General features: G+C 35.1%; 2 protein-coding genes across 3 annotated transcripts; one reads left to right on the top strand and one right to left on the bottom strand.

Moving 5' to 3' along the window:
* Positions 1-30,368: 30,368 nt before the first annotated feature.
* LOC145010443 (uncharacterized) lies at positions 30,369-31,847 on the top strand. The gene is made up of 3 exons (XM_078968982.1): positions 30,369-30,878; positions 30,939-31,158; positions 31,540-31,847. The coding sequence occupies exons 1-3, from the start codon at positions 30,369-30,371 to the stop codon at positions 31,845-31,847; spliced, it is 1,038 nt and encodes a 345-aa protein (XP_078825108.1).
* Positions 31,848-52,434: 20,587 nt separating this feature from the next.
* Positions 52,435-53,717, bottom strand: LOC145012221 (putative aminotransferase TAT2). 2 transcript variants are annotated; one of them, XM_078971018.1, is made up of 4 exons: positions 53,614-53,717; positions 53,090-53,358; positions 52,919-53,012; positions 52,435-52,810 (listed from the first exon to the last, which is right to left on the bottom strand). In XM_078971018.1, the coding sequence occupies exons 2-4, from the start codon at positions 53,261-53,263 to the stop codon at positions 52,692-52,694; spliced, it is 387 nt and encodes a 128-aa protein (XP_078827144.1). In that variant the 5' UTR covers positions 53,264-53,358; positions 53,614-53,717; the 3' UTR covers positions 52,435-52,691. The 2 variants fall into 2 exon arrangements, with proteins under 2 accessions (XP_078827144.1, XP_078827143.1); XM_078971017.1 differs by lacking the exon at positions 53,614-53,717 and having other exon boundaries at positions 53,090-53,442.
* Positions 53,718-72,089: the final 18,372 nt, after the last annotated feature.

The raw sequence follows: 72,089 nt of genomic DNA, 5'->3' as shown, positions 1-72,089 counted from the left end.
TGGCATCTTATTCCAACTCCTCCAGGTGCCTCGGTTGTTGGTTTAAAATGGGTCTTTAGGAACAAACTCGACAAGGAAGGGAATGTTATAAGAAACAAAGCACGTCTGGTCATAAAAGGATAGTGTCAGGAGGAAGGCATTGACTATGAAGAGACTTTCGCTCCTGTAGCTAGGCTGGAGTCAGTGAGAATATTTCTTTCCTACGCTGCTCACAAAAACTTTGAGGTCTTTCAAATGGACATCAAGTGTGCATTTCTCGATGGCAATCTCGAAGAAACTGTGTATGTGGAGCAACCTCCTGGATTCGTGAATGAAAAGTATCCTAATCATTGTTACATTTTGGATAAAGCATGGTATGGTCTGAAACAAGCACCGAGAGCCTGGTATGCAACGCTGACTAAATTTTTAAAGATGTCCAAATTCAAACAAGGATCGGTTGACCCAACCTTCTTTCGCAAAAAGGAAGTTAACCACCTTATGATCGTTCAAATTTATGTCGATGATATCATCTTTGGCTACACGAATCCTAGCCTAACAGCTGAATTCAGGAAGCTGATGGAGACTAAATTTAAAATGAGCTCGATGGGTCCCATTAACTTTTTCCTTGGTTTAAATATTAGACAGGGACCCAAAGGCATCTTTATCAACCAGGAAGCTTACACAAAGACTCTCTTAGCTAAATTTGGAATGATGGGAGATTCAAAAGTCAAAGTCCCAATGGTGTTCGGCACTAAGCTCACCCCATCCCTGGATAAACCGGCTGTTGATATTACACTATATCGTCAAATGATAGGCTCTTTAATGTATCTTACTGCTAGCAGGCCTGACATAATGTTTTCTGTTTGTTACTGTGCTCGGTTTCAGGCAAATCCTCGGGAGCCTCACATGCTTGCAGTGAAGAACATATTACGTTATCTCAAAAGTACTACCTCTTTAGGTTTGTGGTATCCTTCTAACTCAGGCTTCTTCGTTCAAGCCTACTCAGATGTAGACCTTGGTGGTTGTGGTCTCGACATGAAAAGCACCACTAGTGGCTGCCAATTCCTCGATGGGAAGTTAGTTAGCTGGCAGTCAAAGAAACAAACGTGCGTGTCTCTGTCTACTGCTGAAGCAGAATACATCGCCGTTGCTTCCTGTACCTCTCAAGTGATTTGGATCCAGAGTCAACTCCGAGACTAAGGACTCAATATGAAAAAGATCCCACTATATTGTGACTCTAAAAGTGCAATTAGGATTTGTCATAACCCAGTGCAACACTCCAAGACCAAGCACATCGCACTGAGGTATCACTTCATCAAAGATCACGTGGAAGATGGAAACGTTGAAGTACACTTTGTTCGAACCACTGATCAGTTGGCTGATGTCTTTACCAAAGCTCTTCCTGAAGCGACTTTCAACAGAATTCTACAAGGCTTAGGTATGATGGTAGGAGAGTCGGTCTCAAATCCTCAAATCTCTAACTAAGAATCAGGAACCGAAATAGATAGACCGCTCGGTCTCTCTCTGCTCTGAAGATTTAATGGACCCGAAGTAGACAGACCGCTCGGTCTCTCTCTGCTCTGAAGATTTAATGGAACCGAAGTAGACAGACCGCTCGGTCTCTCTCTGCTCTGGTGATCTAATGGAACTGAAATAGACAGACCGCTCGGTTCTTCTCTATTCTAAAATTTTCATGTCACCGAAATACACAGATCGCTCGGTCTATCTCTGCTTCATCATTTTTTTTATGCTGTACATTTTATCTTTCTGTTTCTATTTCCTTTTCAGAAAAATTTCAAAATCACAAAAACATTTTATCTTTCTGTTTTTATTTCTTTTTCAGAAATATTCCAAAATCACAAACATATTTTTTTTTCTTTCCTTTTTATTCCGTTTTCTTACTCATTTTCAATACTCGCAAGTTCTGGTTGGTATTTGCTTTGTGCAGGTAACTTCAAGTATCACCTTCGATAGTGTTCACCCAGGTATGTTTTATTTTTCTCTCAGACTAGTTAGTCGTCCCTAGAAGCATGCTGCTGTATGTTGTCACAAGCCTCTATGACCTTGAGTACGCCTTAATGATTCGATCAATACCTATCGTTTCTTCCCGATCAGGCTATTTTTTTTTAACACTCAGTCTAGATCTACCTTACTCTTCTCATTTGAAACATGAGTTGCTCTGCTTTGTCCCACTTTGGTAGCAGAAGGTACATTCGGTCTCTTCACCACCTCCTCAAATTCTACATTTACCTTCGATTCCCTAAAGTAACCCTTGATGCTTTCGGTCTTTACCACTGAAGCTTATGGTTACACAACATCTTTGTTTATGATCTTGGATTCATTTACCACGTTCCTAGTGAAACCCAACATCCAATACCTAAAATGAATTGACGGTGTGTTTTATTCTCAAAATGTTTCTTGGAAATCTCATTTTCTTTTTGCGTGATCTTTTATGAAATCGTCTCTTCCTAAGACATTTCTTCCCAACGAGGTCCAGTTTATTTTTTTTTTTGAGATTTCTATTTTATCCCATGCTTGTCACTAAATAATTCCCACCTACCTGTTCAACAGATCACATCGATCCCACAGGTACCTCTGCCAACACTCAGTTTTATGTTGAGACTTGATGTTCGGTTCGAGGACAGCCATCCCACAGCCTATGCTCAAAAGATGCCTTTCATTGTTTATTAACAGACAATCGATCGTATTTCTAGGGAAACCACACAAGCACTTCAAGTCTCTCTTGGCTTTGAAGGAAGTGATTCTTGCCCGGAATCTTCCGCCTTCTGTCTTCTTCATAGACAACACTCATATCTCAAACACCTTTGATTTATTTCTTTATCTTTCACACTCTTATGCACGAAAATTAATTTTTCCAACATTCTGATTGCTGTTTGGTATGTGGTTTTAAGTTACAGTTGTAACCAAACAAGGGCGCATGGGATTTCAAACGGTACAAAAATATGATTTGGGCGCGTGCAGTTGATTCGTTTCACACCCACGTGTGCTGACGTTTTCCTGGGATTAACCATAACATCCAATCGCGCTTTTTCAGGCGACGTTTTGGTTCCCTCATCATCACGATTTTCTCTCTCCAGTGAACGGTATAAATAAGGGGTGATCGTGTTCTTTGGCATTTACCACTCAGGTAATCTCTCTCTCTGAAAAATTTCCACTGTTCATATTCTTCTTCAATTCAACAATGGCGACTTCTTCTTCTGCACAAGATCAATCTGCCTCTTCATCTTTGCTTTCCATCAAGCCTAATCAGAATATGATTATTGAGATGTCCCCTTTCTTATATTATGCGTACATGCTTCATGTGGTGGAATGTCTCAAATATTCCCCATTGTTGTTGGCACTCACGCAGGTGGAAGCCGTTCCGATGTCCCTGCTTTTGTGACAAACATAAAGATCGCATCTACTTCACCATCCATGACAAGAAAACCTCCATATCAAAAACTAAGTTTTGCTCTCTTCTAGGGCTTGCAGTTGATTCTTCCGTCATCTCACCGGATTTTGTGACTACTACCCAACTGTTCTCGATGATGTACGAGATGGGTTATACCGATGTTCTTAAAACGATCGCGAAGGTCAAGAAATCCTGTCTTCCTTCTCAGTGGAATGGCTTGCTTACCCTTTTAATCAAGGGTTTAGCGGAACGTTGTGGTGGTTCTGATACCACGAGTAAAGGATTTCTCACCATTCTCTATGGTCTTTACAATGGCATCAACCTCAATTATGGCTCCATAATCTGGTCTCAAGTCGTTCAGAGTCTAAACACACCACCCGGTACTCCAAGATCTCTTGCGGACGTTTCTGGACGCTCATCACGAAGAAGGCCATGGATTCTCTAGAAATCCCTGTGATGAAGGATGCTCTTCTGGCTTCAATTGCCTCTTATCACACAAAGAAGATTATCGTCTCTGATCCAAATAAGTTTCTACATTATGGATTAATCCCTGAATCCATGTACAGATGTGTCACGCCTCACAGCAAGATAATGGCGGACTATAGCACCAGAACTCCCTTGCCTCCAAGGATTCTGTCTGACGAACAAAAAGCCGCATTGGAAGCCCTTGATCAACCTGCCAACCGAGGCAAGAGGGCTAGTAAAAAGGAGAAGAAAGAATCTGAATCGAAAAAGGAGAGAAAGCCAAGATCCTCCAAGCGTAAACATGATGCAGATGAACCTTCTCGGTCTAAATCCAAGAAAGTTAAGAAGATCGCTAATAGGGCCAAAGGATCCCCTTCTCTTGGCTCTGCTCCACATGACCAATCCGACACAGAGGCTGCTGCTCCTCATCCTTCTCCAACAGAGCCAACTCCTGCTCCGTCTCCTCAACAACCATCCTCTCCTGCAGCCACTCATCTTCCCTCTCCACCAGCATCTCCCAAAATTACAAAATCACCCACTCCACCACCTTCTCCTAAAATTCCTACCCCACCCCCATCACCGAAACAGATGGTCCCACTTTCTGTTCCTATAATCACCCCTCCCACTGCAACAGAACCAACCCTTCCTTTCTCTGTTACTATACCTGCCTCTTCTATCCCCACTCCAATCATCACCGATTCGGTTACTACCACTTCTTCTCAGCCACCATTTACAGTCAATGTATCTGATACAGGGGCTACTACTGTGGTTGAAACCCCCGTCATCAACATCCCACAATCACCTTCTCCATCCTCACACTCCGGTGCCACTTTGGGCGGTGATGATGAAGAGTACGATTCTCTTTATTATAGCCCATACCGGATTCCCACGGATACTGATGCTGATACCCCTATTACCAGTCAGCAACTTCAAGATATTCATGACAAACTCGATAGTTTGCTGGCTGACAATAAAGCCTATGGGGGTGTGGTGCTGAAAGCCTTCATCGAGTCTGCGATCAAGACGTATACGGACGCTATGGATCGTTCTACTGATGCCATTGATAACTCAGCAGCTTCATGCTCCAAAGCTACAAAGGAAGTCTATGAGGTTGTTCACACGACTCAGATCTTTCTTGACTCTCTTAAAGCACATGCTGATGATAATGCGGCCAAGTTTCAGACGTCTGTAGACTCCTTTTCAGCTACCCTTCAGGGTGAAACCTCCAAGTTTGAGGCTCTACGTGCTGACCTCAAAACTAAATCCACCTCTTTTCTCAAATCTTTGGATTCACGTTTTGCTTCTCTAGCAGCAGAGAGCACCTTAAAAGAAGATCTTGTCAAGCATCAGGCAACTATTGACCTTCAGAAGATACAACTGGCCCAGGCTCAACAAGAAATATCTTTGCTGAAAACTCAGCGGGCTGTTCTTCAAGGTTGCGCTGGTGACGTCAAGAATATACTGACAACTGTCGTCGACACTCATGATCCCTTTCTTACCCTTACAATCAGATAGCATCTCCAGGCTAAACTCCTTCCTGCAATTAATATCTTGAGTGAAATGAAGGGTGTCTCGGAGAAGCTTGTTCTTCCGAGACAAGGGGGAGAAGAGTGTATTCCAAAGACAGAACCGAAGGTTAATTTAGCTTCGGGTTCTGGAAAACAATTTCTTGTTGAGAGCGAGTCAGAAACCGATGAAACTATTGCTGAAGCTCTTCAACGAAAGAAAAGGGACAAAGAGCTGGATGAAACAATGAAAATAGCTCGAGAGGCAGAGGCCAAAGAAAGACGACTCAAGGAGGATGAGGATGCTTTACAAGCCAAGAAGACTCTGTTCCCAGAATGGGACAGAGACACACTCATCAATCAAGCGATTGAGTTTCCCTCCATATATTGGTTGGAACCGATTGCATCCTTTGAGTGTGAGAATACCAAAGACTCGCAGTTTGACATGCCAATCACACGAAAAGCTTTTACATTTCATTGCTTCGATGTCACTGCTGATGTCCCTCATCCAAACTTGAAGGTTGACAGAGAATTAATAGATTTTTATCTGAAGTATGGTCAACCACAGTACTTGACATGGAGTGCACAGAAGATAATCAAAGTCAAGGTACTGAAACCAACACAGGCTGGGAAATTTGTGAATGTTAACTTCAAAATCAACAGAGGAACGGCCAACACTAAACATTTTATTTCTCTGGCAGATCTTCCCATTCTGAATCCTCATGATTGGATTCTGCTATACAACATTCTTCTCTCTAATCAAAGAGAGTATGAACTGATTCTGAAACATCTCAAAAGAATGTTGGCTTCCTATATCCATGAGCTCGCCACTATGGATCAGGAAATAGGAAAAATAATGAACAAGAAACCGATCGTCAAGCCTACTTCCAAGACAGGAGACGTACACAAAATGAAGTTAGGCCAAATTGATTCTTCAAATCTGACGGTCATGTTCACAAGAGGTGACAAGCACAAGTTTCTGTTTGCTCTGGTAGACAAGCATCTGTTTTCAACAGACTGTCTGGAGCATATCATAAACATCATTCACCGATGCAAGCAGAACTCCACAGCAGACAACAAGAACTTCACTGATATGCTTCGATGGTATATTACCTTCAGGCATCACATTCTGGCTATTATACCGAGGATTTTTGAGACGGTGAAAAAGCCTTCTGCTGTCAAAAGGGAATGAAGGCTCTGTGCCAAAGATGCAAAGGGGGAGATTGTTGAATATTATTGTGTTGCGTCTTGGGTCCTTATGTTTTACAGCCGGATTGGGCTTGTCAATCCGTGTTTATCTAGAATAGCCTTCTTTTTGTTAGGAAAACCGTTAGGGTTGTATTATAAGTATATGCATGCATGTATGCGTATAGTAACGGTTGTAACTCTCATTGATTGTTTGTAAACCCTAAAATCCTCTACAGTTGATGTTCTTTATCGAGCTCTTCTGAGGATTGTTTATCAAATCATTCGACACCTTTCGATCCATTTACTTGTTCTTAATTTATTATCTAAGTTATTTCTTTACCTGTTTCATAGATCTAATCGATCTTCGAGTTTGTTTTAAACTCATCAATTGGGAATGAAGCCTTCTGCTGTCAAAAGGGAATGAAGGCTCTGTGCCAAACACGCAAAGGGGGAGATTGTTGAAGATTATTGTGTTGCGTCTTGGGCCCTTATGTTTTACAACCGGATTGGGCTTGTCAATCCGTGTTTATCTAGAATAGCCTTCTTTTTGTTAGGAAAACCGTTAGGGTTGTATTATAAGTATATGCATGCATGTATGCGTATAGTAACGGTTGTCACTCTCATTGATTGTTTGTAAACCCCAAAAATCCTCTACATTTGATGTTCTTTATCGAGCTCTTCTGAGGATTGTTTATCAAATCATTTGACACCTTTCAATCCATTTACTTGTTCTTAATTGATTATCTAAGTTATTTCTTTACCTGTTTCATAGATCTAATCGATCTTCGAGTTTGTTTTAAACTCATCACAAACCTTGGGGGACATGTTGCGAGCATGTGTAATCGACTTTGGTAAGGCATGGGATGTTCACTTACCTTTGGTCGAGTTCTCTTATAACAATAGTTATCATACTAGTATCAATACTGCCCCATTTGAAGCCCTTTACGGCCGTAAGTGCAGATCACCTCTATGCTGGACGGAAGTGGGCGACACACAATTAGCAAAAGGTCTAGTTCCTGATAGCACCTCAATGGTCCAGAGATCATCAGAGAAACTACTGAAAAGATCGTGCAAATACGAGAACGAATGAAATCCTCGAGGGATAGGCAAAAGAGCTATGCCGACAAAAGACGTAAACCCTTGGAATTTCAGATTGGCGATCGTGTACTACTAAAGGTCTCACCCTGGAAGGGCCTGATACGCTTTGGAAAATGTGGGAAGCTAAATCCTAGGTACATTGGACCCTTTGAAATCATTTCAAGCATTGGTCCAGTGGCCTACAAACTCCGACTTCCAATCGAGCTTAACAAAGTACATCCAGTATTCCACGTATCAAACCTGAAGAAGTGTTTGTCCGACGAAACACTTGTAATTCCACTCGATGAGATCGAACTAAATGAAAATCTTAACTTTGTGGAAGAACCCGTCGAGATCATGGATAGGGAATTTAAACGAACTAAACAGAGTCGCATTCCAATAGTAGAGGTCCGATGGAATGCTAAGAGGGGACCTGAGTTCACGTGGGAACGAGAAGATCAAATGCAACAGAAGTATCCACATCTCTTCCTCAGCCCCTAAGACTCTTCTTTTGTATTAAAATTTCGGGACGAAATTCCCTCTAACGGGGGGATGATGTAACAGCCCGTCATTTAAGTCAGTAAAAATCGATCCCTGTAACCTCTTTGAGAAAGGAATTAGAATATCATCGAAAAATGAAGTAATCGAAAACTCTATTTGGAGTACGCTATGTGGTAGGTATCGTCTTAAGGTTTCCAAACATATAAATAACACAAAAATCCGAGTTATAACGAAGAAGTTATGACCATTCTAAGTTTTCCGACAAAAACCGGCAGTATGAAGTTACGTAAAAACGCAAAGTTTCAATAAAATACTTTCTGACCTTAGGTGTCTAAATGAAAGTCATAGTTATCGTTAAACTACAAACATGCATAAAAAGAACGCTCAAACTGAACATCGTATGAAAAAGTTATGAATTTTTAAAGAAATTCCTTAATCACGTCATATTAATAAATAAATAATAAAAATAATTTCGGAATTTGCCGACAGAATCTAAACAAAAGTTGTGGATCTTAGTCTCACCTTCGCGTGGATATAAAGAACGTCGAAAACGGAGTTCGTATGAGAAAGATATGAATTTTTGAAGTTTATTAAATAAATTATATATAAAAATAAATCAAAAATCCGGTAATATCCGAAGGAGGAGTCAGCGTCCTCATCCGAGTTACGCGCTGCGTAACCTCGTACGCCCCGCGTACCCGAGGGCCTTGGTCTCGGTCCGTCCACGTCGCCCCTATGCAAGCCTACCCCCCCCCCCCCCGGTCCCGTCCGAAGCGCGATGCAGCCGAGGATGCTGTGAGCGATGACGTCCCGTACGCGCCGCGTACGTGTGCCTTCCAGCCCCCTATAAAAGGGATGCGAGGGTTCCCGGAAAAATTGCTCATTCACTCTCCTTTTTCTTGCGTTTTGCCTCGTTTTCCGTGCTCGCACTACCCCGAAGCCCTGGTCATTTTGTGCAAGTCCCGAAGGTCGATTTTACTCCCGAGAAATCCCGAGAATCCTGAGGAAAATCCATTTCCCGAGACGAAACTCTGCCCGGTTTTCCATCTTGCTATCTTCAAACTTTCAAGTGAGTTCATACCCCTTTCAAACACACTTTAAATACATTTTAAATGCTTTTATACTCTTTTAGGGGGGAATACAAGTAAACATACGGTTATTATCGTGTATTTTATAAAGTTTCACTTCGCTTGTTTTACCGAACAAATCACTTGGAACTCATTACTATTATGGAAAACTCTTGTCATACTTTGTGTGCATTAGACTTATGCAAAGTATATAATGATTTCAAAGTACTTTTCATGGTTAAGTCGTTTTATACATTCTAAAGACTTATGATATATGCTTTGTTAAACATTGTGAAAAAGGATAAACTTCGCGTACACAAAAACTATCACTTTAATACAGGCTTAGTTGAGAATCCATGAGACGTGTATATCTTTAAACGTTACTTTTCTTTATTAGAAAGTAATGGTGCAAGTCCTGTCTATAACCAGAGTCTCCCGTTCGGAGAACGTGTCAAATGTGTATAGATCTATACGGGAAGTCATGATCCCGCGCCCTGACTGTTAGCTACAGTCCGTCTTTTGGGGTGACAATTGTCATAACGCTGCGACGCCTGAAGAACGTCGTTACAGACATATTATGTTTAGTATGGTTATAAAACTCATCGGATATACAATTATTATGGTATTATGCTTTTATGAACGAATAACTGTTAAAACTATTCTTCATCTAACAAATGCGATCTTCGTATAGCTTTATTATATAAAACTATGACACAACTTTTAAGAACGTCGTTTTCTTGCGATTTTCGGTCTTAGAGACTGCCAATCATGTTAGGAAAATAAGGGTTTTTCCTGTATACAAACCAAACAACTAATAGGAAGATAAGGGATTTTGTTGGTGCAATTATTTACAGCTTATGACACGAACATTCATATGCTTTTCATAATTTTATAAGAAAATAAGGGTTTTTTTGGAAGACACAACAAATCATATCTCAACCATTAGGGAAAATATGGGATTTTCTGGATCTAATACATTCATTTTCAACACAACAAGTCATAACTCTTCACACTTGAAATACTGAGTTTTCTGGAAAACATACACCCATTTTGGAATGGCATCCTATTTTTCTAAACTACTTACGAACTCACCAACTTAATTGTTGACACTTTTTCTTTGAATTAACTTGTATTCTCAGGGAACCGCTAAGCAGGTTTGGGAATCAACTTTTGGGATTAACGCGTTGGCGTTAATTACTTCTTTTGAATGATGTTTATGTATTTATCTCTTGAACGTGTAATGAATACAATTATGTAAACATCTTGGAAACTTTAGTATATATGGTGGTGTGTACTTTCCTTTCTATGAACTGTTATGATACTGAATATGACGTCCTCCGCCCCCGAACGTTTCTGCCGTTCTGGTTTGGGGGTGTGACAACTACCCGGAGGCAGCAATTGCAGGCATAGACGAAACTCTACTACCAACCATCGTCGCAGAAGAGTCTACTCCAGACCCACGTTAATGTAATTTATGCATTTTGTTGTAACAGACATATGAACCATCCCAACACTAGTGAATCTAGAGTCTTATCTTTTGCGGGATCCCGTCCGTATAGGGATGCTCGTGCTGCGTATACTTGTCTTTTGTAGTATACCTTGTTCGCAACAATAGTCTTGTAGTAAATCCTAAGTACAGTAACTTTGTTAATGGTTGTTGTGTTGTGTTTTGTCTGTAACGCCTTATGTTCAAATTTAATGTCTTTAGTTTCCATATGTTTCCGGCTTTATCATACGACTCGAGTAAATTTGATCCTTGCAATACCAGCTTCATAAGTACATCTCTTTCTTAGAGATCGTCTTTTAGCGAACCCGTTATATCAGAACACCGAAGTACTCGTACAAGGAGTACCTTATAGCTCTTTTCCTTTCCGAAGGAATCCCCACAATATTACTTTTGTAGTACGTCAAGTTCAATTCCAGGATTCATACGTTTGATCTATCACAGAAGAATTTATACATGAGAGTGATATATAATCAATGTTCTACAGGTTTAGAATTGATGATTCCACTTTAACTTCTTTTCCCTCGATGGGATGTGAGATTAAGGAAGAATCAGTTATTCGACTACCTTTTCAGTCTTAATTATATACGACTCGTATACACGAAATTGTGATCATTGAATCACGTATGAGTTCTAATATGAACTTCAGGACGGAGACTGTCCAGGAGTACGAGTAATTGCATTGGCATAGGAACAAACTTAGAACCCAGTATGACTCTTAGAACCAGATCGCCTTCAGTCTAAACACCTACGGAAGATACAAGAACAGCCCGGACAACACAACGAACTACTCAACAATAGAATTAGAAGACTAGGCTTCTCACCCTTGAGAGCTCCGGTCTTATTCATTCGAGACAGGGCCAACATGTGCTTGGGAGTGACTCTGGTGTGCGGCATGCCTAAAACTTACCCAATACCCAAACAACGAGTTGTCGTTGCAGCGAACCATGAAATACTATGGGAGTATTTCTCGAGCCAAATCCGTTATAGAAATCCTCATCCCAACGTTGTTGCTCAATCATTCCTTTAGCGATAGTTTATCTGCTTTGATAACTCTTTCCTACTTTATCGCTTAATAGAATTCTATATCTGTCTTAATGAGATATCCCTTGTATCATATCTCTTAATTCAATTCAGAGGACTTACCATCCTCTCTTTCTTGATCTTTTTAGATCAAGATGCCTCCAAGAAAGAGACCCAGTTCAAAGAACAACAACAACTCTCTGCCACCACCACCTCCTCCTCAATTTGATCCAGTCATGTTCCAGGCAGTTGTTGCTGCCGCAGTGACAACTGCCATGTCTCGCATAAACCCCAGTGGTTCAAGGGGTGGTACCCAAACCCAAAACCAGGAAGGTGGCTAGGGACACCGGAAGGAGTTTTCCTATAAGGACTTTATGAACGCGAAACCCACATTCTTCGATGGCACACGAGGTGTCATTGCCCTAACTACATGGTTAGAGAAAATCGAATCTATCTTAGAGATCTGTGGTTGTTCAGAATCTGACAAGGTGAAATTCGATACTTGCACGTTCACCGATAAAGCTCTGACTTGGTGGAACGGCCGAGTTAAATCTCTAACCCTACCTGTAGCCAATGCTATGGGTTGCGAAGTCATGAAGGAACTTCTGCGCGCAGAGTACTGACCTCGGGATGAAATACAGAAGCTGGAGCATGAACTTTGGAACCTGAAGATGAAAGGTTCCGATATCGCCGCTTACACTTCAAGGTTTGACGACTTGGCACTTCTTTGTTCGGGGATGGTTACCCCGGAAAGCAAAAAGGTTGAGAGGTTCATCTGGGGGTTGACCCAGCCAACCAAAGGGAACGTTTTAGCTGCAAAGTTGGATATATACGACAACGCCAAATGCCTAGCACAAATCTTGATCGACCATAGTGAGGACATAGAGGATGCAGCCACCACTCCTGAGCCGACAGAGAGAAGTGGTGAGAAAAGAAAATTTTGGGAGACAAAGGAGAAAATTCAGCATTCAAACGAGTTCTCGAAGAAACAGCAGATATTGGCAGTCCACGCTGCCACTACCCCTGCTATTGTTTCTGTCGTCGGTTCCCCAGCCCAAGCACCTATCACCGGATATGCTGGTATTCTCCTGTGGTTAACCAATACAGTTACCAGCATCGCATCCCCAGTCCCTGTCGTGTGAAATTTTGAAAAAATTGTGGCCATGAGGGTCACCTTGCGTGAAGTTGCAGAACACCAACAAATCAAGCTTCCAGAGAGGGTATCAGTAAGGCATGTTATGGTTGCGGTGAAGTCGGGCATTATAAGAGAAACTACCCCAATGCAGCAACAACTGGAAACATTGGAAGAGTCCCAGCTATAGGACAAGGTGAGGCATCCACCGATCCCACCGTCGCCACAGGTATATTCCTCTTTGACAACCCTTATGCTTGCAATACTTTTCAATTCTAGTACTGAAAGATAAATTGTTAGCTATTTATTCTAACATCTTCATAAACATAGTCCTCAAATAGTAACCGAAAGGTTTACCATCAAGATAGTTAACAATGAGAAAGAAGGCATATTACATTCTGAAACGCATATCCCGAGGTGGATAGAACTTTTAGAAATCCTCTTAGGATCAATTCCATGGCCTACAAACTCCGACTACCCTCAGAACTTAGCAGCATCCATCCGGTATTTCATATCTTTGTCCTTAAGAAGTGCCTACCCGATGAAACCCTAGTAATCCCTTTGATGAGACCGAAATCAACGAAAGTCTGAAACTCATGATAGAACCAATCGAAATCATAAATCGAGAGATTTAAACGTAAGCAACAAAGTCATATCCCAACAGTGAAGATTCGCTAGAAAGCCACACTAGGACTTGAATTCACTTGAGAGCGCGAAAATACAACAAAGTAGAAGTATCCGTATTTCTTTCTGAATCCATAAATTTTATCCAAATTTTGAATTTCGGGACACAAATTCCCTCTAACGGGGGGATAATGTGACAACCCGAAGTTCATTCCATCGTCGTAACCCGTTTCCGTCCATAAAATTCATCTTTTTCGAATAATTTCCGTTTACATTTTTTAAAATTAAGTCATTTATTTCGAGACTTCTATTATGAATTAATTAGTATCCAAAACCATTAGAAACTCAAGAAAACACCCCAATATAATAATTACATAAATTTTAGTTTCGACCATATCGGGTTACAACAACTTCATCGGATGGGACCAAAAGCCTCGCTTAACATCAGTATCGGGTAGAATTCCATTGTGTCCCAAACCGAACCCATATATAAAGTTGATTAAGCCTCATTTGAAGCTTTTTCAATCTCTCTCTAACCTCTATCCTCAAATCCAAACTCTAAGTCGAAAATCATCAAATTAAGGCTCCAAATCATCAAGGTAACTATCCTAGCTCCTAGTATAACATCTTAGGCCTTCAAATTCGTGGTAAAACTATAAAATAGGATCATTATCATGATTTACAGTCCTAGAATAGTCCTATGCCGTGAACTCACATAAAATGGGTTTTGGAGCCCAAAAACCATTCCAAACCACCATTGGAACTTAGATATGGCTTAAGGACTTATTGGATTGGACTTAGAACACCTTAAACTCAAATTTTGGGTAGTAAACATGAGTTTACTACCCCAAGAACATGCTTGGGCTGTAAAAACCCATTCATGGGTAGTAAACTCCTTCTAAGGTGTTAAATTACCACTTACACACCTCCTAAGCCTTGGATTAAAGTCTATAAGCAACCACAAACGAGTTAGAGGCCTTAAACTTAATGAAAACCACCCCCATAGGAGCTTACAGCCATAAATCCCCCAAGAATGGGTTCTTAGGCCATAAACTCCTAAATCTTAGTCAAATGGTGCCTTAAACTCATTCCATGGCTACTAGAATTAACTAAAACACTTGTAATGACCTACGACCACCAAAACATCAAAGGGAGGTGTGTGGGGGAGTTTATGGTTGTAAACTCTTAGTTTACTACCATAAACTCCATTAAATGATCCATATCTTAGTTTAATTCATTCCTATACCCTAGATCTGATCCTAGCTAATTTTCCCAAGTGATATAAGACCATTTAGCACCCTAGAACACCCCACCATGAGTTTATGGCCGTAAACTCATGGGGAATGGATCATTAGGGATGTAAACCCTCCTATGAGTTTACTCTTGAAGGGTAAACTCCATATCCAAGTCATATATGTCCATAGATGTCACCGGGTCGCTCCAAACACTCGAAATGAAGTGTTTTCGCGACTAGAAGTATATATCCTCAACTAATTAGTAGTAAAAAGCCTAATTAAATACAAATGTGTATGTTTTCATATTACATAGGAACTTCACACACATTCAAGCCTCTAACTGACGTTTACCACCCAAACCGACACGCTTCTCGACCGGTGAGTTCATACCCCAACCCTTTTTTCCGTGTTTTTCAAACGTTTTCAAGAGGGAATACAAGCAAAAGTACAATAAAATCTTTTCCTTAAACTTATTATTTTCAGTTCAAATGTTTCATAAATTGTATGTTGTTATTACCAAAATTTGTATTAACCAATAGTTCGAATTGCAGAGTAAACTTTCCGACTAAATGTAGATTCCTTTATAAAGTGTTATAATATGTGTCATATTTCATAATTTACGAATAATTCATACTAATCATCAATTAGGATTATTACGAATACGAATACGAAAGTACAGCTAGGAACAGAGAAAATACGAAAGTACAACTAGGAACAAAGCGAATACGAAAGTTCAACTAGGAATAATACGAATACGAATGCGAATATGAATACAAATACGAATATGAATACGAATTCAAATAGAAATAGGCATACGAATATGAATACAAATTCAAATAGAAATAGGAATAGGAATAGGAATACGAATATGAACACGAACACAAATACGAATACAAATAGGAATAGGAATACGAATACGAATACGAAAGCACGCCTCTGGATACATTCGAGTGTAAAATAACTAGGATATCAGAATACCTAGCTAATACAACAAGTATGATAGATAATTGTACATTACTTTTGGATTCAACAACTGAACTTTACTTCTAAGGAAAATAAAGGTTTTTCCTGGGATAATGAAATGTTTCAAATTAAACTATAGGATAACCGAATAACTAAACTTTACTTATAAGAAAATATGGAATTTTCTTGGATAACAAACTTTTTCTGAAAACCAAAGAAAATTTGTACATTTTAAGAAAACAAACCTCTTATGAACTCACCAGCTTTATGCTAATTTTCAAATTGCTTGTATTCTCAGGACCACATTAGACAGGTACATCGCAATTCTTTTGAGAAGACGGAGCGTATAGAAGACTCGTCTTAACTTTTGTTCATATGATATATATGTATAACCTTTGTAACTCTTTGTTTTCAAACAATGTAAATATTTCTATGTAATGTAATGTTTTGTGTTTACTATGCTTACTATGTACATTGGTTGTGATATTCATGACGTCCTCCGCCCCGGAACGTTTCTGCCTTCGGTTTTGGGGTGTGACATGTGTATATTTTTTTGACTATGAAACAACTATTTAGCTTTTATATATTCTACGTTTATAAAATATAAACTTTGTCTTTAGTTAAAAGAAAAAAGAATCTAACTAGTCCAATAGGTTGTGCATGACTTATTAATTCATATCATGTGAAATAATAACTAGTTATACTCTATAATTATTAATTTTATAAAAAAATAATTGTTCCCAAATTAAAATACATGAAACTATATTATGTATTAATAATCAGATTAATAATAAATATACAAAATGTGACAACTTGATAATGGTGGGAACCTATACGATGATATATTATTAGAAATGTCACTCAATAATGATTCTTGGGCATTAAGATTCAACAATCCCCCACTTTCACAATATTCATTATAGACTGGCATAGACAATAGTTGATGTCTAGCAACAAGCTAATACCACTACCAACATATGAATGGTGCTATCTCATCCAATAGCCAATTCTAGGAGCTATAAACTATAATTGTTACTAAAGATGTGGTATCAATTATTCCTTTATCTTAGAGATCACGTTGAATATGAGATATGGATCACGATCAATATCATTTTGTGTTCAACTTTGATTAAGGCCTTATATGTCTAACTCTCAATGAATAAGAGGAAAAAATCCCATCTCGACTACATATGCCAATCAATGTAATTCATGTCATACCAAACGATGGCCCTAATTACTACTTCTAATGAAATAGCATGAAACCATGTCAAAGCACAACAATTCATACACTTAAAGTCCAAAATATGTATCTTAGACCTAAGAATACAAAGATACAAGCTTGGTCAAAATATCACTCTAGACTACGATCCATAAAGTGATTTTGATGCGGGTCAAGTACAATACTTATTCTCCTAATCAAATACCTATGCGTTGGTAGTAGCTCTTGCTATTGTTATCTCCATGAGAATCCACCAATCCACTCATATTAGTCTTACCTCATAGATTCTCCCGCGACTATAATCGACTATGGACATTTTGAATAACCTAGTTATTCAAGGATTAAAACATGCTAATATAGAACTCAACAATTATTCAATGAAAGACAAATATCATATATATCAATTCATTAGAATATATGTTGCTTGTACGGTTCCAATATCCAAATACTAAATTTCAATCAAATTCACCTACTTATATCAACAAGACCCTATAACACTAGCTTGACTTACTTACTTTAGCTAATGAATGAGCTTTGTCAAGTAGATTCGTCAAACTTGATTTGTATAAACTTTGCGAATACAAAAATTTTCAGATATATATATATATATATATATATATATATATATATATATATATATATATATATATAAAGAAAACTATTGAGAATGTAATAGATGCTTAAATAAGATTTAGATACCAATACTTGCATAATAGGATTACAAGAAAACTACTGAGAATGTTATAGATGCTTAAATATTATTTAGATACCAATACTTGCGTAACGGAATTAATTATAGCCATAATGAACCATACATTAAGCTTCTTAGCATGTGGTTCTCCAAACCAGAACGTACTCTAACTCTGATTTGTAACTACAATTAAAATCTACATGGGAACACTATTCATGTAACTTTTTCTTCATTCATAATAAGGATACGTTCGATTATGATTAAAATCATCTTAATCTATTTGAAAGTTTACCACATTTGTAACAGATTTAAACATAGTTTTCTCTCAAATACTCTGCAAATGAGGAATATTCCTATAGTTCTTGCAAGTAATCTATAATGTTCCAATAATTCACATAATGACTTGTTCTGAAATGATACTGGTATCATTTGATCTGTTCTAAGTATATGAGTTTTTTGGCCTTCATGCATAACCATGATATATATGATTACTCCAATTACAACAACATATGGAATACAATCAGGTTATCTAGTTGAACATTTGTACTAGGGTTTTGCTTAAAATCATGTCATGTGATACTTAACAAGATGACTCTCTTAGAGTCCTTTGTATTGAGCTCTTTAAGTTCCTTGACAATTAATGTTATTTTACTTGCTCTTTTAGTTTACCATGATCTATCTATATATATACTTATTCCATGTATTTGTATGTTGACTACATACAAGAATAGGAATGTTACTGTGCTCCCACTAGCTTTGTAGAAAACACTAGAGTCATCTTGGTTTATAATCAAATAACACTATGTAATTATCTTATAAGATAGAAGATTCTTACTTTGAAATTTTAGCTTAAATATTGGAAAGATTTTCATTCAGGTATGCTTTCTCCACTAAAAACTCACTTACTCTTTATATTCTTAATATATCGAGGAAGATTAATCAAGTCCACACTTGATAATCATATATGAATCCATATCTATGTGTTTTATTAGTTTATGATCAACTATTGAGCAGATTCAACAATAGATTAAACTTGCTAGTTGAAACTATGATGCATTTAGATTATAGATCTTTAGTTCTTAAAGTTCCGAACTACTCCCACTTAAAAAAATAACTTTCTAAGAACTTGTCTTCTTGAATGACAATTAGTGGGATTAGTGGAGACTTCATCTTAAACATGAAAGATCTAGCATGCCCAAGAGTCATTATAGAATGATATTGCTAATAATATAACTTGATTGTTAATAAATATATCAACACTTGTATTTAATTGAAAATTTATTATTTCAAGGAAATAATATTTTACTAGTTGGGAATTTATTAGTTGTGAAAATGATATTTAATTGAGAAATAACAACTTATGAAATATATCATAAAGTATGATTATTTATAAGTTATATTTATATATTAATAAACTAGTTGAAGTTTATTTATATAAAAGGTAGATTTATATAAAGAGATATTTATATAAGACTAGCTATATGTTAGATATTGTAATCAATTTTATAAAAGATGTGGCTTTCGTTAAAAGATGGAATGAATACATACATACATACATATATATATATATATATATATATATATATATATATATATATATATACACACACACACACACACACATGTTTAGTCATGGGAATACAATAATGGACATACCATGCCCTCTTTAAACACCATGATGGCCGAAAATGACAAGAGAATGGCTAGGTAATGGCCTTTTGATTACTATATTCAAGCATGCTTGAGACCATGCTTTTCCAAGATGGAAGGTATGGACCTTTCGTTCTTTACTCAAGTATATAAGCATGTGTATGGATAGTTTTGAAGTGTTTGTTTTCTCTGTTCTTTCTCCTTTCTTTCTTGCTGTTTTGGAGCCCCAAAACCGTGAGCATGGTGCTCATGTAGGGCTGCCAAAATTTTGAGAGATGAGCCCTCTTCTTCTCCTCCATTCTCCAACATTTTGATGCTAGAAAAGGTCACTTTGTTGCTTCACCTTTGAACATATATTTTGTATATATTTCAAAGGCTTATGAACAATAAATTACAAGTGAATACTAGCATGTTTTGATGGTTCTCCTGTTGCTTGGTGGATACTTGTAGAAAACTCTTGCTTTAGAGTTTCATGCCACACTTCATCAACTTCCAACTGCCCATAATGATCAAAGTCTTCAAAGGATGTTATGATTTCCCTTCAATGGTTTTTTTTTTATCTTTCTAACTCTTGCAAAATGATCCTTGGTGGGTGAAATAGTTTTTAGTTTTATTCAACATTTTTTAAAACTTTCATTGTCAATTTTATCAGTTGTGAAACCGGATTTTTGAATAAAAACCCAACAATTGGTATCGGAGATATTTTTGCAAGATTATTTATATTATTTCCTTAGTTCATGAAATCTTTGTTTTTGGAGAACATGAATGGTTTTCTCTTTGCAAGAAAAATCCATACATATTTTCTATGACAACTTTAAAATGTTTATAATTGTTATTTTTTGATCAAAAGTTTACATGCATCTTTTTGGTCATAAAAGTTGTCTTAGAAAACCAAAGAGTTTTTTTATGTAATTCTCAATATAAAAATATGTATTATGTGCATAAACTAGCCATGGACCTTTGTGTTGTTGCATGTGTTGATTTATTTAAAATGGTTGTAACTATTTATTTTTTCATATGGTATCTAATAATTAAATATGTAGTTTTCTTTTGTTAATTTCTGTAAGTAATAAATAGTTTATTTTTGTAAAAATGTAACTAGAATGAAGATGGTGGCCATTTTGAAGATAAAAAGTTTATAAAGTTGATTTTATTAAAGTTTCTCAAACTTCCTAAAATTATTTTTATAAACTTGCTACAAGGTGTTGAAGCAAGTGAGAGCACATGAAGACTTTACAAGATAAATGTCTCTTATGTCCCTTTAGAAATGGACTTGACAATTTTGTGATGGCTCATAAAAACTATTACTACCTAATTGCTTGGTTTATGAATATATATTTGAACATAAATAAACATCATAAAGAGCTTTGTGCTAATGAAACTTACCTTTTAACATAAGATGCTAAAATAGTTTTACAATAAAACAAGCTTTATCGTTAAAACTAGTAACCGGTAAAATTTCGGGATTAAAATTGTATAAGTTTAAAATAGAGATGAGTAAACGTATCAAACTCCAAACCTCATTTTATAAAAGTAAGTTTTTATTAAAAGGTTTCCAAATGTTCTAAAGCGCCCAAACGATGTAACTTAATACTAGTTATAAATTTAAAACTTTGATCGCGTGAATAATATAAAAAACCGAGTTTTATATATAGAACATTGTTAAAAATGATGAGATTTTACATGAAATAAGATTTTTTAAAGTATACCATGGTTTATTGAATGCATGCAATAAGCAAGATATAACATGTTTTTTAAACTATAATTATAAAAACGTCAAAGACGCCTTACAAACCTCAAATCTATGCAATACAATTTTTAAAGAACACTCGGACGTCTCTTGTATGCACTAGTGGGATAAAGGATACCCAACCAAGGTTTCTTTTCGATTCCTGTAACCAATTTATAGGTTGATTACACAAGTTTTTCAAATTGGCTGATTTGATCAGAAATCTCTTGTGATATAGGATACCTAAGGAAGAGAGTTCTGAGGCATAGATGGGATCAAACAAGTGTAATTAAATTTGTTATTTGCGATCCCATAAATCTAGGAATTTTATGGTAAGATATAATTGATAATCGATAGCTACCGGGTTGAATTCAGATATATAGGATAAAGGATACCTAACCATTTATCAATTTTGCAACTTGGATCTTAGACTTTGATAATTAATGTTTTTAGAAACTAGAAGGGTATTAATCATTAAAGATTAAATATTGAAAACACTAAATGAGTTTTGTTTAAAAATTTTATAGATATATAATCCACTCTCATAACCATGAAATGTCATTTCTCTTTAAATGACTTAGTGAAACAATAATGTTGAATAGAAACAAGTTCAATGAATAGGTTCATGTCTTACGAGACAATCTGTGAGAGATGTGAAATTGTATACACCTAACGGTCCTAATGCAAAACATATTACTTACAGTAATAGACCTAAATATGTTGCCTAGTAAAGGCATCAATGTGATGCTCAAGATGCTCCTAACATCAAGCTAGGAATAGTTATTCATGACTTCCAAGAGGTCTTGGATAATTAAAGCATATATCTAATGATATAACAGGTCAAGCAATATTCCAATAAATACAATGATATTTTATTAAAACTAGTTTAAACAATGGAATAATGTAAGGCTAAATGGGTCACATTGTATGATTTAAAAGGCCCATTGTAACACCCTGAATTCCAAAGACCTAGAAAGGAAAGAAAACCTCAAGATAAGGGAGTGACACATCGAGTAGATGGGTGACTCGACGAGTAGGAGCGCAATTTTGGTTGCGGGTTAAGTGACCCACTCGACGAGTCAGAGGGCTGACTCAGTGAGTTGGCCAGGTTTTGGGAAAACCCTAAATCGGGAGTTGGTGCCGTATTTCAACATCTTATTCTCATTCTATCAGCCTCATTTGTAGCCTCCATTGTCCAGAAATTGTCCCACGAAACCCTAGTGTTCTCATTGAGTGTGTGAGCCTTATTGAAGGATTTAGAGTGTTCTTGAAGCCTAGAAGAAGAAGAAGGAGGTTAAAGGTCCAAGGAAAAGGTTGTAGATCCAGGAAGTTTGCATCATCTTCTTCATTTTCTGGTAATCAACTTCTCACCTTGACTTCTATTTTGATAGATCTCTTTATGTCCCTTTTTATGGAGTTTACGGCCCAAGAAAGATGTCTTGTGGGATTTGGACGTTACCAAGCTAGATCCTTCTAGATTTAGAGGTTTTTAGAGTGGTAGAGGCATAAAGGTGGAAGCTTTATTCTATTATATCTCTCCATGAAAAGTTTAAGGAGTTGTTTTGGCATTTTTAGAAAAAGGAGCCATGCATGGGGGCAAAGGTAGTGGCTTTGTGTGATATCACGACCCTAGGAGACCAAATCTAGGTCATGGATGCCTTGTGCTTGTCTAAATAGAGTTGGACATAGATGGACTCGATGACTCAGTTGTGGGACTCGGCGAGTCACGCCAGTTCTTGCCCCAAAACCCGTATGCGAAGGGTATGAGTGAGCCTGGAAAGGGACTCAGTCGGCCTGAGTCCATAATGGTCATGAAGTTCATCATACTCGACGAGTTCAAGGAAGAACATAGTGAGTCTAAGGCAATATCCTTAGTTGTTAAAATGGACTCGACGAGTCACAGAATGGACACATTCATATGTGGATGATGTACTCGACGAGTTCAGGGATGAACTAGGTGAGTCGGATGAAGTTAGTCCCGATTATGTGGTTGAAGGAGAACCCGTTGAGTTATTGCTAGACTCAATGAGCGGATTCGGGGTTGTATGGGGTTGGAGGAGTATGGACTCGATGAGTTGGTAGAAAAACTCGGTGAGTCAGGTCAACAAGATGTTGTCTTTGACTATTGACTTTGACCAAGTTTGACTAGGGTTGATTTTTGGATTATTATGGTCTAAATGTTGTTTTGGGTATTGATAGCTCGGGAAGCCGGATGGTCAACTGTTCAGAAGTGTCGATTGGCAGTCAGAAGTGTTCAGTGAATCTTCAGCAGTTGAGGTGAATCTTATCATTGTTTGTATGGGTCTACGGCTACAATGTTGGCCCATTTTGTTTATGTATGATAGGAAGACACAGGGGTTAGCCCTAGGCATTATGCATGAAAGACCAATAAACAACTCCTGGCACAGAATATATTATTATGAATGATAGGAAGACTTGAGGGTTAGCCCTAGGCAGTATGCATGAAAGACCATGAAATGGCTCCTGGCACACAATCTGTTATTATGAATGGTAGGAAGACCCGAGAGTTAGACCTAGGCAATATGTATGAGAGACCAGAAGGAGACTCTTGGTGCATTGTATGCTATTATGTATGAAAGACCAGGTGGTGGCTCTTGGCATGCTATATGTTGAGTAGCCTAGTAGAGTAGTATGTATAGTTGTCTTTGTGATGCTTACATGGAAGACCAGGGGGTGGCCCTTGGCACTTGTATGTAAGACCGAAGGAGTGGCCCCAGGCTTGGTAAGGAAGACCACGTGCATCCCGTGGCATAGCATCAAGACTATGATTGGCACATAGCACCTCACTTGATTGTGAATATGTTTGTTATGTATGGTTCCTGGTCATGTATGGCATGTATGGATCAGTTGATATGTATGTATATGGTATCTGGGGAACTCACTACGCTTCGTGCTTACGTTTTTCAGCTATTTGTTTTAGGTACTAATGTTTTTCCAAGGAAGGAGCTTGGGGTGATCGCAGCGCATCACACCTTGTTTTCCGTACTAGATGATCTTTGGGATTTAGAATTATGATAATTGTTATATTAAGAATGTTATTAAATGATTGAAAAAAAAATTATTAAGCGGTTTTTAATCAATGAAAATGAAATTTTGGTCTTGAATTTTGGGATGTTACAAATTGGTATCCAAGCCTCGTCGCTTGTGATGGTATTCATGTAGTGGTTAATTGACATTTTGAAGAGTCTATTAGCAGTTGAGTACTGCGTTTGGGATTAGAGATTTCCCTAAGGTAAGCCTAGGAGGAGAGTAGCAGAAAGCAGCAGTAGTAGAGGGGACTTTGTAAAGTCGAAGAAATCCGTGAGGAAAGTATGGCTAGATATGGAAGGTAGTATAGGCCCGTACTACTGAAAGTAGAGGATCCGTACTCGAGTCAAGGAGGGTCGAGATGGAACCAGGAAACCTGTAGTGTGTGAGACTTTCTGAGGTGACGTTTGACCCTGAAAATTATGATTTTCGTTTCAGAATGGTGATGATTATGGGACACGGAGCAGGAGGATCAGGATCCGGTTCATGATCGGCTTAGGGTGTAGGTTCCGAGGCATTGGATGAGGGACTCCGCGAGTTCATCGCGTCTGATATCACGAGAGGTATCCTTGAGTCGACCCCGGTGATTTTTGCATCGATCAAGGAGGGCTTATTCGGTTGATGGAGGATCGCCTTAGAGCATTCCGAAGTGATATGGCATCCAGCCAGTCAGAATCGCGCATATTGTCCTTCAAGGACTTTAGGAGGAGTGGCACGCCAGACTTGAGCTTCTATCTCGAGGGGTCGAAGGTTTGATTTGCTGCAGGATGCTTGAGGGACAAAGCTAGAGACTGGTGGGAGTCAGTTGGTGATTCATTGGGAGCCTCAGCTATTGTGGTAATGACCCTGTTTGACTTTGTGACAAACTTTAAGGAAGAGTTTCCACCGGCTGTAGAGCTTCAGTAGCTGTCCAGGGAGTTCCTAGACATGAGACAAACGAAGAAGTCGTTGGCGGAGATTACCACCAAGTTTCGGGAGAGGGCCTTATTGGTTCCTCGGTATGCAGGGGATGAGGAGATGCAGAAGACCCGTTATCATGACATGTTGAGAGATGATATTCGGGAGTACGTTAGCTTCTCGGCATGCCCGAACCTAGACTCAATGATTTCCAGGGCACGGGAAAGGGATATTGATTAGGAGAAAATTGCAAAAAGGAGGTCGGATCAGATATATACTTTGGAGGGTCCCGGGAAGAGACCCAAGATTTCAGATCAGCGATTAGTAGGTCGACATGGCCGAAGACTATGCAGCACGTGTAGGAAATTGCACGAGGGAGTTTGTCGTTCCAGGGGTTCAGACTGCTACAAGTGTGGCAGTCATGGTCACATCAGCATGGACCGCCTACAGGGGGCAAACCCGTTATATTTTCCCTGCAATCAGGTGGGCCATAAGAAGGCCGACTGCCTGACGATGAGGGGAGGAGCAGGAAGTGTGTCTGCCCAGACAACTTTGAGGATTACGGATGGATGAGAGGGTAGGCCCTTGCAGTGACAGATGAGGGAGAAATGGATTACAGGAGGTATGTAGCAATAGCTATTTTCGATTCTATATGCATTACAATTGTTCTTACCTCAGTCTCATGTGATAGTATGTATGAGTTGTCTCTCTGCTTGTATTCGGATTGTATTTTCAGAATTTTCATATGCCAATTGTATACTAGGAACTATTAGTAGCTAGTTTAACATCATCTCTCACTTCGGGTTCCAAGTGTCCAGTAGTATCTCGGTTGTGACCGAAAAAGTTTCAGGAGCGTTACGTGGAGGTCGGTGGGCAGGTTCCATGGAGTAGTCATCCACCGTCACCAAGGTTTGGTGGTTCTAGTCTTGGTGTGGGATAGCTTTTTGAAGCATCAAAGGAAGTGGTCTATCACTAAAGTGGTTGCTCTGAGCATTAGTTATTCAAAACTTAAGGACGTCAGTTTGAGCTTAGGGGATTATCAGTATCACGGATGTAGGAAGTGTTCATCCAGTATTCGGTAATCGTATGGTATTTGGAGTACGCAAGTGATGGATCGCTAGCAATATTAAGGCAATGGTAGTTATCATGCCTATTTGGGTTAGGGAGGAAGGAATGGAAATCCTCGAATTTTCGCATGTTGTAAAGACTTAGCCGAAGCTAAGTGTGGGAGAACCAACCATGTTATGGGAACTGAATCGGTTTTGAAAATGGGATAAGCTTCGCTCTCCTGTCAGGGAGAAAGATGGCCTAGGAGGCTATATGAATTGAGGATAGTGTGAATTGGAAGTTCGAAAAACTCGCCAATTGTAAGATCGCATTCTAGGGATATATGATCTAAGATTGTAGAAGAATCAGTTGGGAGTTTTTGTTAGGACATGAGTACAGCTTGGGGTTACTAGATTGTTCTTGTATGCTCGACTATGGGTTAGCAGTAGCATCCACTAGTAGCCAGTCAGTGTGGAAGGTGTGGTCAGACTACCGGATAGCCATAACATTCACTAGTGGTCAGATAGTAAGAGAAGTGTGGTAAGACTGCTGAGCGGTCCGTAGCAACGGTTAGCAGATCGTGTAGGAGTGTTATAAGACTATGGGGTGGCCCGTAGCATTCGCTAGTTAGCAGGTAATGTAAGGGAGTTGTAAGACTACAGTGTGGCCCGTAGCGATTGTATATTAGTATAGTTAGACTGTCGTATGGCATGTAGCATTAGTATAGTAAGATTGCGGGGTGACCCGTAGCATTAGTCGGCAGATAGCATAGGTGTGTGGTGAGACTGCGGGGTGGCCCGTAGCGTTATTTGGCCAGTAGTGCAGAAGTCTTGTAAGACTATGGGGTGGCCCGTAACATTCATTAGTTGGCAGAACAAGTATAGTAAGACTACGGGGTGACATGTAACATTCATCGGTCCCTATTCGATAGTACGAATGTATCAGATGCATGATTCGCTGGTAGGGTTTTTAAGATAGTTTAAGATAGGGCGGGGCAGCCGACCGGATGTGAGTGGGCCACAATATAATTGGATTAAGAAGGCGGTACGTCATTGGAGACCAGGAATGATGTAAGACTACGGGTAAGACGTTGCATTGATTAGCAGCTTAGTTCGCGGAGTGTGAGCGGGGGGCCTGTATCTCCTGGTTAGCATGATAAGAATCAGGAAAGTTTAGTTAGTTAAGATTAGAGGAGGAGTGGGTTTGATAGCCCTGGATAGGTGAGACCTGTGGGAGAGGCCACACCGAAGTATAGATGGGTGAGACCCGTGTTCTTTTGGCAATAGGTGAGACCTGGTAGTGACCTTAGGGTAAGGTAGAGGATCGGGAATCCTAGATCTTTTTGATGCAGAGTGGCTGGGTTGGTAGAGTAATTCAGGTAGTCGTTGTATCTTCTTAAATTGCTGAGAGCGATTGAGGGAATGTTCGTGAGTTCGGTAACCGGTGGGGGACCAGTATTTCAGGTAATGGTAGATCAATTGGGACCAGGGCGGTCTCGGTTCATCCGGTAGGCGGATGGGAGTCAGCCGGACATCAAGCAGGAACGATGGTAACAAATTTGGTGTAAGAAGCTGTGAGCTGATCGGATGGTGCTGAGTTGCTCACCGTGGAATCAAATGATCTCATAGTAAATGATTTGGCTCGGTGTTGTCGTTCTCTTCTTAGCCTTAAACATAGCAGATAGGGAAGGTTTATTGCTTGTGGAAAGTGCCTTGGAAAGGCCAGTGACAGTGCAGGGAAAAGGGTAAACCCCTTGTATATTGAGGGTAAGTGTAACAGGAGTATCGGTAAGGTTACCGGTTGGGTAAAAGTGTTTTACTCAAAGGTACTAATGATCGGGTTATCCTGAAGATGACATCTTCCAGGTTTGGATCAAATGGGAGAAGTGTGTAGCTAGTGGTAAAGTGCTAACCAGATAGTAAGGTAGTTGACCGTGGCAGACTTCGAGGATGAAGTCTAGTTTTAGTGGGGGAGAGTTATAACACCCTAAATTCAAAATACCTCGAAAGGAAAGAAAACCTCAAGATAAGGGATTGACTCATCAAGTAGATGCGTGACTCGACGAGTAGGAGCGCGATTTTCGTCGCGAGTTAAGTGACCTAATCGACGAGTTAGAGGACTGATAGGGCGAGTTGGCTAGGTTTTGGGAAAACCCTAAATCGGGAGTTGGTGCCCTATTTAAGCATTTTATTCTCATTCTATCAGCCTCATTTGTAGCCTCAGTTTTCAAGAACGTATCCCACAAAACCCTAGTGCTCTCATTGAGTATGTGAGCCTTATTGAAGGAGAGTGGCGGACCCTCTAGGGGTCAAGGGAGGCTGTGCCCCCCCCCCCCCCTTCACTTTTTGCTGTCCTAGTGTATGTATATACACAATCATATTGAAAAAAATAACTAGCATAGCCTCTTTCCCCCTGGTTTCCAGATCATTAGGAAACTGTTAAAAAAAGTTTCGGAAGATAAATAAGAAAATCAAAGGAATCCTTGTTTTTTAGGAATTTATAAAATAAAGAAACATAATATCTATTAAAATCTATAAAAAAACCCCAAAATCTAATCAAATTTACATCAATTTAACCTAGGTTTAAATTTAAGAAATTAAACTAAAAAAGTAAACAAAGAATCCAAAGTTTATTCCAGCCGTCGAAAAGCTACTTCTCAAGACTCACCAGAGAACGCCGCCTGATTTAAGATCGTTTATGTCTTGTACTCTTTTCCGGTCACCACCACATTTGTACCATTCACCCTCTCATTTCTTTGCTAGTCGTCAGAGCCAAGACTGTTGAAATTTAACCTCTGTCGACCGCCGTTCACTTGAGTGTTCAGCCAGCTGCAACTTTCCATATGGTTTTTCTTCTTCTTCTTCTTCGTTGCTCCCCATTTGTTTAAGGAGCTTTATGTTTCTCAGTCTGTGTTTCTTTATCTATTTATTTATTGGCTTTATTTGGTCAAAAAGAAAAAGTAGAAATGGAATAAAATATAAATAAATTGAATAAAGTATGAATTGTAGTACGATTATAACATAACACACAATGTCTGATAATATTATTTTTATTCATTTATATTGCTTATTTTATTTCCATTGGACCAAGATATTCATATATAATATTTATGATATATCATATATCTGTATATATAATTATGCTAACCTAAGATATACATATATAATATTTATCATATATTTCTTAACCTAAGATATACATATATAATATTTATCATACATTTTTATTTGTATATGTGATTATGTATATATGTTGTTAACCATGACATATATTTTTGTATTTATGTTTCACTTTTATACTATGATCATATATTCAAATGAAACTAATTAAATTTATATGCACTTTATATTATTTTTTGAAAACAAAAAACTTCATTTGTTTATTTGCTATTTTATATTGCTATTTATTAATTGTTAGTAAATTTGATTGTGTAGTTTATAGAATATGAAAAAACAATCTAATATCGATGGATTTTTCAAAAGAAAACACTCAAGTTCTACTTAAGATTCCGAAAACCCACCGGAGATTGTTTTGGATGAAGATACCCCTACGCCCAATGCTCCAATTACTGAGAACCGCTTCAAAAAAAATTGTGTTGAAAATAATGAAATTGATCTTAGTACACTAGAATGAGATCCTGGTTTGCGTAAACAAATTTATTATTATCCAGTAAATCAACGAGACAATATTATACGATCATATATTAATCATGGTCCCTTTCAACAAACACTTTCAGTATATCCAAAATCTGGTACAGTAACCCAAAAACATAGTTTTCAAGCTTCTTGGTTTAAGTTATATCCTTGGCTTGAATATTCAGAGAGCTTAGATGTTTCATTTTTTTTCCATGTTTTCTATTTAATAATCCTTCTGGAATGGGACACTACGGCCAACGAGCATTTACCATAGATGGATTCCAGAACTGGAAGAAAGTTGGTGGAAAAAGTCGTGCCTTTTTGCATCACATAGGGACTGAGTGCACATATTTTCACAATGTTTCACAAAAATCATGTGATGATTTGTTAAATGAAGGGTATGATATACAAAATGTATTTGAGACATTTACAGAAGAAGAGCGTAAAAATAATAGATTAAGATTGAAGGCTACTATTTATACAGTCTGTTTGTGTGCCTTTCAAGGAATTGTATATAGAGGTCACGAAGAAGGATTAGATTCCATAAACAAAGGAAAATTTTGTGAAATCTTGAAGGGATTTTGCTATTTTAACATAGAGATGAAAGAATTGTTCCGTACTGCTCCTAAACATGCTTTATATATGTCACTGTCAATTCAAAAAGAGATTCTAAACCTTATATCAACTAGGGTGAGGAGGATGATTTGTGAGGAGATTAATGGTTGAAAATTTTGTTTTGTTGTTGATGAAGCACGTGACCAGTCTAATAAAGAACAAATGCCAATTCTTTTGAGATTTTTAAATAAAGATGGCTTTGTTATGGAGTGTTTCTTTGGGCTTGTTCATGTACCCGACACTACATCACAAACTCTTAAAAATGTAATTTATTCTGTATTGTCACGTAATAATCTTGATCTTAAGTCGATCAGTGGTCAAGGGTATGACCGTGCAAGCAATATGCGAGGTCATTTCAAGGTTTTGCAAGCATTGATTTCAAATGATTGTCTATATGCGTATTATGTTCATTGTTTTCCCCATCGACTACAATTAGCATTAATGGCTTCTTCACAAAGAGTTGTTGCATTACATAAGTTTTATACTAGATTTTCTTTTGTTATCAATGTTTTTAGTGCTTCCTCCAAGCGTACCAACCAACTTAGAGATGCACAAGCTGAGGAAATTGCATATAAGATTTCTATTGACGAGTTAGAGATAGATAGAGGTCTTAATCAAATTGGTACATTACAACGAGCTGGTGATACTCAATGGAGTTCTCACCTCAAATCAGTTTTGAGCTTAATCAAAATTCTTGGTCCAACTTGTGAGGTTTTACTTAAATTTATTTAGGATGACACTGGTCCAATCAAAGGCGATGCAGATTCAGCACATGAGTCTATTACTACATTTGAGTTCATTCTTGTTCTTCATCTCAAGCAAGAAATAATGGAGATCACTGATTTACTTTGTCAAGCTTTACAAAGACAATCTCAAGATATTTGTAATGCATTAAGGCTAGTTGAATCCACCAAATTGTTATTGAAAAAAATGAAAGATGAAACATGGGATGGTTTGTTGTGTCTTGTTATGTCGTTTTGTCAAGAACGCAACATTGATATCCCTGATATGACTTCTCCATACTTTACTAAAGGGGCTCGAACGCGTAATGAGCTTAGTGATCATACACTAGAACATCATTACCGAGTGGATATATTTTATGAAGCAATTAATTGTCAGTTAATGGAAATAAATCATCGATTTAATGATAGATCAACAGAGTTACTTTGACTTTCAACAACTTTAGATCCTAAAAGTGTTGATCAGCCTTTTTGAAGTGGTGATGTAATTAAGTTAGTAGAGAAGTTTTATCCTGGAGATTTCAATGAACAAGAGAAAGTAGTTTTGAAAATAAAAATTCAACATTATGAGATTGATGTTGTTCAACATGCAGATTATAAACTATTGACATCTATATCAGAATTGTGCCAATGGTTGATAAAGACTAGAAGAGTAGAAAACTTTCATCTTATTTATCGAGTATCTAGTCTCATACTTACTCTTCTAGTTTCTACTGCTACAACAGAGAGGTCATTTTCAACAATGAACCTCATTAAAACAAGGTTACAGAACAAAATGGAAGACGAGTTTTTGAATGACTCCTTGGTTTTGCACTTTGAGCGGGAACTTGCTGAAAAGATTAGTTTAGAGACGGTTATAGAAGACTTTAAAAATGCAAAAGATCGTCGCGTTCCACTTTGATAAATAATGTAATGATTTATTAGTTTTCTTGTTTACACTTTTGATATGTCATAATTTTGAAATAAATAAAACTTCTTTACATATTTCAATTATGAAGTTTTGATTCTGGCCCCCCTTAGTTGTAGTGGTTGTGTTCCGCCCCTGTTGAAGGATTTAGAGTGCTCTTGAAGTACAGAAGAAGAAGAAGGAGGTTGAAGGTCCAAGGAAAAGGTTGTATATCCAGGAAGTTTGCTTCATCATCTTCATTTTCTAGTAATAAAGTTCTCATATTGACTTCTGGTTTGATAGATCTCTTTATGTCCCTTTTTATGGAGTTTATGGTCCAACAAGGATGTCTTGTGGTATTTGGATGTCCCCAGGCTAGATCCTTCCAGATTTAGAGGTGTTCAAAGTGGTAGAGGCATAAAGGTGGAATCTTTGTTCCATTAAACATCTCCATGCAAAGTTTAAGGAGTAGTTTTTAGCATTTTGAGGAAAAAGGTCCATGCATGGGGGCCAAGGTAGTGGCTTTGTGTGATATCACGACCCTAGGAGGCCAGATCTGGGTCTTGGATGCCTTTTACTTGTCTGAATAGAGTTGTAAATAGATGGAGTCGGTGAGTCAGTTATGGGACTCGGCGAGTCATGCTAGTTCTTGCCCCAAAACCCTTATGCTAAGGGTATGAGTGAGCTTGTAAATGGACTCAATCGGCCCGAGTCCGTAATGGTCATGAAGTTCATCTTACTCGACGAGTTCAAGGAAGAACTCGGCAAGTCTAAGGCAATCTCCTTAGTTATAAAGATGGACTCGACGAGTTGTTCATACAACTCGACGAGTCACATACTAGACACATTCATATGTGGATGATGAACTCGACGAGTTCAAGGATCAACTCAACGAGTCGGATGAAGTTGGTCCGATTATTTGGTTAAAGGAGAACCCATCGAGTTATTGCTAGACTCGACGAGTGAATTCGAGATTGTATGGGGTGGGAGGAGTATAGACTCGACGAGTTGGTAGACCAACTCGGCGAGTCGGGTAACCTGAATGTTGACTTTGACCATTGACTTTGACCAAGCTTGACCAGGGTTGACTTTTGGATTATTATGGTCTAAATGTTGTTTCAGGTATTGATAGTTCGGGAACCGAAGGGTCAGCAGTCCAGAAGTGGCGGTTAGCAGTCAAAAGTGTTCAGTAAATCTACGGCATTGTGAGGTGAGTCTCCTCACTCTTGGTATGGGTGCATGGCCACAATGCTGACCCATTTTCTTTATGTATGATAGGAAGACCCAGGGGTTATCCCTAGGAATTATGCTTGAAAGACCAGGAAACGACTCCTGGAACACAATATGTTATTATGAATGGTAGAAAGACCCGAGGTTTAGACCTAGGCAATATGTATGAGAGACCAGGAGGAGGCTTCTGGCGCACTGTATGTTAATATGTATGAAAAAACAGGAGGTGGCTCCTGGCACACTATATGTTGAGTAGCCCAGTAGATTAGTATATATATATAGTTGTCTTCGGGATGCTTGCATGGAAGATCAGGGAGTGGCCCTTGGTACTTATCTGTAAGACCAAGGGAGTGGCCCAGGCTTGGCAAGGATGACCACGTGCGACCCATGGCATAACAACAATACTATGTTTGGCACATAGCACCTCACTTGATTATGGATATGTTTGTTATGTATGGCTCATAATTATGTATGGCATGTATGGGTCAGTTGATATGTATGGTATGTGGTACATGGCGAACTCACTAAGCTCCATGCTTACGGTTTTCAGCTATTTGTTTCAGGTACTATTGTTTTTCCAAGGAAGGAGCTCGGGACTATCGCAGTGCATCACACCATGCTTTCTATACTAGATGATCTTTGGGATTTAGAACTCTGATAATTGTTATATTAATAATGTTATTAAATGATTGTGCAAAATTTTTTAAGCAGTTTTTAATTAATCAAAACAAAAATTCTGGTCTCGAATTTTGGGATGTTACACTCATGTTTTACGGACTCAACACCTTTAAGCCCAAGAAAATCAATAAGGCCTACATAGATGGATCTTGTTTCTTTTTTGAAGAAACTGGACACCACTAGAAGAACTACTCCTTTTATCTAGAAAGAAAGTCTGGAAGAGACTAGTATTTCATGTATCTGCGGGATAGAACTTAGACTTTTTGTGTAACACTCAAGTACATGGTACTTAAACGTTAATCTACTATTTGTAACTTGATTGCAATTATTTACAGAAGAGTAACTAGCTGAGCACAAGCAAGTTGGAACTACACTCTCAAAGTTTAGTTTACAATTTATGCTTAGAACATAAATTGCTTTTAATATAAAACTATGTTTGTTTTGGAACAATGTATTTTTTGAACTTCGCATGTCTAAATATTTATGTCTCAATTATTTATTTAAATGATTGATTATTTACTAGATCGTTTTTCATGACGATAATACTCATATTCTGAAATGATTGACTTCTATTTCTGAGACTATATCTCTTAATAGAATCACAAAGTGAATATCAACATTCTATAAATAAAATTAAGTTCTATATGCAAGCACTTTTGACATAAACTTGTTTTAAGTCAAACTTATCCATGACATTGTTATCTTTATTTTATAAATGAAATCCACATATTTCAACTTCAAGAAAGGGATCTTTAAAAGCAAATAATGTAGATTATTCGACATATGTGAATCTTATTTATATATAAAAGATCCCTATTAATATTTTCACTAAAGTGTAGAGAAAATAATTATTAAGGAACTATACACTTTGGTGTATGATTTTCTTTCTAATGAATGCCTATGATTAATCACAAGATACAACCCACTAGTACCATCTAAAGCCTTCATGATGATAAAGGGTAAATTAAACTTTACTTGATATAGTTTACTTTCTAGTCGGTAGACATGTCCTCCTTTTGACTTTTTTGGGATTATATTTGATCACTATTAATTGTATCTAGAATTCAAACTTCAACTAATTACATAATTTTAGAATACTCTAAAAGGAAATTTAGATTATTATATACAAACCCACTAAGAATAATTTCCTTTATTCCTCTAAAAGCTGAGTTAGCAAAAAGCAAGCTTCTAATGACAAAGCAAGTGGGAGGCACATAGAAGTTGAAGTAGTTTAAGAACAATAGCATGATGTAACAATTGTTGGCACTAGAAATTGTTAAACATGATTAATAGCTATTCATAAACACAAATTATTCACAACAATGGTAGAAATCATCTATGACTTCATAATTGTGGAATCTCTCATTAATGAGTTCTTGATGGCTTTAGTTAAACCATCAACTTCCAAAATATTATATCAGATCTTGAATTTGACAAATGACTTAGAGTCATGAACATTGAGATGTAATCCATGTTTAATAATCAAGTGTATGTTTGATTAATCTTCCTCTTTATAGAAAGGCTAGAAGGAGTAAGAGATTCTTCTAGAAGGAATATATACATGGATGTATATATACATTCAGTAATACTTGTTATATGAGGATTTTCTCATACTCATGTCATTCACTATGGTCCTTATCATACTCATGACATTGACTATGATCAAACCGTTACACAAGTAGCTATGAAAGAATATTATTTACTATAACTTCATATTGTTAATATGGGATGTAGCAAATAGATTTCAAGAAAGATCGCTTTTCTTAATAGACATCTACTAGAAGATATCTATATAGCTTAGCCTGGAGGTTTTCTTAATCCATTTTATCCTAACTAAATGTGAAAGGCTTAAGATCCACATGTGGATATAAAACAAACATCTCAAGGTTGGAATAGTCATTTTAATATAAAGATACAAGGTATGCTTTTATATCAAGAAGAAAACGAACATGTGCGTTTACTAAAATCTAGTGGGAGGATAGTGACATTATGACTATGCAAGGTGGTTTTTACCTTGACTCGGAAAGTATTTCTAAAATTAAAGACTTCAGAATGACAAGATACCTTCCTGGAATAAAAAAAATCTATAAGAGATAGATAAAGATTAATGTTAAAGGTTTTAAAATTCTTTTGCATGAAATGACAATATCTTGAAAGAGATCAAGATAAAAGAATCCTTTGGAAGATTCTTGACATTGTCACATGACTCCATTTTTGAGTTTGTCTCAAATGGATCTAGCACATAGGCTTGATTAGGATAAAATGATTTATATTCTATTTTCTTGACAAATGAATCCATCATTTATGTCATATAAAGAGATACAAAAAACTGAATACATGGTTAAGTCACTAGATGATTGTGAGAACATTCTAAGATTACTTAAGAAGAGCTAAGAGAATGTATATGAGATAATTATTTTAGAATAAAATCTTAATGTAAATAGCTACATAGGATTTTGATACCTAAATAAATATAGATAATTATAAATTATAATTGGATTATCACTTAATTTTGGAATGAAGAGTAAGTTTAGTTGGAATGAGGTCCAAGCAAAACATAATGACACAATCTACTACAAGATAATAATACACAACTTTTGAAGTTGAAGTCAGATATGATTGGATGGATGAGTTCATTGAAAAACTATGATGATTTCTACTATTCAAGGATCATATAGAAATCTTTGTGATTTCGAGAGTTGACTTAATCAAGATAAGGGACTCTATGTCACGAAAGAACACCAATCATATTCTCCAAGATATTTAACTATACCTAGAGTAAAAGTCAAATATGGAGATATGGTATTCGTGAAATTCACACAAATTAAATTTAGTCGAACCCATTAATAATTTTTTTCCTTTTAGGCTAAGTATGAGTGGTCCCACTTAAGCCATAAGACTATTATTATTATAGTAATGGGACTTTGATTTGAATTTAGTATTTGGATATTGGAACATTATCACAAAAACTATTAAATAATGTTTTGATATAGTAGGATATGATCGTTACATTAATAGCTGTTGTGTTCTATATTAACATGTTTTAATCCATGAATAATCTTGTTATTCTAAATGTTCATAGTCGGTGATGATTCTAGGAGCAATTATGAAGTAAGACTAATATGAAAAGGATTGGTTGACTCTCACCAGGTGAAAGTAGGCAAGAAGTTGTAACCAAGTTTCATAGGTACTTGTCAGATAACTAGTACTGAATAGACCCACATCAAGATCATCTCATAGATCGTAGTTATGAGTGATACTTGATTAAAAGGTACTATATTTTGTACTTAACACCTAAGATACATAGTGGGACTTCAGTATAGGGAGTACTATGCTTTGATATGGCCAAATATTGTTCCTTGGTCGGGCAGTTATAAAATTCATATTCAGGTATGGTGTGAACTATGTAAAAGGATTATGTAGTCAAGATGAGATTTGTTCCTCTTAAGTGTTGAGAGTTAGACATCTAACGCATGTTACCCAAAGTTGAATTACAAATGAGATTAATTACGATCCAAGCCTCATATTCAACAGGATGTCTGTAACAAATGGATAATTGATAAACTTACATTAACACATCAATTGAAGCTTAAACCTCTAGGGAATTGGATATTGATGAATTTCATTCTTCGTCATATGTTATTGGGGGCAGTGAAATGTTCCTAGACGTTCACCACTGTCTATATCAATCTATGATGAGTCTTGTGCAAGTGGGAGATTGAAAGATCTAGTATGCCCAAGAGTCATTATAGAATGATATTGCTAATAATATATGATCCTATAGGGTTACACAATATAGCAAGTTACCATCAATTGATTATTTATTAGTATAATTTGATTATTAATAAATATATCAACACTTTTATTTAATTGGAAAATTATTATTTCATGGAAATAATACTTTACTAGTTCGGAATTTATTATTTTTGAAAAGAATATTTATTGGAGAAATAGCAACTTATGAAATATATCATAAAATATGATTATTTATAAGTTATACTTATATCTTAATAAACTAGTTGGAGTTTATTTATATAAAAGAGTTATTTATATAAGACTAGTTATATGTTATATATATTGGAATCACTTTTATAAAAAGATGAGGCTTTTATAAAAAGATGGAATATATATATATATATATATATATATATATATATATATATATATATATATATATACACACACACACACACACACATGTCTAGTCATGGGAATATAATAATGGACATATCATGTCGTCTTTAAACACCATGACGGCCGATAATGACAAGATCATGGCTTGGTGATGGCCTTTTGATTATTATATTCAAGCGTGCTTGAGACCATGCTTTGACAAGATGGAAGGAATGGACCTTTGGGCCTTTACTCAAGTATATAAGCATGTGTATGTAGAATTTTGAAGTGTTCCTTTTTTATCTTCTTTCTTCTTTCTTTCTTGTTGTTTTGGAGCCCCGAAATCGTGAGCATGGTGCTCATGTAGGGCTGCCAAATTTTCGAGATATAAGACCTCTTCTTTTCCTCCATTCTCTTGAATTTTGATGGTAGAAAAGATCCCTTAGTTGCTTCACCTTTCAACATATATTTGGTATATATTTAAAAGTCTTATGAATAACAAATTACAAATGAATACTAGCATGTTTTGATGGTTTTACTCTTTCTTGGTGGATACTTGTAGAGAACTCTTGCTTTAGAGTTTGATACCACACTACATCAACTTCCAACCTCCCATGAGGAGCAAAGTCTTCAAAGGTTGTTATGATTTCCCTTTTATGGTTGTTTTAATCTTTCTAACTCTTTCAAAATGATCCTTGGTGGGTAAAATAGTTTTTACTTTTATTAAACATTTTTTAAAGCTTTCGTTGTCAATTTTACCTGTTGTGAATCAACTCCACAACTCCTCAGATGTTCCAAGAAGACTTGGTTTAAAAAAACTCATTTTCTTTATCACAACGAACGGTTAATGATGATCTCATTGAGTCAAATCTCAATCATCACTATGAAACAATTTAATCAAATCAAAGGTTTTAACAACAATGAATAAAAGTCGTCAGTGAAATTGATTAAAAATCTATCACTAAAAATATTCATGGATTGAAAACATTATATACATCACTTATGTATAATTCTTGTCAAGCCTTTTGTTCTTTAATTACTAATAGATAAAGACACTTGTGAATCATCTTCCCATATAAATAGGATCCATATATATCTAATGAATCAAGCTCATTTGCCTTCAAAAATTCCATCCTTTTGAAGTTGGTATATATGTTTCATATTTGTATACCCACGATGATTATGACATACATAAGGTCCAATCAAATATCATTTGCTTATTTATGTGTTATGATTAGAACCATCAATTTAATGAAAGCTTAATGATTTACTTCATAATTAACATTATGAGAAAATATTCTTGAGCACATAATACATCATTTCAGAACATGAATAACAACATACATTAAATGATAAGTAAATCTAGATTTGTTCATAAATTAACAATTGTTACATGTCTGTATAAAATAGACAAAAAACATCTATTGTTTAAAGAAAGACTATAAAAACACTAGCTATGTCGTCAACACGAAATACCATTCGTTTGTAATCAGTTGATTATTTCTTCCAATCAACAGCACATAATATCAATTATAGTGTCAATTTAACTATAACATACTCAAGTAAATGATGGAAAAATTAATAGTTCTATCATATAGATATCTAAAGTATTGTCCAAGTCAGACTTCCTCAGCTCGATGAGATTAGAGGAGCAATTCCTCTTTTCATTCCTAGTTTCTTCCATAATAGAAACAACATTGATCATTTTGTCCTTTCTTTATTTCTAGGATTATGTTGTATTTCCTTTAACTGAACTATAAGTCTATTTTAGCACATAATCTCTTAGACTTCCTTATTCAATGTTTGAACAAACTTGAAGACTTTTTAGTGTTCTGATTGAATATTTACTTTTCTTGATGAAACATCTGATATATTTCATAATTATCTAAGACTGTTTGTGAGTCAAGTCTAATTACTATAGTATGATGTCAGACATATCAACATCATCACAATAGTACTTTCATCAAAGTATCATTATCTGACTGGTTGACTTGCAGAGGCTATTCAAGTATGGGATCTTTCTGTATATATACTTTATTTTTTATCCTTAACATGGAGCCTTAAGATATTATATAGGTTATAGAAATTATAACCATCAAATGTTACTGTCTCTTGAAACTCAACAAGAGAGAGAGAGAGAGAAAGAGAGAGAGAGAGAGAGAGAGAGAGAGAGAGAGAGAGAGATTTTGTAGTGTGTAAGAGTACTGATAGTTATTAAGAGAGTTTAACAAAGTTTGATTTAGTATTTTCAATACTTAGCCTTTAAAATTTATTACCTTTTATTGTTTCATAAAACGTTAATTTATTAAAGTTTAGGATCCAAGTAATGAAAGAAGTAAATGGTTATGTGACATTTATGCCATAAACATAATCCAACTCGGTAGGTGGCGATTACCAATTGCATACAATATGTAACTCCTAGCTTATGGGATCCTAAACAGCTATTGTTTAACTTGACATGGTTATCCTATCTTTGCATTGGACCTCTCACGCTTAGGTGACCTTTGCCACACAAGATTTCGATCAAGTCATGCTACATAAAACAACTTGTATTATTGTAACTAACTAGTGAAAAGGTGACCCTTTAGAAACCAGAAACTACAAAACCTGTGACATTTACCGTTATAATGCTATAAACCGATTTTAGCATTTTTAATAAAAAAAATCATTAGTTATTATAAATATATGGAGTTTATATAATGTCTAAACATATTTTAAATCATTTCAAATATTTTAAAGTTAGATATTTATAAGTTTTATAATAAAACTATATTCAACCAAAAAAATCATTTTTAACCATTAAATCGATAACTTGTAAAAACGATTTTATAAATATCCATTTATAAACATCTTATTGTATATTTTAAATATTTTTTACTCAAAATCCAATGATATTATCTGATGGGTTTTGGTCATAAGAACATCATATGTGCTCATACAAACTCTAATGCTTGGATCTAGGTTTCTCTATTGTACATGCAAGTTATCCAAGACTATCAACCCTAATTCTAGCATACAAGTAATCATATTAACATAAGAATGGGTTTAACATCATACCTTGATTGTTATGTAGCAATAACAATCCCAAATCTCCTTGTATTGACTTTAGAAAGCTTAGAGACACAAATGTCACTCCTCTAATGGTTCACAAACACCATAAGCAAGAGGATGAATAGGAGAGAGGATGGAGGCTGCCCAAAACCGTCTTCAAACCCTAGAGAAGTCTTAGCCACGTTTTTGGGTCATAAGGGGTCTTTATATAGTAAGGCTATTAGGGTTATCTAACAAGGAAACCCTAAAATGGATGCTTAAGCCCTAAGCAACCCATGGAGCCCTTTCCTCAAGGCCTTGGACGATTTCATATGGGCTTCCCCATAAAATTCGTCCATCTTATAATATAATGCAATCCATGGCCCAAATTGCTATTATCTTTTAATTACAATTCCAGTGCCTTAAGTTTAATTGATCTCTTTTAGTCACAAAACTAATTACCAATTAATTATTGACTAATATTAATTAAACAATATGATTTCTCCTTTAATATATTATTCTCACAATATATTAACAAATCACATTTAATCCTTTCTCTGCATAATTCATCCTATCAAGTTGCTTTGGTGAAGACAACCCAAAAGGACCATGCACCATCGGGTCAAGTACATACCAAAATAGTTATGGACTTAGACACTAATCCAACAGTCTCCCACTTGGATAAGTCTAATAACTATTATGCATACGACTTCAGATCCTGATCTGCAATCGTAGCTTTCCAAAGCCACTGTCAACTCTGATCCTATAAGATACGCGTGTCCTTTAGATAGGGGATCATATATTCCTCCATTCTAGATATCATAAGACATGATTTCTAATCATTCTCTTTGTACTATTTCTCGATCTCCGATTTATGACGACTGACTAATTGAACAAATCAAATTAGCCCTAGCTCGGCCGAGCATTTACGTTTGTCATCACTAAACCATCGAGGGGCCCAAAGATATCGCTTTTATCCTACTTTGGATAAAAGGAATGGATAAACTTTGATACAATGCTTGCTTGCACTCACTCACCGAATCACACACAACAATATGTTTTATAACACCAAGTTACTAGTGCGTTTACATATTATCAATGTGCAACCGATTTGCAAGATACAACTCACACATCTCGGTTTCAACAGTATAAGATGTTATCATCTCACCAATCACTCGTGACACAATCCATGGAGTGATCCAAGTGAGCGTGGGTTTGATCCAATGCTCAAATCATATTAATAAGCACTCATGAACGTTGCAGCAAACATTTGCTTATGTCTAATACTCTTTTAGACAATTCACACACCAATTCACGACAGTCTTCATTCATATCTACTTCCAACATATGAACGACTGTGGCCCGTTCGAATAATTTGACCGTTCTTAACCAATTAAATTATTCAGGAAGTCAAAACATGCAAAGTGAAACACAAGAATAATACTAATCCCATATGGCCTCAAACCTTTGAGCATAAATAAAACACCTTTTATTTATCACCATATCGATTACTCATTATTTGTCGTTTCGGGTAATCAACTTCTTACTTGAATTATTACACTTATCCCATGCTCTTTCGCATGCACACAATGTTTACCTATGGTTCATACTTTGTGAAATAGATCAAACTGGACACATTTCCAATCATTCTCATTTTGCAACTCCTAATCCTTTTTCATAAGTGTAAGAATATCAAATTCTTGCTACTTATAGAATATGCTAGATTCTAACATTTTATGCAATGATCCTTTCGTAATATCACTACACCAAAGTCACAAAGACTATTTCCAATGAAATTACAAAGTCCTCTATCGGAGATTGTTACAAGACAATTCCTTAGATATGATGTTCTCACTCAAAGTACATACCTTTGAACATCCTTTTGCATAAAAGTTTCTAATCTAGACAGATTTTCAATATTCAATTCCCAACATGGACACGCTTCCATATTTTCCACATGACAACTCATTCTTAATAGAATCTTTTCTATTCATAATAATGTCGATATGGTCCATTCAATACCATGCTTCCAACTACTCATAAGTAACCTATCATCGTCGAACTTTGGATTGTCCTTTGATAGTTGTTTAATTATTTTAGTCGAAACCGATTCTAATCCTTTTTCCCTCTTAATGCGCTAGACATTTGGAAAATTTTAAAATGGTCAAATATTAAAGCATTTGCAATCGATCCTATACCCGAAGCGTATGGGACAGATGCATAATGTTTTATTTGCTATGTTCTCAAAATTCGAATTGTGAAGAGGAATGTCGTAATCATAATCGAAATTTTAAGAACACACTATATACCTTTGACTAAATTTATTAACATTTCTTAACATAAGCCTTTAGATTTGAAACGAAGCATATAATTCTCTCCGTTAATTATAGCAAAACAACTATTCCATCCTTATGACTTTGCAAAGAATGACTCTTGTTTTCTATAATTAATATTGCCAACTTGCAATATGTGGCTTAATAATCATACAATCATAACATTTATGCTCCCACTATCATGATGATTATTATAAAACATAACACTTATGCTCCCACTAGCTTTGACATGTATTCATAAACATCTTAACTTTCAGAAAAACAATACCTATTGAATTTCTTAAGTCCATGTTTCTAATACTTAATGCTTTGATAATCTTTTATCAAGGCTTCTCGAACTTATACACCTTTGCCTTAGATAGTTCATATGTGTGTCTAAACACTTAATACTAATTGCCAAACCTCACAATTCAAATTATGGAAAGGGATACCATAACCATAATCGAATTCGAGAATGCAAGTTTTCAATCACTATCTTCTTAAAATCTTTCTTAGTGAAAGCATTTCCTCACAATCATTTTCATGAATGAGGAAATCTTATGACACTTAGATTTAAACGGTGTATTTGTTCCTATCCATGTGAATTTGTCAAAACCAAAGTTTACGACAAATTCAAACTCATATGGATCGAACTTTCTTAATCTTGATTTCTTGCCTTATGGTAGCACAGCTGCCCACCACGTCTTCCAAGTAGTTAAGCAGCTCACCTTTTCCTATCAATGTACCTTTCATTAATCAAGGTGCCTTGCCTTTTATGCGTTCAAAATGAGAACTCATAGAACTCACATGCATAATTAACTCAATTGGAAACAGCACATAAACAAAATAATGTCAACACGATAGGTTGTAAACCTCAACTTGTGTGCTAGTGATGATCGATAAGGTTTATTTGATTTGTTCTTGAAACCTTTCAAGACCATTAATACTCCCACTAACTCCTTGACATATAAGATTCTCTTGTTAATAACCATTTATTGACAAAACAAATATTCAAGAGTTAGTGTAGCTTTTATCAAAACACTTTATAAATTGGTCCTAGTTGGCCTTTGTCTTATCCAAGACATCACAACTTTCCACATTTGATGAATGTTATAAACCTTATTAATACTTTTCACTCATTGTCACAATCTTAACTTTAAGACTTGTTATTGGAACGAAGTATGATTGACCTTTTGATTTAACCATTTCTTCAAGTCTTGATTCCTCTTCTTAAACATACAATTGTACTAAGAGTCACTTAGAGGATCAATTAAGATATGGTTCTTAATCATTAAGACCTATCATAAATCACAAAAGCTACTCTCCCTTCTTCTTAGAATGGATAAACTTTTATCTTTCCACATACTTGATTCTTCTTATTCATTTTGCTATTGATTTAAACCTTTTTAATCAATTCCGAATTACACTTAATCTTATAAGTATAATCATATTTACTAAACCTTTAGTAAATCATGACGAATATCTTTGTTACTCTTATGGTGGACTTGATCAACACGCAACTTTGTGTACTCGATCTCCTAGTCATTCACTTGACACTTTGTCAATGAATTAGCCTAATTTCCAAATATGAAATTTTTCATTCATCATGCAACCAAGTTGCGTGATTCCAAATTTCTGTCCAATTGAAATTTGGGCGATGAGAAACTCTCCCTATTTGGTAAATTCTCGACATTTCCATAAATAAGAATCATATCCATTCGTTGTAGAAATATGCAAACATCAATTTTCATAACGATTTCATTGCAAGGGAATAAACAACTAAATAAATAAGTCAAACAAAATTTATTTTATTTATAAAAGCAGCGGAAAACATTTGTCCTTAATGTAAAATCCATTGAAAACTATGTAGTCGAATATTCCTAACAATTATATCATAAAATATAAGCTCAAAATCTAATCTTCAAGTCCATGCGATCGAGATCCATTTCTTTGTGATTAGACTCATCTTGCTCTTTCATAAAGCTTCCTTTCTTTTCACCGATCCTTTAAAACATTCAAATGCAATCTTATCACATCATGTATTAAGAATCAATGAATAGGAACTTAATGGAATTAGATAGTGGTTTTTTTTATTTACCTGAAGCACAGCCATACTCTTTGACTCTCCCATCTTTGGAATCTTCAGGCTCTTGGGGCAGACTTCTATCCAACGCCCTTTCTCTTGGCAGCAAACGCATGTCGCTTCTCTTAGAATGTCCTCGAAAGCATGGTCGGTTGACTTTCCCAACAAATACGCTCCATTGCTTCGCCAAATCATTTCTGATTCAGCAGCAATGAGCATGTAAGTTAGGTCAATGAGGTTATCATCATGATCCATCATATAATACTTTCTTTTGAACTCATTATATGATTCAAGGAGTGACTGCAAAACCCAATTCACAGCCAACTCATCCGGGAATGACACACCCAACATTATCAACCTATCAATGTGTGATTTCATTCCTAGAACGTGGGCACACACGGGTTTAACATCTTCATGTTTCATTTCCAATAGGGCTTTAGTGATATTGAACCTTTCAACTCTTCGATCTTGTGGGTTAAGGAGAACAATTGGAGGAGGAGGAGGAGGAGGAAGTGAAGCATGATTTCTTGTTCCTCGATCGAATCATGGAATACCCTCTTCATGTGGAATGCTTGTTCCACGGGATTTGGGAAGACCATAGTTGTCGAACTTTGACATCTACAAAACGGGAGAAAACAAATTCAAGTTAGTTGATAGATTGAGTCCTTAACAAATCACCCAAATGAGATATTAAGGCTAGGACCCAACACAATACGCTACAACCTAGAAAAGGGATGCTATAATCCAGTTGCAGAATATTTGAAGGTAAGTGAATGACGATTCACTAATTTCCACCATGAAAAATGAAAAAAAAAAAAATAAGTTTTAAATCTATGAAAACTCCTAGATCCTTTGAGATTCATTGAACATTTCAATGGCATGTTTAAATCTCGATATGCCCGTCTAGTTTGTGACTGGGATGCCGAGGATCACAAAGCGGGTGTGAATAACCATGCAAACTTACATGGTGACCTCACATGTTACAGTCACCTATTCGATGTGTCGGTAAACCAGACACGCTCCACCGAACTATGACAAACATTGAGTCACCCTTTGCTACCTTACCGAACTATGACAAACATTGAGTCACCCTTTGCTACCATTGCTTAGAACCATTTAGTGTGCCGGTAAACCACACACGCTCCTCTAACGTCTTCGCAAGGGCACAAAGTGTAATTTCATGGAATTGCATCAATTCACTTTGCCTAAGTAACTAAGATTGGTAATTTGAAAAACATTTAGTTACTTTTGTACTTCATCATAATTATAATGGAAGGTTTCGTCCTATCCTACCCGTTCGGCTAACGACCCTCCACTAGTCAAGAGTGCGGTGGGTAAGAGTGGATACCCATTCAATCGCCATATTATAGGAAATTTCCTTAAACACCCCTTATAGACCAGCTTCGTGATGAGGCCTACTAACGGTAAGACTGACTTTTACTCATATATATATATATATATATATATATATATATATATATATATATATATATATATATATATATATATATAATGTTAGACTTTTAATGTTATATATATAGTATATGGTGTATTTTACACTTTTAAAATACTAGGTGGTCAAATTTAACTATTATACTTTTAATTCAATTAAATCGTAAACCTAAACTTTCATGGATTTATTAAGCCTCTTGTAATTATACTCCTTAATTAATTAACATTCCTAATTAAGCTTTTCATCAAAACATGACTAGGGTTTCAAAATATAACATTCCTAATTAAACTTTTAATCAACTTTTAAATTCCAAAACTTGAGGGCAAGTTTTGAAACATTTCAAAACATTTGGGTTAGAATTTAAATATACATCAAAATTAAACTTTTAATCAAAATTTAAATTCCAAAACTTGAGGGCAAGTTTTGAAACCTTTTTCAAAACATTAGGGTTTCAACTATTTAAATTTCAAAACAACAAAACTTTTGGGTTCAAATTTAAACTATAAAACCTAAAGGGGAAAATATGAAACTTTTCATAACAACAAGGATAAAATAATAAATAATCTAAAATTAACATTTAATCACATAATTATCCATATTTGATTTATTTAATGATTTCTTGCAAAACAATTTACCAATTTAATCAAAATAATTAATCAATTATCACATAAGGAAACAAATATTTTATTAATTGATAAATATCTTCAATTAGATCAAGAATATAGTCAAATATATCATAAAATCGGATTAATATTTATTTTATATGATAAGACAACTATCCTTAAGCAAAAACAGCAAGAAATCCCGGTTTTCCCTCCTTCTGACGAGCCGACTCGCCGAGTCAGGAATGGACTCGTCGAGTCACCATGGACTCGGCGAGTTCATCTATGGACTCGGCGAGTCCAACCTCCAGAAACACAAAAATCGAATTTTTCACTTACATCAAGCATCAATACAATAGAAACCAATCAAGGCTCTCATACCACTGATGGGTTTTGGTTATAAGAACATCCTATGTGCTCATACAAACCCTAATGCTTGGATCTAGGTTTCTCTATTGGACATGCAAGTTATCCAAGACTATAAACCCTAATTCTAGCATACAAGTAATCATATTAACATAAGAATGGGTTTAAGATCATACCTTGATTGTTATGTAGCAATAACAATCTCAAATCTCCTTGTATTGACTTTAGAAAGCTTAGAGTCACAAATGTCACTCCTCTAATGGTTCATAAACACCATAAGCAAGAGGATGGAGGCTGCCCAAAATCATCTTCAAACCCTAGAGAAGTCTTAGCCACGTTTTTTGGTCATAAGGGGTCTTTATATAGTAAGGCTATTAGGGTTATCTAACAAGGAAACCCTAAAATGAATGTTTAAGCCCTAAGCAACCCATGGAGCCCTTTCCTCAAGGCCTTACACGATTTCATATGGGCTTCCCCATAGAATTCGTCCACCTTATAATATAAGGCAATCCATGGCCCAAATTGCAATTATCTTATAATTACAATTCCAGTTCCTTAAGTTTAATTAATCTCTTTTAGTCACAAAACTAATTACCAAATAATTATTGACTAATATTAATTAAACAATATGATTTCTCCTTTAATATATTATTCTCACAATATATTAATAAATCATATTTAATCCTTTCTCTCCATAATTTATCCTATCAAGTTGCTTTCGTGAAGGCAACCCAAAAGGACCATGCACCATCGGGTCAAGTACATACCAAAATAGTTATGGACTTAGACACTAATCCAACATTATCTTCTGTTAATATGTTGCTTGACATGTAAAACTCATTTTCATATACAGAAACATAACATACAATAACATAAAAATAAACATCACATGCATGCATTTTAATATGTATAAATCAAGTCATGCCTATTAGACATATTTTTAAGTCATCACAAACATTATTAAGTCTTTCCTAAAGGACTTAATGGACACTTTAAAAAGTCTTTAAGCTCCCACTTGCCAAGTCAACTATTACTCGCAAAAGGACTTCAAATTTTCATGTTGTGAATGTTGCAACACTTAAACCATTAAGAATATAATTAAGCCCAAAACCAAAAGTAGAAGCTCAGTGTTGGATTATGGTCTTAAATGGTTAAGTAATCTTCAAGGAGGTCATTTCTTCATCTTGCTACATTTAAAAAGAAAGACAGCTAGTCTAACTAATTTGTTACAACAAATCAACAAATGAAAAATTACCTATTTTTCTATTACATCTTATGAATAAATAAAAATCAACCATACACAACACAAATGTCCAAATGGATTGTTTATACACAACAAAATATCAAATATTATCACAAAAAAACTCTTTATTTTTTCTAAGGCAACATATCAAATATTATAAAAATAAACAATTTTAATCAAGACGTTACCAAAGAAGAAAAATATAGATTTTTATTAACCAAAATAAATTCATGCTTGTTTTCAAAAAACCAAAAATTATCAAACACAAAAAAAATCATTTAAGAATATAAAAGACGGTTGTGATACGACCGATAGATTTTGATACAAAATATAAGTTAGTTTTCATAAAAATCGGTTAGCAGAAGTGTTTAAAATAAAAGGTTTATTTTTATTTCATAACAAAACCAAACTGCCATGGATCAATTTAGAGAGTTTAGAATGAAATAAAAAAACATAACCAAAGAGTCTTTACAATGACAACCTTTAAAGCCTTTAAAATAATTTCGTTTTGAGGTGTTGATGAAGATGTAAATACCAAAGAATATGATCTTCTCTACAAGTATCCATCATCAAGAGTAGGGACATGGAATTCTAGTTCCTTCTTGTATTCTTGAGTTTGTTAAGCCTTTAAATGGTTAGCTCAAATAAGCACTAAAGGAGACAAGCCAAGAAGGCTTCTAAACCACCAAACTAACTTCAAAAGAAAGAGAGGGAGAGAGAGAGAGAGAGAGAGAGAGAGAGAGAGAGTATTTTCATCCATATGGCTTAAGAGGAGAAAATAAGACCAAAAATTACCAAAAATCATGCAACACTAGTACAAAAAGATTTTTTTGAAGCGGTTAAAAAGATTAATAGATGCGGTTATTGAACCGCCTAAAAAATTCTTTTATTTACTGATGCGGTTATAAAACCGCCCAAAAAAATAGAACAATCGCACCAAAAAACAAATGCTTTTTCCATTAAGAAGGAGTTCAAACGCACTATTAAATGCCAAAACCGCTCCATTAAATAAATAAATAAATAAATAAAACCCTGAAGAGCACGACCATTACAAAGAGAAACCGCTTAATTTACAATACGGAAGCAAAACAACAAAAAATCATAAATGATGTAAATGCATAAACCATACAATTGAAGGAGATTCAAATTATTTAACAAAAAATCCCATTCATTTCTAACATTTTCATCCTTGTCTATGTTTACAATTTGATATAGTAACTACATAAACATTAAATTACAGGTATGTAAGCAGTTTAGGAAGGTAACTACATAAGCATATTCAAGTTTTCTGATATAGATATGTTCAGTTTCGTCATCATCATCTTCATATGGCCGCTTTTCGATATCTTGTAGACTTTTTGAGATGATGTCCACCTTTGAATCTATTACCTGGCGTGGGTAGGAATTCAGAAGATAAATTACAAAAGAATTCTATCAAAATGCATACAATCCATTTAATCAAAAGGTAAATTACACAGGTTATAAAGGTTACCAACACAATGGAAAACCTTTTTATAATTTTAATTGTCGTTGATAAAAGACATGTGGGTGTTTTATTAGGTTTTATCCACCTTTATATCTTCCCCTACAAAGATATGTGCTCACTTTTGAACGTCAAAAGCTTCTTTGCCTAATCCATTCTTTCTTTCACACCCTAACTTATGAAGTCGGAGTATCAGACACAAGATTAAGTAATTTTATGAATCAAAGTTATAAATCAGAATATCATACACATACCTGATAGTCTTGATGATGGACAAAGATCATTATAGTAGAGGTTGACGCCTCAAAGAGACTTCAGATTCATCACCCTGTTGACATGAAGTCATGAATCGACAATGATGGGATTTCGATCGACCTAAATCAGAGATGATGGAGGCTGTGGCAACCAAAATCGATGATTACGCGGACACGGGTGACATAACTCAAGGATGTTGGTGAGGGCGGCAGTAGTCAACGATATTAGGGTTGGTGTAGCCGAATGAAATTAGATTAAGGAAATATATAGGGGAATAGAAATGGCATCGCGCGGGGAATGAAAAATTAGAAGGAGCTTTGTCTGGGAATCAAAATATGAGGGAACACAATCTTTTAATGTTGTGGCCTAAACGAACGCACCAATAAATGTTTTTTTTTTCTAATGCGCTTGTTATAAACCGCACCAAAAAAAATATTTAATAGTGCGGTTCTATGATTTACTAATGCGAAAATAGCTTTTTTGGTGTTTAATGATGTGGTTTTTGCCTGTAACCGCTCCAAAAAAAAACCCGTTTGCACTATTAAATACGTTTTGTACTAGTGCAAGACACATCCTTTATAAACTCCATTAAAATTAAGGTCTAACCATTAAAATAATCTAAAGTATTTTTAATCTTTAGAAACATTTGGAGATAATGCATGGAGGTTGACAAACAATCTCCATATTATTTTATTAATTTTGGCCATATCTCTCAAAAGATGATGGATTCTTTAATTTTTATAAATTTTAAGTTTATAAAATATAAAGTTTATTTTTAGGTAAAAGACAAAAGAATTCAACTAGTCTAAAATGCTATGCATAATTCATTAATTCATACCATATGAAATAATAACTAGGTATACTCTTTTATAATTATCATTTTCACAAAACAATAACTATTCTCAAATTAAAATATAAGAATCGATATCATTTATTAATAATCACATTAATAATAAATATACAAAATGTTCCAACTTGATAAATGTGTGACTATATGAATATAAATTATTAGTGATATCACTAAATAATGATTAATGGGCATATAAATTCAACAGATTTCAATATTAGATTTGAATTATGTGGCAAGTCTATTTGTCATTTAATAGATTCAACTTTACTATAATGAAATGTTATTTTGACATTTAATGGATTTGGACTTCAAATACCATTAAACTTTTCAATGGAAAATGAATATTTTTAATTCTTAATTTATGCTATGAATTAGTTTTTGTAATTTTTTATTGAACTTTGGAGAGTTCAATGCATTATAACAAAAAATTGATCGAGTTATATGGAATGTAAAAAAATGATATAACAATACATTAAACTTTATTGAATTTAATGCATTGTGAATGCCCTAACTACCAATAGTGAGAACATAATTGATTAACCGAATAAGAAAATGAAGCTAACAACCTATACCTCAAGGATAATTAACAACTCTAGAAAATGAATTGTTGTAAATCTGATTTCCATTTATTAAGAGACAATAAACACATTAAATTATTGCTCCACCGAACTATCGTACTACTTGCAAACACCATAAAAGAATTAATAATAACAATAGCGAAGTCATAGATGCTATATGGAAAATATATCATTACATAATAAACTACAATGTGAAGGGCTATAAAGGAGAGAAAAGGAAAAGGACAGGATAAAGAAATCCGATGGCTTTTGGAAGGCTTTTCTACAAAGTTAAATTCTTAATATATGATCTGCTAGTAATTCTAGCATCGATACTTTTTGGTTGCTCAATTATTGATATGAGAAAATTATTATATAGTTTTGCTAGTGTATTTGACAAACACTAAACGACCACATCCCAAAATGTGTACTGCGAATGGGATACCATACACTCATTTCTTAATACATGTATTCAGCGTAGATTGAACTATAATATTAGATACAAATCGAAATGAAAATACTACCTGTCAACAAGAGAAATAATATCTTACAACCATTTGGACAACTTTTGGTATTCCAATCATCAACTGTCCCATGTATTGTCCTAATGATGTTTTGCATGCCTCAAACAAAACGCTTTCAGCCTCCCAATTGCATCTTCTAGTACTTTTGGCTCTGCTGCAAAACTCACTAGAAGCCAGTTTTTTAAGCCAACAGCATACCCTGCCGTGATTTGTCATAGTAATACAAATATGAATAATAATAATACTAACATTAACGAATGAGGTAATTTAATCTTTAAGATACTTTTAAGTACGTTATTGATCATACCCTGTAGAAGGATCATGGATTCCTCTTTAGCCAACTTCACACAGAAGTCTGTATCATCAACTACATCATAAAACCCTGATAGATTTAACTGCACCTGTACAACCATTATCAGATGACTTTTAATTACATATTCTATTTTACGTAAATTAGTTATCCCGCACAAATTTTTACCATGACAAACGTAGATCCCTCGGGATTGTGTGGACATGCAAGAATTTGATTAGAAAGAATGATTGTTGTAGAGAGAAAATTAAACCCTAGTTTTGTGAAAAATATTGGAGCAGTTACTGCAATCCATCCAAAACGCCACCCAGGAACGATCGCTATTGCACCAAATACTCCCATGAGGATAAATGGTTTTTCTCCGAAGACTTGATGGGCATAGCACAAACTTCGTCTGCAATCACCAGAATTCCAAGTTTTCTTGCTGTTTCTGCAATCTTTCATCATGAACAAGAAAGATCGTCATGACAAATATTAACCAAATAGCTTGTACAATTTTTATTTGTCTTCTAAATCTGTGTGTTTGGTTCTACAATTTATATAAGGGTTACCAATATATAGGATCTAGGGTTTTGGTGTAAAGTACTGCAGCTAGCACGTTATAATTAATATTTAAGAAAACACTTACAGATTCCCTTTTGCATATAAACATTATAATCTTTAAGTATATGAGTTGCAGACAGTAATCACACCTTTTGCATATGCTCGACTGTACTAAATCTGGCTCGAGCTTAATATGTTGGATAATTAGGTCTTAGGAAAGAGTATATTTGGACTAGGTCTAGCAAGAACAGTTAGTAACACATGAGACCTTCCACATCTGCGTCTTTTAAAATTGTTTTGTAATGGCACTAAGCAATATTTTGTCGGTTTTGTCCAAAGTTGAAATTTACCATTATATTAAATTCGCAAAAAAAACCCCTTAAGTTTACCATTTTTTGCGTTTTTATCCTTAAGTTTATAATTTTTTTACACTTTTACCCTAAGTATATTTTTTTCATAATATACATATTCATGCAGAAAAATCGTATTTATATACGAAAAAATGTTTAATTAAATATTGTATTTATATTTTTTTAATGTTATATATATATATATATATATATATATATATTTGTTTGTGTGTGTGTGTGTGTTTTTCCATAGTTATACCATTTAAAAAGATAAACAATATTTTTAGAATTATAAAGATGTGTTTTATAGATATAGTTTTTAGAAGTATAAATACATATTTTTACATTTTTATATATTAATATGTATCTATACTTCTAAAAATACATATTTAAACTTCTAAAAATATATGTATATACTTATATAAACATGTTTATGAATAAATAAGTTTTTTTTATTGATATGTATATTCTTAAATACATAAAAATACGTATTTGTAGTTCTAAAAGCATATTAATTTTTTTTACATCTTAAATAGTTTATCCAAGAAAAAAAATCCACACACACACACACACACACACACATATATATATATATATATATATATATATATAATTAACATTAAAAAAATGTAAATACAATATTTAATTAAATTGTTTTCGTTTATAAATATGATTTTTCAGCTTGAATACGTATAATATGAAAAAAAAAAAATACATAAGGTAAAAGTATAAAAAAATTATAAACTTAGGGGTAAAAATGTAAAAAAAAAAACTGTAAACGTAAGGGATTTTTGCAAAGTTAATATAATGGTAACTGTTATCGCCGGTAAAAGGGTATAACCGAATATTTTTTGGAAAATGTAAGGGTAAAAACGGACATAAAATTCAATTTTCGGCAAAACTGACAAAACCCTGAAAACTTGAGGGTTTTTATGACATTAGCCCTTTTTTATTCAACCTATATTAACACTACAAAGATCGTACGCTATGCAAACAACAATTTTGAGCTCTTTCCAGACGACTTCTCGTCTCTAAAGCCTATACAGACGACATGTGGTCAGTCCAGACGACATGTCGTCTATAAAGGGTCATCGGGAAAGATTTTCAAGGAAATTTGAAAAAGTTTATTCGGACCCTATAGAGACGACTTCTCATCGGTAAAAGTGTGACCCTATAGAGATGACTTGTCGTTTGGACAAGTGTGAGCTATAGCGACGACTTGTCGTTTGGAAAAATTGATCAATGAAGACGATATGTCATTTGGAATGTGAAAACCGTTTTTACAGTTGGAAAGCTATACCGATGACATATCGTCTCTATTGCCTTTTTTTTCTAAATAATTTCCACAGGTTTTGTTATATATACCATTTAAAACAAATCCAAAAGGGATATTTTCAGAATAATATAAACATAAGATAACATACCATTAAAATCCAAAAACACTTAATAAACATAACATGCCAATCAAATTCTACTACATAACAAAATAACAAAAAAGCAAGTTTTTAACAAACATTGTTGTCAGTGTCATTCTAGTTCTCCTCATCATCATCATCACCACCATCATCAAACAAAATAACAAAAAAAAAAAGTTTTTAACAAACATTGTTGTTATTACCATTCTAGTTCTCCTTATCCTCCTCCTCATCATCCTCATCACCACCATCATCAACATCATCATCATCATTCTTCACGAGTTCATTTGATGTTTCGGGGTTATTTTGTGGAAACATATTGGGATTAAACTAGAATTGTAGCATTGGTTGTGGTTGGAAGTTTGAAATGAAAGACGTGAATGTGTTATTAAACATTTGGTTCATTTGTAGCATTTGTTGTTGCATGATTTGAATTTGTTGGGATAATACGGAAACTTGGGGATTATCTGAAGATTGGGATGTTGAAGCTTCGGAACGTTTGGTATGTTCATTGGAAATAAATTATTGTTGGTGCTTGGTTTCCTTCCAATTCCACGAATATGCCCACGTCTCTCACCGAGGGCACGAGTGAGGCATTGTTCTTCATTTAACTGTTCATTCTCCATAAGTTGTGATTGCATCAACATCCTCTCTCGTTGAATATTTCCCTCTCTCGTTGAAGACATTCGGTTCTCTCTAATCCAAATCTTATCGATCGTCATTATTGTTTCACTATTAAAAATTATATTATACATGTAGTTATCGAAAGATAGATTGTATTTGGGCTATATAAATAAATATATACCCAAGAATGGATAGAGTGTTCACAAGTAAACAAAATATATATACTCGAGGAGTAAAAATAAGACGGATTGGATAGAGTATTCATAATGGTTATGAAAAAAAAAACATAAACAAAAAATCAAAGATTCAACATGTTTTAATATTAAAATCATATTAATTTTATTTTACATTTATTTTTTATTATTTTAATATTAATATTAAATTGATTTTAAAACTAATTTAATTTGATTTTATAATTAATTGGATTTTGTTTTAAAATTAATGTTAATTTGATTTTAAAACTAATTTAATTTGATTTTACAATTAATTTAATACTTTATTTTTTTTTTTAATTAATTCAACTTTACTTTATAATTAATTTAAAATTACTAATAGTACATTGCTATTAATAACCTAATTAAGGTAAAGTCATAATGACCAACATTAAGTCACTATCAAAATTAAGCACTTTGAACCATATTAAGCACTTTACAACACAAAAAATAGCATCTAAATACAAAAACCATAACTTCTCAATTAACAAAAGTATCATAATTTTGTTAATTATAACATCATACTTTTGTTTATTTTCTATTATAGCATCGTACTTTAATATGATATTACATAATATTTTTGTTTAAAAAATTTACCGTTTAATTTGATTTTATAATTAATTTTATTTATTTTAATATTAATATTAATTTGATTTTAAAACTAACTTAATAAGATTTTATAATTGATTTTGTTTTAAAATTAATATTAATTTTATATTAAAGCTAATTTAATTTGATTTTACAATTAATTTAATATTTTATTTTTATTGATTTTTTTTAATTAATTCAACTTTACTTCATAATTAATTTAAAATTACTAAAAGTACGTTGCTATTAATAACCTAATTAACCTAAAGTCGTAATGACCAACATTAAGTCACTAACAAAATTAAACACTTTGAAACCATATTAAGCACTTTACAATACAAACAATAGCATCTAAATACAAAAACTATAACTTATCAATTAACAAAAGCATCATATAATCATACATGTATACAATACATTTAATTCTAATTTTCATTTCATTGTAGGCACACAATACAAAATGTACACATCTAAATACAAAATCAAACATCATACAAAATCATATCAAATATACAATTCCAGTTTCATCCAATTTCATACAATCAAACATACAATTCCAATTTTCATCCAATTTCAAAATCAAACATACAATACAAAATTTCATCGAATTTCAAACATACATTTAATTTCATACACTCATACCACAATGGGCATAAACAAATCATGCCTATATAACTTCATTTTCATTTTCATGCCAAAATACACTTTCATTCCTCAAAATGCATATATATATATATATATATATATATATATATATATATATATATATATATATATATGTATATAAACACCGCATTTATGCATTCCCGTTTCCTTAAGCAGGGAAAAAATAAAAAAACCAACCTTAAAATCGGTGGTGAAGAGAGGTATATCACCAAAAATTGTTTTCTATAGCGGTGCTCACCATTGTCCGGCCAGCATCAGTGTTTTAGGTCTCCATAACCGGAAAAAAAATCCCCCAAAATTGGAATAAAAACTCAATCTAATACTAATTAAGAAGAAATCAAGGACAAAAACCTTACCTTTTAGCCGAATAATGAAGTTGAATGCTGGAAAAGACCTGGGATCACTGAAGCAATTGAGAGTAAAATGCTTGGGCAGTCGACTTGGAAATGAAGCCTGAAAGGGTTTTTGTTACAACGAAACCCTATAGCGACGACATGTCGCCTCTATAGGTAGACAAAAACGGCATTGTTCCACTTCGTTTCATTAATAATAAATAATAATAAATAAAGGTTTTCACGCGGATCAGTCCCACTTTTTCCTGACGCCATGTCATCTGGATAGCTTGACCAAAATGACACCATATTCCGTTTTTGCAAGCCGGATAAAAAATAAATCAAAATTAATTTTTAAATACCCTATAGAGACGACATGTCGTCTGCATAGGCTGACCAAAACGGCATCGTATTTCTTTTCTGCAACAAAGAATTAAAATAAATCGAAAATATGTTTTTATTTCCTCCTTCCGACGACATGTCGTCGGTATAGAAATTCGATATACCGCCAATATTTTGCCCCTTCCCGCCCAGCCTATGCAGATAACTTGTCGTCTGTATAGCTTTTATGATCAACACTATATGGTCAATGTTTGAAAACTATGTCCAGACGACATGTTGTCTCTATAGATCGAATTTTGCCGACGACATGTGTCGTCTAGATAGGTTTCATCTGCAAAGGATTAGATTCTTGTAGTATAATGATGTTAGGCGAATAAAGATGCAACTATTTTTAATCAATATATCAACTTTCTATCCATTTGATATATATTGGCTTTTTAATCAATATATTAACTTTTCCATCAAGGATTGTACACAAATAACATTTGCAATTAATTTGCAAGCAACAATGATGTGGGTGCTCTGAATAGCATTTTCTACTCTAATGGTAAGCAAAACGTCATCAGTTTTAATGTGTAAGGAATATCTCTCGATAGGTACTCGGGAATAGTCCTATTGATAAAATAATTTATTAATAACTTTGTTTGAAAACCACCAAAAAAAACTTGAGATTTCGGAAAATATGTAGATCCAAAATATGAAATTGAAGAAAGGTATGTAACCTTCTTGTAGGATCAATTCTGGCTCAAGTACCATAACAGTTGAAGTTAGCAGATCGAATAGATTCCACCAAAGCATCTTCTACATTTAAAGATGTTCGAAAGCAAGGGTAAACCGAAGGATCACCATGTCCAAGATGAATCATTGGTTTCCTGTCCTTGCAATGTCGATGTTACCCATGATTGATTCAAGGATGTTTTTCATTGTCAAAGATGTAGCTACATGCACTTGATTGTTCTCCTTAAAACGTCATTCCTACCTCACCATTATTCTTCCTCTTCATCCATGCTTTGCATTTATTTAGGTAACCAATGACTTTATATATAGGCATTTTGATACAACCAATTATTTGGATGGTGAGTCCCCTGTAGAAACTAGAGATGGGAGATAGATAAACAAGACAATATTGAGACAATTTTTTGGTTAATTCTTAATCAAAATGCAGGTTACAATTTACAGAAATCTAAAACTATTTGCTAACTAAAATTAAAGGAAACATGCATACTGGAATTAAATCATGAGTCCTAAACTAATGCAAGAAACTTATAGTGGCAAATGAATATGACCAAGTCTTTATGCACATGACTTGACCGTTCTTCTAGTTTTACTCATGCACAAGGAATGTGTTTGTATCAATACTCTACACCTGTTAAATGGCCTTGTCCTCGAGGACAGAATCATTCTGTTTGATGTAAGTCCAAGGTGGATGAGTCTCCGACTGAAGGAGAAGGAATTTCGGTGGGTTGCATTGGTGACCCGGTTGATATTTAGCGGGATAATTGTCACAAGGGCCTAAGGCCCAACGTTTTTTCATTCCAGTAGGGGTCAATTTCTTGATCAAAAGTGGTGGGTTAGGTGAAGGGGGCAGCTAACAAAGGTGGGTTCGTTGGTGGCAGATCAGGGGACCCTCAGTCGATAGGAATTAAGCATGAAGCTTGTTTTCCACTAATTTAGCAAGACCATAGGCTTGATGGAGGGACGTGGGGGTGATGTAGAGCAATTTCATTTTAGATGTCGGCCTTTAAACCGGAAAGAAAACAGTTAAGAAGGGCCTTGTTTCCTAAACTTGTGACAATTACTAAGTTTATCAAAGGTCGTTTGGTAGGAGGAGATGGTGGTCGTCTGTTGGAGCTTGAACAAGGTGGGTTGGTGATTCTCATACGTGGAAGGGCCAAAGCGAAGTTCCAGAGAGCAGGAAAATTCTAGCTAATTTCCCAACATTTGATTGTTGGCGAGATGTTTATACCAACTTAAGGCCTCTCCGGTGAAATAGAAAACAATAAGGGCAACTCTTTGAGTGAAAGGAATAGCATAATACTTAAAATAGTTGTTAACTTGGAACAACCAATCAAGAGGGTTGGTACCATCGAAGTTAGGAAGGAGGATTGTGGGTGATCGAATGTTCTAGGTGTTAGGGCGTGGGGGAGGTGGCGGCGGTGGTGGCGGCGGTGGCAGAGACAGAGGTTGGGTGACACGTTAGTTGGTAATGAGTTGGATCAATATCCAACTTAGCATTGGTATCAATGGATAATTAAGTGATGTGGATCTTGTGTACGTGAAGGTCGGCGATGGGATTGCCGGTATTGTTGTGGCTTCCTTCTTTTGGAGGCATGATGTTGTCAGAGGTGGAGCCGAACTCGGTTTTTGGAGGCATTGAGACGATGATGAAAGTACCAGTTGATACAAACAATTATTTTGATGGCAAGTCCCCAGTAGAAACTAGAGATAAGAGATAGATAAACAAGATAATTTTGAGACAATTTTCTGCTTAATTCTGAATCAAAATGCAGGTTACAATTTATAGAAATATGAAACTATTTGCTAACTAAAATTAAGGGAAACATGCATACCGGAATTAAATCGTGAGTCCTAAACTAATGCAAGAAACTTTTAGTGGCAATTGAATATGACCAAGTCATTAAGAACGTGACTTAACCACTCTTCTAGTTTGAATCATGCACATGTAATGTGTTTGTATCACGTTTTATTGTGGTTGTTATGCAAACGATCAGTCCCTGCAGCCAAACGTATCATTGGTTAACTGTTGTAAACAATTTCCACATGACATTTACATTACCATAATGACAAGGTGCTCACGTATGCCATATGCCTCAATTGGTTTTATGGTCTTTTAAAAACTGGAAGTACACTATAAGAAATTTTATCATTAGCGGCGATGCCTTTAGCAGCAATGCATGGCATTAGCGGCGACATGTAATGGACACGTTACATGTCGCCACTAATGTCCTACGTCCGTGCTAATGGCAACTTAATAGCAATCTGCATCAAACGAACCTCATCCGTCTGATATATTTTCAATCCAAGGGTCGTAGAGCAATGAAAAAACACGTTGACTTTTCCCTCCAAGGTGTCGCCGCTAATAGTCTATTGTCGCCGCTAAAGGTCTTTACTGATAACCCCCAACCAGCTTCCTTTCTATGCCGTACGTTTATGTATATTCCTTTAGTGTATCTCACTGTGAAAACCGGCGACGAAGGTAGAGACAAGCGACGCAAGCTATATTCTGGCAACCATCTTCCTTAGCCGCTTCTGCTGCAACTAGACCGCCACAACACCCCCAATCCTCCATTACTGGCGACCTAAAGATCGATTACCAACGATCTATAACTCCAATTCTGAAAATTTTACAGTAAAGGTCGAATTCTTCCCTATTTTCTATTATTTTTTCTTTTTTGGTGCTAATTTGGGTTATAAATTGGTAGTATTTTTCAAATTTGTTGAGTAGTTATCTTTATATTTTGAGGCATGTAGGTGTTTATGTATTTTGTGGGATTATATATGTTTTTTCAGATTTATTGGAAGTGTTTATGCATTTTCTATAAGTTTTTTTGATTTATGTTTATACCACATTGGCTTAAAAATAAAATTTGGCATGAAATTGAAATTGGATGTATATATACATTTGTTTGATTTTGTATTTAGATGTATACATTTGTATGAAATTCAAATTAGATGTATGCATTTCTTTGAAATTGGATGTATACATTTATTTGAAATTTTATGCTTAATTGTATGAAATTTGAATATGCAAGTTATATTGTATGTCTAAAATGAAATGGAAATTGGAATTGAATGTATTGTATACATATATGATTATGTGATATTTATGATTAATAGTTTGACTTAATTAGGTTATTAATAGCAACTTACTTCTAGTAATGTACTGTATATGGTTTCAAAGTGCTTCCTTTTTTTAGTGATTTAATGTTGGTCATTACAACTTTAGTATAATTAGGTTATTAATAGCAACATATTTCTAGTAATTTTAATTTCATTATAGAATAAAATTAAATTGATTTAAAAAAATCAACAATAATAATAAATTAATTGTAAAATCAAATTTTAAATTAGTTTTAAAATCAAGTTAATATAAATATTAAAATAAAATAAAATTAGTTTAAAAAATTAACTAACAACAAAAAAGAAAATATTAAATTAATTAGAAAGTTAAATTAAGTTAACTTTAGAATCAAACTAAATTAATTATATAATCAAACTAAATTAATTATAAAATCAAATTAATATAATATTAAAATAAAATCAAATTAATTATAAATTCAAATTGAATTAATGTTAAAAAAAACTAATAATAAAAAAGAAATTACTAAATTTATTATAAAATAAAAATAAGTTAATTTAAAAATCAAAGTGCTTAATTTTGTTAGTGACTTATTGTTGATCATTATAACTTTACCTTAATTAGGTTATTAATAGCAATATACTTTTAGTAATTGTAAATTAATTATAAATTAAAGTTAAAACACTCAAGAAAAAGAAAATATTAAATTAACCTTAAAATCAAATTATGATTTTATAATTAACAAAACTTAATAAAAAGAAAATATTAAATTAATTATAAACCATAATATTATGTAATAGAAAATAAACAAAAGTATGATACTATAACTAACAAAATTATGATACTTTAGGTTAATTAGGTTATTAATAGCAACGTATTTCTAGTAATTTTAATTTAATTATAGGATAAAATTAAATTAATTTAAAAAAATCAAAAAAAAAATAATAAATTAATTGTAAAATCAAATTAAATTAGTTTTAAAATCAATTTAATATTAATATTAAAATAAAATAAAATTATTTTGAAAAATTAACTAACAACCAAAAACAGAAAATACTAAATTAATTAGAAAATAAAATTAAGTGAAGTTTAGAATGAAATTAATTTAATTATAAAATAAAATTAAATTAATTATAAAATTAAATTATTATTAATATTAATATTAAATTAAATTAATTATAAAATCAAATTAAATTAATGTTAAAAAACTTAATAGCAAAAAAGAAAACATTAAATTAATTATAAAATAAAACTAAGTTAATTTTAAAATCAAAATGCTTAATTCTGTTAGTAAATCAAAAAAGAAAAACTTAATGTTGGTCCTTACAACTTTACCTAAATTAGGTTATTAGTAGCAAAATAGTTTACTAATTTTAAATTAATTATAAATTAAAGTTAAATTAATTTTAAAAAATTCAATAAAAAGAAAATATTAAACTAAATGTAAAATAAAATTATGATGTTATAATTAACAAAAATCAATAAAAAGAAAATACTAAATTAATTGTGAACCAAAATTTTATGGAATAGAAAATAAACAAAAGTATCATGTTATAACTAACAACATTCTAATTCTTTTGTTAATAATAATTTTATATTTTCTTTATTTTCTATCATAACATCATACTTTAGTTTAAGTTTCTTCTTCATAATAAACATAAGCCTAGAAATAACCGCCTGAAATTGATTTAGAAATTAATTTCAGTATGTCCCCATTTTGGGACTATTTTTTTAATACTTTATCTCATTTAGGATGTGAACATGTATTACATGATTCTTTTTTTAAGAAAGATCTGGTTGTCATTTTCTCTTTGCTCCTCGGGTATATATATATATATATATATATATATATATATAGAGAGAGAGAGAGAGAGAGTTAGGTTCAAATGTTTTTACTATCTATTGTGTTCTTGTAGAATTGATTCTGGACCAATCATTATAGTTATTTTAAGAAAGTAATTAATGCATATTAAATTCTGAAGTTCTAATAAATGCTCATTATATCTTTAACATCTAATATGCATTAATTAATTTCTTAAAATAAATAAAATGATTGGTCCAGAATCAATTTTACATCCACACAATAGATAGTTAGAACAATATAAGCTAACCCTATATATATATATATATATATATATATATATATATATATATATATATATGTGTGTGTGTGTGTGTGTGTGTGCTTGGGAGCTAAGGGGAAATGATGCCGAATTTTTCATAAACATATAATCATGTAATACACGTTCACATATCAGATAACGTATTCAAAAAGTGGGTTTAGAAGCCTACCTTTGTGAATACTCTATCCATTTCTGATTATTTGTTCATGTGTTCGCATGTTAGAATACTTTTTGAATCATCGACTTTATGAATACTCTACTTAATTTTTGCTTCCTATAGAGTAAGCCTTAAACACTAAACTATATTTCAGTTGCATCATGTCTATTGATAAAAGCTAGACTACTAATCCACATAGTCAATCTCCATAGTTCCAACTAGGACTCGACTCTTTTGTCCAGAGATCCATGTTACACCTAGATTGTAAAGGTGAAACCAGATGCCCGTGTGAGCAATGTGATAATATTTACTTCATGGATCCGAAAGCAATGAGACTGAATGTTCATATATATGGTTTCAGACGGTTATACAAAACGTGGATATATCACGGTGAATCTTTAATTCCTCCGGTTGTAGATGTTGTGTCGCCAAGTAACGAGATGGCGAATGTTATTAGTGATGTTATGTGGGAGTCGAGAGAAAATGATATGAACATCGATGAAGGAACCTCGAATACAGGGGGTAGCGGTGTGAATGATGATTCTGAATAGTTGTTAGAGGCAATCGAACCCAAGTTATATCCTAGTTGTACGTTCTCTTTCATTGATTTTCTAGCAAAGTTGATGCATGTCCACATCAACAACAAATGGACTGATAGTTCATTTGATCAACTCCTTGAGTTGTTGCATTCAACATTTCCACAAGACAACAAGGTTCCTCATTCATATTATCTAGCCAAAAATAAACTGAAGAAGTTAGGTTTAGGGTACAAGTCAATACATGTGTGCAAAAACGATTATGTTCTCTTCTTGAAGGAACATAATTCATTACAAATTTGTCACATTTGTATAGAGAGTCGGTGGATTGATAAAAACACCAAGGGTAAGAATGTGGCTCATAAGGTGTTACAGTACTTTCCAGTGACCCCTAGACTGTGATATTTGTATTGTTCAAGGTACACTTCCAAAAATATGATATAGAATAGTACCGGGAGATCAGAAGATGGTGTGATGCATCATCTCGTTGATGAAGAGTCTTGCCAAAATTTTGATGTAGATTTCCCTAACTTCTTGAGTGAACCTCGAAATGTATGCCAAGGGCTGGCAACTGATTGCTTTAATTTATTTGGTAACATGTGTAATCCGAACAGTATGTAACCTGTCGTACTCACCACATACAATCTGCCACCATGGCTTTGTATGAAAGATTCATCATTCATATTGGCCTTATTGATTCCCGACCCTAAAGCACCTGGAAAGGACATAGATATTTTCCTTAGGCTGTTAGTGGAAGAGATTACGCTTTTATGGCACTTAGGTGTATGTATTAAAGACACAGTGACCTACCTTCTTCACGATGAATGCTATGTTGTTATGGACAATAAACGACTTTCCCGCTCGTAGTAGTTTATCGGTTTGGAGCGGACAAGGGTATAAAGCATGCCCGAATTGCAATGAAGACACTCCCTCATACCATGCAGTAAATAAAGTTGTTTATATCGGTCATCAACGGTTCTTAGATGCTGATGATCCCTTAAGGATAAGTTTCAAGTTTAACAAGCAACTCGAGAAAAGACCCATTATGAGACTCTTTATTGATGAAAACATACAAGAGCAACCAGGTCATCTAATACTTCGTAAACCGGGTAAAAATCCTAAGACTCTCAAGGAAAACATTGATCGGCAAGTATTCGAGTTTAACTGGTCAAAACGTAGCATATTTTTCGAGCTCGAGTATTGGTCTTCTCTACAGATTAAGCATAACTTTGATGTGATGGATGTCAAAAAAAAATATGGATGGGAGTCTTTTGGGTACTTCTATGATGAATGATCAGAGTAAAGACACATCAAATGCATATGAAGACTTGAGAAATCTGAATATCCAACAAAATCAATGGTTACAAAAAAAGGGTAACAAGTTCACTAGAACATGTACTCATTCAAGAAATCTGACTGCAAAATCTTTTTTCACTTTATAAGAGATGTTAAATTGCCAGATGGGTTTGGATCTAACATCAGTAAGAAAATGGTAAATAATGATACTAACATTATTGGGTTGACATCTCATGACTATCACATTCTTATGCAACTTTTGATACCAATTGGATATAGAGCGTTATTGGACAAAGAAACTTCAATCCCAAATGTAGATCTTTGTATGTTTTTGTAAAAACCCGAAAATTCGTATCATTGCTTCTAACCCTTTTCGTAACTCATTTCGATTATCCAATCGCTGTTTCCAATTTCGTTTCTGATTTCGTCATTCAACTAAGTCATTAAATTGTAATTGATATTATGACTTAATGGGTGTCCTAATACTTTTAGAACTTATTCTAACACCCCATATTAATAATCAGAAACATTTCATAATCGACCATATCGAGTTACGGTAACTCAATCGGGTGCGACCAAAAGCACCGTGTAATGCCGGTATCGGGTAGAATTCCACCGTGTCCAAAACTTAGACACTATTTAAAGATGTTTAACCTTCCATTTGAAGCTTTTGCTCTCTCTCACTACTCTCTCTCTAACCTCTCCTCAACCAAAGATTCAAGGTCCAAAACATTGATTTAAGGCTCCAAATCTTTGAGGTAACATCCCTAACTTGTTTTTTGACCTCTTAGGCCTTCAAATTCGTGTTTCAACTTTGATTTTGGACCTCAAACATGTGTTTACGGCCAAGGAGCATGCTTGGGCCGTAAACACATAATAAAAGGGTTTTTATGCCTTTAAACCCCTCCAAACCAACTTTGGGACTTAGAAATGACTATATGGATTACCAATTCGGACATAGAACACATTGAACATGGTTTTTGAGGACTAAACATGAGTTTACTGCCCAAGAACAAGCTTGGGCCGTAAACCCCTCAAACATGGGGAGAAAACTCATTTAAACATGTTTAAAAGCCATATAACTCCACCAATAGCCTTGGAATAAATCCTAGAACCATCTAAAAATAGTTTGGGGACCTTAAACATGTCAAACACCCTCCGAATGAGAGTTTACGGCCATGACACCCCAAGGAAAAGTTCCAGGGCCGTAAACTCCTCTTTATGTGTCAAATGATGCCCAAAACTCATACCAAGGCTTGGAAAATTAGTTAGAATCACATGTGATTGTCCTAGCCTCACCAAATGAATTAAGAATTGGGCATGGGGGATTTTACATCCGTAAACTCCATGTTTACTGCTGTAAACTCCAATAAATGGTCCTTAAGTGAGTTTAATCCATCCCAAGGCTTTAGAAAAATCCATTCCAACATTTACCATGTGCATTCAAGCCATTTAGCACCCAATCATGAGTTCATGGCCGTGAACTCATGTATGTATGGGGTATGTGGCCGAAAACTCCCTAAGGAGTTTACTCTTAAAGAGTAAACTCACTTCCCAAGTCCCACGCATCATTACACGTTCGTAGATGTCACCCGGGTCACTCCAAACACTTGTTTTGAAGTGTTTTCGCTCATTGGAGCGTATTATCATATTTAATTAGTGTTTTAAAGTCTAATTAGATACCTTTGCATACCATTTCATATTACCTAGGAACTTCGCGTGTTAACAAGCCCCGAACCAACGTTTAGCATCGAAATAGTTGCGCCTTCTCGTCTCGTGAGTTCATACCCCTACCCTTTTTCACTGTTTTTCACTGTTTTCAGGGGGAATACAAGCAAAGTACAATGGATAATTGTACATAAAAACTTGTTTTACATGTTTGTGTTTCATAATTCATATGCTTTTGACACTGATAATCATAACAGATAACCGTTTGAAACTTGCAGGATAATCATATACATTATTTGTGAAATTAGTTATAAGCTATTATGTTTATTATTTCACAAATGGTTTTTCCACATTTTATCAGTTAAAAGCATGACATTTAAACCTTTACATAAGATTTTTGTACACTGTTTTGTCCTCGGTAACACTCCACAGAGATACGCGAGTGGAGGATTATTGTATTATTACTAGTAAATTTGTTAGTACTATATAATTGGAGACACGTCCTCGGTGAACACTCCACAGAGATACGCGAGTGGATGACCACAACCGTAACCAGAATCTCTTAGATAGGGAGCGTGACTTGAGTGTATAGATCTATACAGGGCTGACTACCCCACACCTAGCTGCTAGCTACAGCTGAACCGAAATGGTTCAAGGGTGACGAAAGTCATAAGGTGATGTGGACTACTTATTACCATATTTAGTCTATTGTATGGTTATGGGACTCGCAATTAGGATAACAGAGATATGCTTAGTAGTAATAATGATTAAATTAATTAATTTAATTTGTAAATATTAGTTTTATATACGTGTTAAAAATAATACATTTCACAAGATAACCAGGTTTTCAGTATACATCTTCACATTGGTAACCAACATTCAGGAAAATACGGGATTTTCCTGGGGAACATTGTACATAACCAGAAAAGTGTAACAAACTAGATAACTTTACATTCACAAGAGTAAACATGCTTTCAGTGTACAACCTTACATTACATTTTGGGAATTCAATAACCAACCTTTTTAAGAAAATATGGGATTTTCTTGGTGTGTGTAACATTTTCAGTAACGGACAGCAAACTTATACAGTTTTCACAAAACAAAACCGCTTATGAACTCACCAGCGTTATGCTGATTTTCAATCCGCTTGTATTCTCAGGTCAGCGTTAGACAGGTACCCGAAGATCCTTTTGTTCGAAGACGGAGTGCTTAGAAGACCCGTTTCATTTTGTTCATATATACTATGTATCACTTGTATAACTTTACTTTTGAAACAAATGTAAACTTTTTTATATGTAATGTAATGGTTGTTTTACCTTATTTACTATGTGCATTGGATTTGATACACAACGTGGAGTTAACCCCGGAAATGTTTCCGCCTTCGTTTTTCGGGGTGTGACAGATTGGTATCAGAGCCCTTGTTTATAGTGAATAAAGCATACCAAACCTTACATGGTATAAAACTATAAACACTAAAGGGCCTAAGTGCTCTGAATTAAAAGTATCTTCAAACTATAAGTATTTTCAAAAGTATACAAGTATACCGAACCGTCGAAATCCGTAACTACAAGTAGAACAAAACATAAGTAAATGGGTGTTGTGTTCTGCAGTTAAACTTGGGCAGTTATGTAGTCGTGCCTAAGATCAATATAGCCTGGCCAACTATATTCATTCGAGACACGGCCAACATGTGCTTGGGAGTAACTGTGGTATGCAGCATGCCTAAAACTTACCCTAATACCACAAACGTCGAGCCAGTGTCGTAAGCAAATCATGAAATACTATAGGAGTATTTCTCGAGCTAATCCTTTTTAGAAATATTCGTTCATGCATTGTTCCTTGATCATTCCTTTAGAGATAATTTACTTTCTTTGATAACTCTTTCCTGTTTTATCGCTTATTCGGAATATGTGTCTATCCTATCTCTCTATTCAATGTAGAGGACTTACCATCCTCTCTCTTTCCTGATCTTATTAAATCAAGATGCCTCCCAGAAAGAGACCAAGCTCAAAGAACAACAATAATCCTCCTACACCACCACCTCCTCCTCAATTTGATCTTGCATCGCTTCAGACAGTTCTGACTGTCGCAATGGTAGCAGCCATGTCGCAAATGAACCCTTGTAGCTCAGGAGGTGGTCCCCAGCCCCAAAACCAAGAAAATAATCAGGGACACCGAAAGGAGGGTTCCTATAAGGACTTCATGAATGCGAAACCAACATCCTTTGATGGCAGTGGAGGTGTAATTTCCTTATCTCGATGGTTCGAGAAAATGGAATCCATCTTTGAAATCTATGCCTGTGCGGAATCTGATAAGGTCAAGTTCGTAGCTTGTACCTTCATTGATAAAGCCTTGACTTGGTGGAATGGCCGATTCAAATCTCTAACCCTACCCGTAGCCAACGCCATGGGCTGGGAAGCCATGAAAGAACTCCTAATAGCCGAATACTATCCCCAAGGTGAAATGCAGAAACTAGAGCACGAGCTCTGGAACCTGAAGATCAAGGGTTCCGATATTGCTGCATACACTTCTCGATTCAATGACCTCGCTCTTCTCTGCCCGGGATTGGTCACTCCTGAGAGTAAAAAGATAGAAAGGTTCATCTGGGGCTGACCCAGCCAACAAAGGGAAATGTTTTAGTTGCACGTCCGGATACCTATGACAGTGCCAAGAGTTTAGCCCTAACCTTGATTGATCATAGCGATGATGTTGAGGAAACCACTACCACTCCTGAGCCGACTCAAAGGAGTGGTGAGAAGAGAAAGTTATGGAAGAAGAAGAAGGGTCAATCTTCCCAAGGATCTTCCAAGAAACAGCAGACTGTAGCAGTCCATGCTGCTACTACCCCTGTTGCTGCTGCTTCAGTTGTAGGATCCACAACTCCAACTCCTACCAGCAGGTACGCTGGTAATCTTCCTCTGTGTGACAAGTGAAAATATCACCAAAACCCTGGCCCATGTCGAGAACTATCTTGTACCAATATTGGTATGAAGGGGAACACGGTCCGATTCTGCAAAGCTGCGGCCCAATCGGCCAATCAATCATCTGGAGCAGGCATTGGTCAAGCCTGCTATAACTGTGGAGAGGTTAGGCACTTTAAAAGGAACTGCCCCAAGAAGTCAACAGCTGATAATACCGGGAGAGTTCTAGCCATGTGACGAGAGGAACCAGTCGCTGATCCCACTATTGTCTCGGGTACGTTCCTTCTCGACAACTCATATGCTAGTATTCTTTTCGATTCAGGTGCTGAAAGGAGTTTTGTTAGTCATGCATTCAAACATAACCTAAAACATAATCCCCAACCTTTAGCTGAAACGTTTACCGTCGAGATGGCTAACAGTGAGAAAGAATGCGCTATCGAGGTGTTCGTAGGTTGTACCCTTACCCTGAACAATCACTCATTTCCTATAGATCTTATGCCAGTTTCCATTAAGAGCTTTGATGTTATCATTGGCATGGATTGGTTGAGTCCTAATCATGCTGATATCCTTTGCTACGAAAAAGCCATCCGTCTCAATCTTCCTACGGGTCAAACTCTCATAATCTATGGCGATAAACTCAGCTCCAACCTTCGTATCATTTCCTACATCAAAGCTCAGAAGCTCTTGCGAAAGGAGTGCATTGCATTCTTAGCCCATGTAATCAATGAGAAACAGGAAGTCAAAGACCTCGCGAGCATCCCCGAAGTCTGTAACTTTCCTATGTATTTCCCGAAGAGCTTCCAGAAATTCCTCCCGATCATCAGGTCGAGTTTCGCATTGACCTAATTCCTGGAGCTACCCCCGTAGCGAAGTCTTCGTATCGCTTAGCTCCAGCAGAAATGCAGGAGTTATCCAGCCAACTCAATGAATTGCTCAGTAAAGGATTCATTAGACCGAGTTCCTCACCCTGGGGAGCTCCAGTATTGTTTGTCAAGAAGAAAGATGGATCCTTCCGGATGTGTATCGACTACCGTGAGCTGAACAAGTTGACTGTAAAGAACCGATATCCTCTTCCGCGAATAGATGACCTCTTCGATCAACTTCAGGGAGCCAGCTACTTCTCCAAGATAGACCTTCGGTCAGGGTACCATCATCTACGAGTTCAGGAGAGTGATGTTTCCAAAACAGCTTTCAGAACTCGATATGGACACTACGAGTTCGTAGTGATGCCGTTTGGTTTAACCAATGCACCGGCTGTGTTCATCGACCTGATGAACCGTTTGTGTCGTCCTTTCTTAGAAAGATTCGTCATTGTGTTCATTGATTACATCCTTGTCTACTCTAGAAGCGAAGAAGACCACAAGCAACACTTGGGGTTAGTGTTGGAGACCCTCAGATCCGAGAAGTTGTACGCGAAATTTTCCAAGTGTGAGTTCTGGATACAGAAGGTAACTTTCCTTGGTCATGTGGTAAGCGAGGAGGGTATTCATGTTGATCCTTCTAAGATTAAAGCGATAGAGAATTGGTCGGCTCCGAAGACACCCACAGAAATTCGTCAATTCTTGGGTCTCGCCG

Source organism: Lactuca saligna, chromosome 8 (assembly GCF_052625555.1).
Source record: "Lactuca saligna cultivar CGN05327 chromosome 8, ASM5262555v1, whole genome shotgun sequence".
Taxonomy (NCBI): Eukaryota; Viridiplantae; Streptophyta; class Magnoliopsida; order Asterales; family Asteraceae; genus Lactuca; species Lactuca saligna.
This window is presented reverse-complemented; position numbering and strand designations above follow the sequence as displayed.

Bases quoted from the DNA above. Each gene is read 5' to 3' on its own strand.
- LOC145010443 (XM_078968982.1), top strand. From the start codon at position 30,369: ATGCCAATTCTTTTGAGATTTTTAAATAAAGATGGCTTTGTTATGGAG. The intron at 30,879-30,938 runs GTTTTGAGCTTA...AAATTTATTTAG, and splicing joins GGAGTTCTCACCTCAAATCA to GATGACACTGGTCCAATCAA. The intron at 31,159-31,539 runs GTTTGTTGTGTC...TTCAACATGCAG, and splicing joins GAAAGATGAAACATGGGATG to ATTATAAACTATTGACATCT.
- LOC145012221 (XM_078971017.1), bottom strand. From the start codon at position 53,368: ATGATGAAAGATTGCAGAAACAGCAAGAAAACTTGGAATTCTGGTGAT. The intron at 53,013-53,089 runs GTAAAAATTTGT...ATGGTTGTACAG, and splicing joins AGGGATCTACGTTTGTCATG to GTGCAGTTAAATCTATCAGG. The intron at 52,811-52,918 runs GTATGATCAATA...AAATCACGGCAG, and splicing joins ATCCATGATCCTTCTACAGG to GGTATGCTGTTGGCTTAAAA.